The 72,089-nt window shown below is 34.7% G+C and overlaps 2 protein-coding genes and 3 pseudogenes across 4 annotated transcripts; 4 read left to right on the top strand and 1 right to left on the bottom strand.

Moving 5' to 3' along the window:
- Nucleotides 1–29,160: 29,160 nt before the first annotated feature.
- Nucleotides 29,161–38,371, bottom strand: LOC144546164 (uncharacterized). Its single transcript, XM_078294687.1, has 8 exons — nt 38,215–38,371; nt 37,675–37,757; nt 37,014–37,061; nt 36,567–36,686; nt 33,354–36,455; nt 31,737–33,255; nt 29,468–29,599; nt 29,161–29,201 (listed from the first exon to the last, which is right to left on the bottom strand). Exons 1-8 carry the CDS (start codon nt 38,369–38,371, stop codon nt 29,161–29,163), a joined length of 5,202 nt encoding a protein of 1,733 aa, XP_078150813.1.
- Nucleotides 38,372–49,336: 10,965 nt separating this feature from the next.
- LOC144546163 (wall-associated receptor kinase 2-like) lies at nt 49,337–50,110 on the top strand. The gene has a single exon (XM_078294686.1). The coding sequence runs from the start codon at nt 49,337–49,339 to the stop codon at nt 50,108–50,110; it is 774 nt and encodes a 257-aa protein (XP_078150812.1).
- Nucleotides 50,111–51,821: 1,711 nt separating this feature from the next.
- Nucleotides 51,822–54,835, top strand: LOC144546162 (wall-associated receptor kinase 3-like; annotated as a pseudogene).
- A 3,392-nt stretch (nt 54,836–58,227) lies between these two features.
- LOC144546160 (wall-associated receptor kinase 2 pseudogene) lies at nt 58,228–61,338 on the top strand (annotated as a pseudogene). The gene is made up of 3 exons (XR_013508713.1): nt 58,228–59,128; nt 59,207–59,356; nt 60,026–61,338. The product of XR_013508713.1 is annotated as a wall-associated receptor kinase 2 pseudogene (transcript).
- Nucleotides 61,339–65,448: 4,110 nt separating this feature from the next.
- On the top strand, nt 65,449–68,339 carry LOC144546159 (wall-associated receptor kinase 3 pseudogene; annotated as a pseudogene). The gene is made up of 3 exons (XR_013508712.1): nt 65,449–66,352; nt 66,491–66,640; nt 67,162–68,339. The product of XR_013508712.1 is annotated as a wall-associated receptor kinase 3 pseudogene (transcript).
- Nucleotides 68,340–72,089: the final 3,750 nt, after the last annotated feature.

The following is a 72,089-nucleotide window of genomic DNA, read 5'->3' as shown; positions in this document are numbered from 1 at the left end:
TGACAATGCAAATATAATTGGTCATGGAGGACAGGGCACTGTATATAGAGGAACATTACGAAATCAAACGGTTGCCATTAAAAAGTGTAAGATAGTGAACGAGAATAAGAAAAAAGAATTTGGAAAAGAAATGCTTATTCTCTCGCAAATTAACCACAGGAATATTGTAAAACTCCTTGGTTGTTGTCTAGAGGTCGAAGTTCCGATACTAGTATACGAATTCATTGCTAATGGTACTTTACAACAGTATATCCATTCCAATAAGCTAGGAAGACGTATTTCTCTAGCAACCCGTCTAAGAATTGCACATGAATGTGCAGAAGCACTTGCTTACTTGCACACTTCAGCATCTCCTCCAATTTTCCACGGAGATGTGAAGCCACCAAATATTCTCTTGGATCAAAATTACACGGCGAAGATTGCCGATTTTGGAGCCTCCATACTAGCTCCGACCGATGAGACACAATTCGTCACACTTGTGCAAGGAACTCGGGGATACCTTGATCCAGAATACATGCAATCTTGCCAATTGACGGACAAGAGTGATGTGTACAGCTTCGGTGTAGTTCTTGTGGAGCTCATAACCAGCAAGCCCGTAATTGATTTTGATCACTAGTGGAAAATATGGAATCAGGATCGGTTATATACACATATCAGTAACGGAATCCAACCGATCCTGATGAAGGCGATACTGATATTATCAGGATCGGTTTTATATTTTTTAAAGAACCGTTCCAAATAGTAACTAATAGGATCGGTTTTTTCATAAAACCGATCTTAATAATAGTTATCTAGATCAGTTTTTGAATAAAAACCGATCCAGATAGGATCTATTAAGATCAGTTTTAATATAACAACCGTTCTTGATAATATTTTGGAATATTTTTTTTTATTAAAAATTTCATATCTAGATCAGTTTTTGAATAAAAACCGATCCAGATAGGATCTATTAAGATCAGTTTTAATATAACAACCGTTCTTGATAATATTTTGGAATATTTTTTTTTATTAAAAATTTCATATCTAGATCAGTTTTTGAATAAAAACCGATCCAGATAGGATCTATTAAGATCAGTTTTAATATAAAAACCGTTCTTGATAATATTTTGGAATATTTTTTTTTATTAAAAATTTCATATCTAGATCAGTTTTTGAATAAAAACCGATCCAGATAGGATCTATTAAGATCAGTTTTAATATAACAACCGTTCTTGATAATATTTTGGAATATTTTTTTTTATTAAAAATTTCATATCTAGATCAGTTTTTGAATAAAAACCGATCCAGATAGGAACTATTGAGATCAGTTTTAATATAAAAACCGTTCTTGATAATATTTTCGAATATTTTTTTTATTAAAAATTTCATATCTAGATCAGTTTTTGAATAAAAACCGATCCAGATAGGAACTATTGAGATCAGTTTTAATATAAAAACCGTTCTTGATAATATTTTTGAATATTTTTTTATTAAAAATTTCATATCTAGATCAGTTTTTGAATAAAAACCGATCCAGATGTTTTGTTGAATGTAAAAAAATGTAATTTTAATTATTTGGCCAGCTCCCATTTATATATATATGCTGGCCCAATTAATATGCTACCGATACAAATCACAGATTGATAAATATATATGCATACAAATCACAAATAGATATCAAACACATCCTACAAATTAAGTTTACATATCCTAAATTATGTTTACACATACAAATCACAATAAAGTCCGAAATTAAAAATCATAAACATACACATCCTAAATTGTTGTACTTCATGTCTACCGTACCTCTTTCAAGAAAATTTGAACCCACATTTTTCGTAAGTCGGTCAAGCGTTGTACAGTATGTTTAGCGGGAATGTCCTGCATTTTTTAAAAGATAGAAGAGCATGCACAATTAATTGTGTATTTTATTATATTTGAAGCAACAATGGTTAATTACTTTTTGAAAATATATAAATGCATACCTTTAAGTTCGGAAAAGTATATATGTGTTCGTTTATTATGTCTTGCATGAGCAACATGACATAATATGCACATTCCCAGCCGGCTGGTTGTTGTGGGCACTACATAATAAGTTTGAAAAAATTGAATTGTATGTCAATGAGCATACAAATGGCTTATATGTCTAGATATTCACAATTTTTTGCATCTAGGTCCTTACAATTATAACTCAATAGAAACTAGTACCTTGCATTCGTTATGAATCGTCAAAGAAGTCTTCATTACCCTGACGAAAACACTGTTGAAATATGCACACATTGAACAATCAGTACTTACGAGGGATATTTAAAATGATAAATGAGAAAATAATAAAAAAATCTAATGCATTCTAAACAAACATAAAATTTAGGATGGCACTTACTCCTCGACCGCAGCAGTGATCATTAGCATTTTTTTACTTTTCTTATCAGAATCGTACACGTACAATGCACTCTCTCCTGGGATAAGCACGGTCAATACCCAATGATTGCTGCATGTTAGGTTTGTAGCATGTCATATTATATAATTTTTATATTTTGACATAAATATAATAAAATTAGAATATATATATAACACTAACATGTGGTGATAAGGTATAAATATCAATCTCTTGTCCCGATTTTCGTTGAGTGCTTGCCCTATGTATTGAAGTACACCTCCTCGATCATCACTCAGCATGGTGGCATTCGTCCGCTGGGGGTCCATGAAACCAACATGCACATCGGGAAATTCCTCCTTGATGTATTTGTGCCAATACCTAAAAAAAAAAAGGCATACAGGTGTTCTCAAATTTGTTTTATTTGAATTGAATGTACTAAATTCTATAATTATTATGAATATTAACTCACAGCATCCACATCTGAATGATTGGTCCAGTGAGCCACTCCCGTGGTGCAAGCAAGGCCGCAAAATCATCTGCATAAACGTATATGGAGTCTGCTGAACAGAAAAGATCAAGTGGCGGATCGATTTTGAATGGACTGCCATCTAGCTCCGCAAATCGATCACGCAGATTCTTGAATGTTTGTCCCAGCTTGTCAAAGTTGATACCATCGAGCGCCTTGCAGTGACTCGTTGCTTTCCCACCTACAGGAAGATGTACCTCTTCGCGTGGTACCTGCAAAATTTCGTAATAAATTGAAATAAAATCCATAATGAACCATGACTCTGTCATATAGATACAAATTAAGAAGTATAAGAACTTAGCAATAATATACCTCGTCTGAACCTGTCAATATCATGGGCATCGGCCATACAGTGAAACTGCCGAGGACCGATCCAAGGGTTAACTGCTCACCATTTGGTACAGGTAAGGGGAGCTCTAGGAAGTCCGCATCTCTAACACCATCCACCGTTACTCTTGCATGGTCGGGCGGCATCGGCCTGTTGTGAATTGTTCCACCGGGTACAACTGGAACATGAATTGTCCCCATGGCCACCACAACAGTATTCTCACCTACTTTCGCCAGGAGTTTGCAGCTGAGTTCTGCCTCCTGTACAAGTATATGTATTTACTCGAATAAAATCCGAATATATATGAAACTAAGGCATAGGCCAACTGATTTAAATATAAATTTGCATTACCTCAGTAAACCCGGAAAGACCGGCATATGGTTTGACTGACTGGCAACTGCTTTGAAGGACCGTTGGGGTAAACGTCTTTCCTTGTTGGGCCATCGTCTCCTGAACTAAAATTGCAAGTTCAGATTTCATTTGCTGCTTTATTTCTAGCCGTAATCTCTCCTCTATTCCTCTTACTCTCTCCTCCACTCTTTGATCCACTCTCGCGTTAATTTCTTCTTCTGATGTCGTCAAGGTACGTGGCCTCCTTATCCGGCCCTTCCCGAATGTTTGTGACTGTGGAATCAGACCTCCCACTCCTCTTACCCTCCCAGGATGTTCCGGATTTGGCAGAGATTTTCCTAGAACATCCTCGTATCGTACGATCGCCAACTGCCCTTGTTTGAAAGCCGCTTCTTGTTCTTCCTGAAATGATAACATGCATGTTACAACATAATAATTTAAAGTTGAATTTCAATGAATAACAATATCTAAATCCTCACAATTCTGTTGATGACCGGTATGTATGTTTCTGGATAAAAGCGTTCTTTGGTCTCGTCTGAGAGCTTCTGTCTGGCTAGTTTCCATGCGACGTGCCTATGCTCAACCGACAAATCAACAAGCTCCTCTGGTGTCAATGCAGTAGCAGTTGACCCTTGGGAAGACGGATCACTAGCTGCTTTCTCGTCTGCAATCACCTGCATAGCATCTTTAAGTCTGTTCTGGAAAGCTGCACCATTGTAACCTCTGGATCCCAAGAAATGCGGATACTTGTTGTGGGTCTGGTTCTCCGTCCCAATCTGGCTGGCAGCCTTCAATTTCAACAAATAAATAATTGGCCTTAATTATTAAAAAAATTGAATTCTAGATTAGAGATAAGATAGGTGTTTCCTAGAAATAAACATACATCAAATTCCGCTGACATTCGGTACTCGACAAATTCTTCCCAGTCTTTTTCTTCAATCTGGAGCCTATCAAAATCGGGCGTCTCACCCTCGCGAAACACTTTTGTCAACTCGCTTCTGAACTTCCGGTGACAAGCACCCATTTTCTGATAATAATATTTCTTCACTTCTTTTTTTTCGGGTAATTTCCAGCTCACCTACCAAACAAATTGAAATTAGGGTTTATAGTTAAACTAATCAAATGGTTTTTAATGAAATTAGTACCATGTTATTTACCTTAAGTATTTCCCAAATTTTTTGCTTGTACTCATCTGGAACATCTTTCCATCGTTGGAACCTTATAGGAATTTCCCTTCTTACCAATATCCCAAAATCCGTCGAAAAACTCGTTGTCTCTCGAGTAAAAACCGGCCTGAAAAATTTGTCAAGTTCCAGCGTTTTGTCTTTCTCGTTTAACTTCTCCTTAATTCTGTTAGGCCCTCTTCCTCGTTTCTTAATCGATGCCGACACAATACCATCATGATCACTGCCACTTTCCATTTCTGTTTTTTTTTTAAAACAATTAATTGAACTCAATGCTACATTATCTCTAGAGAACTATAATTAGTAGAACCAAGTTATACCATACAACAATTAATAGCAATGCAATTACCCGATTATACAATGCAATAAAGAGGATATAATCCAATCCATGCATAAAATTAAAATGAGACCACAAAATTGATCTAAAAAATTACCCGAAGTAACAAAAATAATTAGATAAACCGAATTAATTACCCGAATTAATTAGCAACAATGCTAACAACAATTCTCACAAAGTATATACCATGCATAATCTAATCCAAAATAAAACTAGTCTACGCATAATCTGCTCAAGTGATTTCAGCTACCACGAACTTTTGAAGTCCGATGTTCTGGTAGAAGTCTGAAGCACAACCAACTTATCCTTTTTACTGTCCTAAAGCAAATTAAATGAATTTAAAGATAACATCATGTTTAAATTAATAACCTAATTGCTTCAATAAACTTTCTGTTATTGATCCGAATCAAGTGAATTGGCACATAATATTACTAGTCTTTATTGGTAGAGAAATTTGTACATATGCCCATCAGTACTTTATGATTTACATATTTGTCCATCAAAACTGTTAATAAAACTAGTCTACGCATAATCTAATCCAAAATAGAACTAGTCTACGCATAATCTAATCCATGCATAATCCAAGTGACGAACTTTAGACTCTAAAGTACCACATCATATAAATTCACATTTGCATTTGAAATTAACATTTTCATTCCGAATTCACATTTGAATTTCAAATTAACATTTCAATTCGGAATTCACATTTGCATTTCAATTTGACAAACCCTAAATCCGAATTCATATTTGCATTTCAATTTGACAATCCCTAAATCCGAATTCACATTTGCATAACCCTAAATCCGAATTCAAACTTTGCTATAAAAAATTAGAAAACAAACCTATTAGGAGAGAGAGTTGATGCTAGGGATTTCGTGGGAGAGAGACGCCGGCCACGGTGGAGATCGGCCCCGATGGAGAGGGAGCCACGGCGCCGCTAGGGTTCCGTTGGTGAGAGGTTGAGCCGCCGTCGCCTTGATGGGAGTTGGAGCCGCCGCTTGATGGGAGGTGGAGCCGCCGTCGGTTTTGGTTTTGGAGGAGAAAAATAAGGGTTTTGGAGAAGGAGAAGGGGAGAGAGTGGTAGAGGCCACGGTTTTGCTTTGGAGGAGATGAGATGCATTTCAAAATATTTGCCTAAGTACTTAAAACCGTGTATAACACAATCTGGAACGGTTCTCTGTTAAAAACCGTTCCAGATAGTATCTGGATCAGTTTTTAACAGAGAACCGTTCCAGATTATTTAAAAAAAACCAAATCCAAAAATAAATACTCCAATTAGTTATCAATAAAACGATTACAAAAATTTTAAATAAATATACTCCAGATGCTATTTTCCGATATATTTCAATTAATAAGATTTATTTGAGATATAAGTAAGGTAATTTCTAATATAATATATATGGATTGTGTATAATAATTAATAAGATATATTTTATGAAATAATTTATTATCTAATATAAGATATATTTTTCAAATAAATTGCAAGTAATTATTAAAAAAATATTTGGTATCTTAATATATAATTGTACAAAAAGAATTGTATAAAAATATGTAAGTTTATGTTTATATACATGTGTAAACAAACAACAGTGATCCAATGAAATAGAAGCTTCCTTATATATGTATATATGTGATTTTCTGCAATCTGGAACGGTTCTACACTAAAAACCGTTCCAGATAGGTATCTGGAACGGTTTTTACCTGTAGAACCGTTCCAGATAGTAAATTTTAATTTTTATGGAATGAAAATATAAAAATTATATAAGAAAATTTATAAAACAATTTCTAAAATGATTTATATAGCAATTTCAAATATAATTTTTGTATCTTAAAAAAATATGTGTATGTAAAAAAAAAAATGTGCATGTGTACGTGTATATATATGTGTATGCTAAATTCTGCTTTATGTAAAAACAAAAACATATAAAAATAATTTTACAAAATAAATGTTTACAAAATTAAGAGATAAGCTTAACAATTTACATTCAATATGAATATAAATAAGTGTACAAGTGAATGGTATGTGTATGTGTATGTGTATATGTATGTGCTTGTGTATATATGTGATTTTCTGCAATCTGGAACGGTTCTACACTAAAAACCGTTCCAGATAGGTATCTGGAACGGTTTTTACCTGTAGAACCGTTCCAGATAGTAAATTTTAATTTTTTTGGAATGAAAATATAAAAATTATATAAGAAAATTTATAAAACAATTTCTAAAATGATTTATATAGCAATTTCAAATATAATTTTTGTATCTTAAAAAAATATGTGTATGTAAAAAAAAAAATGTGCATGTGTACGTGTATATATATGTGTATGCTAAATTCTGCTTTATGTAAAAACAAAAACATATAAAAATAATTTTACAAAATGAATTTTTACAAAATTAAGAGATAAGCTTAACAATTTACATTCAACATGAATAGAAATAAGTGTACAAGTGAATGGTATGTGTATGTGTATGTGTATATGTATGTGCATGTGTATATATGTGATTTTCTGCAATCTGGAACGGTTCTACACTAAAAACCGTTCCAGATAGGTATCTGGAACGGTTTTTACCTGTAGAACCGTTCCAGATAGTAAATTTTAATTTTTATGGACTGAAAATTTAAAAATTATATAAGAAAATTTATAAAACAATTTCTAAAATGATTTATATAGCAATTTCAAATATAATTTTTGTATCTTAAAAAAATATGTGTATGTAAAAAAAAAAATGTGCATGTGTACGTGTATATATATGTGTATGCTAAATTCTGCTTTATGTAAAAACAAAAACATATAAAAATAATTTTACAAAATGAATTTTTACAAAATTAAGAGATAAGCTTAACAATTTACATTCAACATGAATAGAAATAAGTGTACAAGTGAATGGTATGTGTATGTGTATGTGTATGTGTATATGCATGTGTATATATGTGATTTTCTGAAATCTGGAACGGTTCTACACTAAAAACCGTTCCAGATAGGGATCTGGAACGGTTTTTACCTGTAGAACCGTTCCAGATAGTAAATTTTAATTTTTATGGACTGAAAATTTAAAAATTATATAAGAAAATTTATAAAACAATTTCTAAAATGATTTATATAGCAATTTCAAATATAATTTTTGTATCTTAAAAAAATATGTGTATGTAAAAAAAAAAATGTGCATGTGTACGTGTATATATATGTGTATGCTAAATTCTGCTTTATGTAAAAACAAAAACATATAAAAATAATTTTACAAAATGAATTTTTACAAAATTAAGAGATAAGCTTAACAATTTACATTCAATATGAATATAAATAAGTGTACAAGTGAATGGTATGTGTATGTGTATGTGTATATGTATGTGCTTGTGTATATATGTGATTTTCTGCAATCTGGAACGGTTCTACACTAAAAACCGTTCCAGATAGGTATCTGGAACGGTTTTTACCTGTAGAACCGTTCCAGATAGTAAATTTTAATTTTTATGGACTGAAAATTTAAAAATTATATAAGAAAATTTATAAAACAATTTCTAAAATGATTTATATAGCAATTTCAAATATAATTTTTGTATCTTAAAAAAATATGTGTATGTAAAAAAAAAAATGTGCATGTGTACGTGTATATATATGTGTATGCTAAATTCTGCTTTATGTAAAAACAAAAACATATAAAAATAATTTTACAAAATAAATGTTTACAAAATTAAGAGATAAGCTTAACAATTTACATTCAATATGAATATAAATAAGTGTACAAGTGAATGGTATGTGTATGTGTATGTGTATATGTATGTGCTTGTGTATATATGTGATTTTCTGCAATCTGGAACGGTTCTACACTAAAAACCGTTCCAGATAGGTATCTGGAACGGTTTTTACCTGTAGAACCGTTCCAGATAGTAAATTTTAATTTTTTTGGAATGAAAATATAAAAATTATATAAGAAAATTTATAAAATGATTTCTAAAATGATTTATATAGCAATTTCAAATATAATTTTTGTATCTTAAAAAAATATGTGTATGTAAAAAAAAAAATGTGCATGTGTACGTGTATATATATGTGTATGCTAAATTCTGCTTTATGTAAAAACAAAAACATATAAAAATAATTTTACAAAATGAATTTTTACAAAATTAAGAGATAAGCTTAACAATTTACATTCAACATGAATAGAAATAAGTGTACAAGTGAATGGTATGTGTATGTGTATGTGTATATGTATGTGCATGTGTATATATGTGATTTTCTGCAATCTGGAACGGTTCTACACTAAAAACCGTTCCAGATAGGTATCTGGAACGGTTTTTACCTGTAGAACCGTTCCAGATAGTAAATATTAATTTTTATGGACTGAAAATTTAAAAATTATATAAGAAAATTTATAAAACAATTTCTAAAATGATTTATATAGCAATTTCAAATATAATTTTTGTATCTTAAAAAAATATGTGTATGTAAAAAAAAAAATGTGCATGTGTACGTGTATATATATGTGTATGCTAAATTCTGCTTTATGTAAAAACAAAAACATATAAAAATAATTTTACAAAATGAATTTTTACAAAATTAAGAGATAAGCTTAACAATTTACATTCAACATGAATAGAAATAAGTGTACAAGTGAATGGTATGTGTATGTGTATGTGTATGTGTATATGCATGTGTATATATGTGATTTTCTGAAATCTGGAACGGTTCTACACTAAAAACCGTTCCAGATAGGGATCTGGAACGGTTTTTACCTGTAGAACCGTTCCAGATTACTTTTTCTGGTTAATTTTGAACTAATAGTTATATCAGACATATTAGAAAGTTACAAAAAAAATTAAATAAATAACTGCACAAAATTTTTTTTATAAAAATGTGCATGTGTATGTGTATATACATGTGTTAAAAAAAAACAATGACCTAATTAATTATATATAAAAATGTTCGGTTTAGGGATTATCTTATGATAATATTTTCAAATAAGCTAAGTAATTATTTTAGGATTATATTTACAAAATTAAAAGATAAGCTTAAAAATTTACATTCAACATGAATATAAATAAGCTACAACAAAATTCGAATAATTACTTGCATGCTTCTCACTATCTAGTGGTTCAATGCATCCTGAAAAAAAAAATTTATCAATTCAGCAATATTAACAAATATTAAGTCACATTTTATTTTTTAATATTTTGACATACCAATAAGAGCTTTTAGGGATTGTTGCTAGTGGGAACTCCTTCAATCCATTCTCCTTCATTATGATCATTGCGCGTGTGACTTGTTTCATTTCCATCACCGCTTGATAAAAATACCATGCCAGTGGAAAACGGTGGTATCTCATCAAAATGATCGTACGCTTCTTCGTCTTCCACATTATCAATCCCGATTATACGTCTTTTACCAGGGAGGACAACATGTCTTGAACGATCGGCGGGATCAGTTACGTAGAACACTTGTGTGGCTTGTCTTGCAAGTATAAATGGATCATCCTTGTATCCAGCCTTACTGAAATCCACCAAAATAAAACCATCTTCGTCGACTTTAACCCCCCTACGGTTATCGACCCATTTACACATAAATAACGGGATGTTAAATTTTCTATAATCTAGCTCCCAAATTTCTTCAACAAATCCGTAATATGACATCGATGCATGCGATGGTCCGGCACCTTTGGGATCTGACAAATCACTCGAAATTGCTACTAATGTCACTCCACTGTTTTGCACGGTACTCTTTGCATCTTGCTTTCTTGTGTAAAATGTGTAACCGTTGATGTCATATCCTTGGAAGGTCCTAACGACATGTACTGGACCAAGAGCCAACAATCTGACAGTTTCTTTAATGTTTTCTCCCTCCGGAGCTTGCATGACTCTACGTGTAAACCATCTTTCAAACTTTTTATTGTGTTCGCTGATTAACCACTTGTCAGATTTCTTGGGATTCTGTTGCCGTAAGAGAGTCATATGCTCGTCCCAAAATGGATGAACGTCAGTGAGGTGTTGCAAAACATGGAAATGTGCTAGTGACATCGTTGTTCTATCGGGCTCAAATAATTTTGCACCGATTGTGCCTACCCCGTGAAGTCTACCCTCGTGCCGAGATTTAGGGATGCCGATAGCTTTCACATCGTCCATGTAATTGGTACAAAACTCAATAACCTCTTCGGCAGCATAAGCTCTTACAATGCTGCCCTCAGGCCGATATCGATTCCTCACATATGCCTTTAACAAGCCCATGTATCTCTCGAACGGATACATGTACCGCAAGAAGACAGGTCCACACATCTTAATTTCTCTAATTAGGTGAACGGTTAAATGAACCATTATATCAAAAAAGGACGGCGGAAAATACATTTCAAGATGACAAAGAGTGACAACAACCTCGTTCTGCAGAGCATCCAGCGTATCAGGATCATTTACTTTGCAACAGATGGCGTTAAAGAAAAAGCAAAGCTTCGTGATAGTCTGCCTAACACACTTTGGCAATATGCCCCGAATTGCAACAGGAAGAAGCTGTGTCATTAAAACATGACAGTCGTGAGACTTCATTCCTGTCAATTTTAAATCTTCCAGTGAAACTAGGTTTTTAAAATTCGAAGAATATCCAGATGGAACTTTGACACCATGAAGGCATTCCAATAAGCTTTTCTTCTCTACTTTTGACAGCGTATGCATTGCAGGTTTTAGATATGTACAAGTTTTCCCATTTTCTCTTTCTTTCTCTGTTGGTTGTAGATCCGACCGTATGTTCAAGAACTGCATGTCTTTCCGAGCATTGATACCGTCCTTAGTCTTACCCGGAATATTCAATAATGTTCCAACCAGGCTATCACACACATTTTTAACCACATGCATCACATCGAGACAGTGTCGGACATCTAAGTGCTGCCAATATGGTAAATCCCAGAATACTGACCTCTTCTTCCAACTAATTTTCGGTGCCCCTTTCTTTCTCACCGCCTTTTTTTTAAATTTCCCAAATTGAACTTTGATATCCTTAACTCGCGAGTAAACAGCTTTACCGGTCAACGGATAATTTGCTCTGGTATTCTCGGTCTTTCCATTGAATTCTTTCTTTCTTTTTCGGTGTACGTGGTTGGCAGGAAGAAATCTACGATGACCCATGTACACGTTTTTAGAGGAGTTAGGTAGCCACACATCGACTGTATCGTCCAGGCAAACAGGGCACGCTTTCTCTCCTTTGACACTATAACCCGATAAATTTCCATAAGCCGGAAAATCATTAATGGTGCAGAAAAGCATGGCCCGTAAAGTGAATTTCTCCTTACTGTATGCATCAAATATCTGCACTCCGGGTTGCCATAATTCTTTTAAATCCTCAATTAATGGTGCTAGATACACATCTATGTCGTTCCCGGGCTGTTTGGGTCCTGATATGAGCAAGGTCAACATGACGTATTTGCGCTTCATACATAACCAAGGCGGAAGATTATAAATGCACAATAGAACCGGCCAACTGCTATGCTTGCTGCTCATGCTACTGTGCGGATTTATTCCATCTGCACTCAGCCCAAGCTTTAGATTTCTAGGGTCACGTCCGAATTCGGGAAACTCTCTGTCAATATTTCTCCACTGAGGAGAATCAGCGGGGTGCCGTAATTTTCCGTCTTTTTTCCGGTTATCGGCATGCCAACGCACTAATTTTGCATCTTTAGCATTTGAGAACAAACGTTTGAATCTCGGTTTCACGGGGAGGTACCACAATGCTTTTGCCGGAGGTCCTTTATTCAGTTTGCAATCATCACTTTTACCGCTGGTTACCTGCTTTGGTTTGTAACGTGATACACCACATTTGGGACACTCGTGAAGATCTTTATACTCATTTCGATATAATATACAATCATTTGGACACGAGTGTATTCTTTGAACTTCTAAATCCACTGGGCACAATATTTTCTTCGCTTCATAAACATTAGGTGGTATCTCGTTTCCATCCGGTAACATTTCTTTCAAAGTTTGTAATAGCTCAGTAAAACTTCTGTCACTCCAACCGTTAGATGCTTTAAGGTTATACAATTTTAATACACCTTTCAATTTTGAAAATTTCGAACAACCAGGATACAATTCCTTATTAGAATATTCGTACAAATTCTCAAATAAACAATACTGCTTATCATTATCAAAATCCTCTTCTAAATCACGTAACATTTGATCAAAATTATCACATCTATCTACAACCATATCATCATTTTCTTCGGTATGATATTCCTGGTGCTTGGTACGAGTGTCTATGTTGGTTTCCAATCCCCGTAGATCGTTCCCGTCATTTCCATCGGTACAGTATTCCTGATGCTCACTACCTATGTCGGTTGGCAGACTCTCACCGTGGCATAACCAACACTTATATCCTTGCTTGAATCCACGACGGAATAAATGGTTCCTCACTTGGTTCGGGTTGGAAAATTTTTGACCATTGTTACAATCACGACAAGGACAAGACATCAGTGCACTCCCCTTGCTCGCCATATCTTCCATACCAACTCGGATAAATTCCTCGACACCTGTCATATATTCATCAGATAGACGTGATGCTTCATACATCCAACTGCGGTCCATCTGCAATTATAATAAACACAATTAATTAAGAATAAGGTTTGGGGTACTCAATTCTGTTCACAATAGGGCTTACATGGGGCCGGGTTACCATCCTATCCCACTCTCTGAATACTTTGCCTCAGTAGTGACCACATGTCAGTCGTGTTTTAGCATTTAAGAAAATTTCGGCAGCATTTCCCCTCAGTTCCCCGAATACTCGGGGAACTCAGGGGAAATGCTGCCGAAATTTTCTTAAATGCTAAAACACGACTAACATGTGGCCACATCCTAAATGAGACAAAGTATTCAGAGAGCAGTCCCAAAATGGGGACTATTCAAAATTAATCCCTAATGGATTAATTTTGAACGGGTATCATGACCTAAAGGCATCAATCATGCGGTTGTGGCTCATAAGACAATACTCAAGCTAAATACCTATATATACATACAGAGTAATGCTGGGGTGCTATGGATAGCATAGAGGCCTCTATGCTACGGCTCAATATTCAAGTTTTCAAAATCCAAACGGTCGATCTGAACCGTTCATCTTATTCTCCATATTAATATCTGCTTGGAGACCAAATTTTATAATTTTCTGAATTTTTTTACTATTTATTAATATGGAGAATAAGATGAACGGTTCGGATCGACCGTTTGGATTTTGAAAACTTCAATATTGAGCCGTAGCATAGAGGCCTCTATGCTATCCATAGCACCCCAGCCTTACTCATAATATATATACATCTACGTACGTACTCTAGTTATCGAAATACACATTCATACACAAAACTAATTAATTAAACATGAGTTTTATGCATGTTGTACTTACAACTTTCTTAGATGCCGTACCGAGTGAGATGAAGATTGCTGCACCAAATCTCTCGATAATAGCCAATCTACAAAATTAAACCGGAAAATCGGAACCTAATTAAGAGATGTACATATAGCATATATCCTACAAGTTGAAATAAAAAAAAATTGCTCATATAGCATATATATAGCAAACTCAAAATTCTAAAAAGCATGTGCATGCAACTCTTGAAATAAGAAGATCGAGGAATTCAAACTTGTAAAGAAAATCTCAACATATAAATAATATATAGGTCATATATAGCTAATATATTTGCTCATAAATTACACATATAGCTTGTGCATCCAAATATCTCTATTTAAAAGAAAACTTGAAATGAGAAGAGGTATATTCAAACTTAAAAGCTTTTGGAACCAATAAAAAAGCTAAATCAAAACTTATAAGGATTAGATTTTGAGTGGGGCCGGATCATAGCTAGTAACGCACTTGTATAGGCCGAATTTAGGGTTTAGGGTTTGAACCGAATCATAGCTACCTAATAAATGGAGCATGCTTCATTAATATCACATTTGAGAAAAGAGATGATCAAAAGTACCTGAGATCAGAGAGCTGAGATAGCTGAATCAATGGAGGGCGAAATAGCTATTGCGCTAATTAAGAGAGGCGAGACCTAGGGAGAGAGACGAGATTCTGACAAAAATCGGGCTGATTTCAGCCTTATATGCACTATTAGGATCGGTTTTAGGAACAAAACCGATCCTGATACTATCCGGATCGGTTCTTATACAAAACTGATCCTAATACTCAACTATTATAATATATATATTAGTTCAAAATAAATCAGAAAAAGTAATCTGGAACGGTTCTACAGATAACAACCGTTCCAGATAACAATCTGGAACGGTTCTACAGGTAAGAACCGTTCCAGATAACAATCTGGAACGGTTTTTACCTGTAGAACCGTTCCAGATTATAAAAATGACCAAAATATTAAACTTTTTTTACATAAAATTGCACATACCTACACATACACATACTCAAACACATTTCTATACAATTCTTTTTGTACAGTTAATTATTAAGATAAAAAAAAATCTTGTACAGTTATTTATTTAATTTTTTTTAACTTTCTAATATCTCAGATATATATATTAGTTCAAAATAAATCAGAAAAAGTAATCTGGAACGGTTCTACATGTAAAAACCGTTCCAGATAACAATCTGGAACGGTTTTTACCTGTAGAACCGTTCCAGATTAGACAAATCACAAAGATAATCAATTTTTTTACATAAAATTGCACATACCTATACATACACATACTCAAACACATTTCTATACAATTCTTTTTGTACAGTTAATTATTAAGATACAAAAAATCTGGTAGAGTTATTTATTTAATTTTTTTTTAACTTTCTAATATCTCAGATATATATATAGTTCAAAATAAATCAGAAAAAGTAATCTGGAACGGTTCTATAGGTAAAAACCGTTCCAGATAACATTCTGGAACGGTTGTTACCTATAGAACCGTTCTAGATTAGAAAAATCACAAAGATAATCAATTTTTTTACATAAAATTGCACAGACCTACACATACATATACTCAAACACATTTCTATACAATTCTTTTTGTACAGTTAATTATTAAGATACAAAAAAATCTTGTACAGTTATCTATTTAATTTTTTTTTAACTTTCTAATATCTCAGATATATATATTAGTTCAAAATAAATCAGAAAAAGTAATCTGGAACGGTTCTATAGGTAACAACCGTTCCAGATAACAATCTGGAACGGTTCTACAGGTAAGAACCGTTCCAGATAACAATCTGGAACGGTTTTTACCTGTAGAACCGTTCCAGATTATAAAAATGACCAAAATATTAAACTTTTTTTACATAAAATTGCACATACCTACACATACACATACTCAAACACATTTCTATACAATTCTTTTTGTACAGTTAATTATTAAGATAAAAAAAAATCTTGTACAGTTATTTATTTAATTTTTTTTAACTTTCTAATATCTCATATATATATATTAGTTCAAAATAAATCAGAAAAAGTAATCTGGAACGGTTCTACATTTAAAAACCGTTCCAGATAACAATCTGGAACGGTTTTTACCTGTAGAACCGTTCCAGATTAGACAAATCACAAAGATAATCAATTTTTTTACATAAAATTGCACATACCTATACATACACATACTCAAACACATTTCTATACAATTCTTTTTGTACAGTTAATTATTAAGATACAAAAAATCTGGTAGAGTTATTTATTTAATTTTTTTTTAACTTTCTAATATCTCAGATATATATATTAGTTCAAAATAAATCAGAAAAAGTAATCTGGAACGGTTTTATAGGTAAAAACCGTTCCAGATAACATTCTGGAACGGTTGTTACCTATAGAACCGTTCTAGATTAGAAAAATCACAAAGATAATCAATTTTTTTACATAAAATTGCACAGACCTACACATACATATACTCAAACACATTTCTATACAATTCTTTTTGTACAGTTAATTATTAAGATACAAAAAAATCTTGTACAGTTATCTATTTAATTTTTTTTTAACTTTCTAATATCTCAGATATATATATTAGTTCAAAATAAATCAGAAAAAGTAATCTGGAACGGTTCTACAGGTAAAAACCGTTCCAGATAACAATCTGGAACGGTTTTTACCTGTAGAACCGTTCCAGATTAGACAAATCACAAAGATAATCTACTTTAATTAAATAAATCAAAGATACAAAAATAATTAAATAATAAGTAAAAAGTTAGTTGAAGGATCATCAAAGAAAGGGGAAGAGATGGATGTAGGATCTTCGGAGTCAGATGAAGGATCTTCGGAGTCAGATGAAGAACAAAATGAAGAGTCAGACTGAAAAAAATTGGTTCTTTGAATTTTGGATGACTGGAGCTCTGAAGATTTTTACTATGTTTTTGTAATTTAACACTGTTTCTTAATGAAACTGGACCTTGGCTTTTTACCAAAAAAAGAAGTGTAATCTTATATGTTTTGGAATTCTAGATTTATGGTTCTTGGTGTGTGTTTTGTTTCTTTTGGAGGTTTGTCATCAGCAATGACACTTAATGAGGGGACAGGTGCTGTGATATGCTCCTGGAAATTTAGTTCTCTATTCTCTGGAAATAATGTATCTCTTTCTTTTTTCAATTTGCCAAATGTTACATCGAAATCATTTATAACTAATATGTATATTCATGGAATAAAAAAAAAAAAATTCTTTCTAGTTTCTTAAAAAATATACATTACTATCAGGATCAGTTTTATTTAAAACAGATCCTGATAGTATCAAGATCGGTTCTAACCAATAACTGATCCTAATAGTTCAAACTATTAGGATCGGTTTTTGTTGGAAACTGATCCTGATACTATCAGGAACGGTTTTTAGTAAAAACAGATCCAAATGATTGAACTATTAGGATCGGTTCTAAAATAAAACTGATCCTGATAGTATCAGGAACCGTTTCCACAAAAAACCGATCCTAATAGTATTAAACTAGGATCAGTTGTTACTAAAAACCGATCTGAATAGTTTTTAGGATCGGTTGTTTTAAATAAACCGATCCAGATACTTATTAGGATCGGGTGTCCATATAACCGATCTAGATAGGCCGATCCTGATTCCAGTTTTTCCACTAGTGGATGCACCCCAAGAAGAGAGGAGTCTTTCATCTCGCTTCCTCTCTGCTACGAAAGAGAACAAAATTCAAGAGCTTCTTGATGATGAAATAAAATATGAAGGTGACATGGAATTAATCTGGGCAATTACTGAGCTGGCTAAGAAATGTCTAAATATGAGAGGGGAAGAGCGACCCATGATGAAGGATGTAGCCGAAGAGCTTTATCGAATCAGGAAGCTTCAGCAGTATCCTTGGGGACAAGAGTACAATCCCGAAGAAACGGAGGCTTTGTTAAATAAACGATCCGATCATCACAATGGGATCGAGCACACGAGCTATTATTTCAATATAGATAGGGAAGCTGAGGAGAGCATTGCTTTTGGTCGTTAGTTAACATTCAATTTCTTCAAGTGTTGTCTTCTTGTCTTATTTATGTCTGTTGTATATTTTATTTTTTCAATAATTTCTCAGTATTATTATCTTTCTCTTTATGTAGTCATTTTGGTTTCCTTTCTTGGTATTCTTCTTAATGGTAATGTATCATTTTCTTCTTCAGTTTGTATAATTATGTCAGCTTCCTTCTATGTGTATACTTTATCTAAAAAGTCTTATTAATTGATTCCAGGATTTGTAATATATATAAAATAAAATATTCATTCTGGTTGAAACGTGACGATATAGCTCCTCTCAGCTCGGATACAGAGCTGATACGCCAACAGATGCCTCTGATTCCTCCTGTGAGCCACACATGGGCTGAACTGTTCTCATGATTTCACTTTTGTGTGCACCATGAGTCATGAGCAGTGCAAAGACCACTAGTTGTGGGCCGCTAGCAGGAATAAAGACAAGGAAATTGTTGTAATGTAACATAGCCCTTTCAATTTTGTTGTTATAATGTAGTAACTATTATATTTAACCTATACAAAATATTTTATCCAAGGTTCTGAAACTCGGAATCGGAATCGGATTTTTGACCGCCGAGTCAGAATCGGATGAATCGGCCGGAATCGGAAGAATCGGATCGGTAACTCGGGTTTTTTTGGCAGAACCCTTATTTTGTAGCCAAAAAATAGGAAAAAATTGATAAAAATAATTTGTAAAAAACTATGTTAATTAAGACAAAATATTACACTCAAATAATTCACTGATTATATAATGTATTACAAACATTACAAATAGAACATACTTTTATTGCCAGAAGCTATGCCGAGCTGGCTGGATCATCTCATCGTCCTCTGTAATAAAATACGAATGGGGCTATTGTTGTATAGAGCCAAAAAATAAAGACATTAATGTAGTGTCAAATTAAGAATTATTAGCATCCTCATATCCAACATATGAATTGTATGTGCTATAAAATTCTGGACTACTACTCGAATTGTAGTCTGGTTGTACTCCATACGTAGATATTATGTATTTGCTCTCTAAAATTCTTTCAATTATGTTTCTGAATGTCTAATTTTATATATTTTTTTTTTTAGGGACAAAATTTTTCAGAGCAGTTTCCATATTTGGTTTTAACAGAATTTTCTAAATGTTTCCATTTCCATATTTGATTTTAACAGAATTTAACGGAGCAGTTTCCGTTTCCATAATTTTTTTGCGAAATATTTTTCTAAATTTATTTTTGGCCACAGGCCACAGCGTAAAGATTTTAACAGAGCAGTTTTGGTTTCATCCAACGTAATGACTATAGATCAAAGTAGGAGGGTTGGATTGTAATTTTCTCTTTTACCCCTTTCTCATTTCCCTTTTACCCCTTTATCATTTCCTTCTCCGCGTGCGTACTCCTCCTCCAACTAAAATTTCTGCGCCGATTGAAATCGAATGGACAGCGCCGATTAAAATTGAATGGGACTCCGATTAAAATCGAATGGACAGCACAGCGCAGCCGATTGCTTGACCTACGACAGCGCCGATTGCTCGACCTACGACAGCACAGCCGACTCGGTCCAGGTTAGTGTGACTCGGCCTGAATCGGCTCAACTCGGTGTAACTCGGCTTGACTCGGCTGGAAAATCGGAAAACTCGGCCGAGTCAAGCACTGTTCATCCGAGTTTTGCTGAAAAACTCGCCTAGGTGCGAGAATCGGGTAAAACTCGGCCCGGACACCGCCGATTCCGAGTCGACTAGGCCGAGTCAACTCGGAATCGGCCGATTTTCGGAACCATGATTTTATCTAGGATTTTTTATATTTAATTTATATAATACAAGTGTTGAATTAATAATTTAATTAAAATAATATATAATAACATATCATACACGATATTTTTAAGGATTGCCATATCATCATATCTGTATCAGATATCATATCTGATACGATACTCATACCTGTATTCATGCAACATATTTAGGCAAGCAATACAAAATGACGGGGAAGGAGAAATGGAGAGCTGCATTCAGTTTTGAAAAGGAGAGGACTCACGAATTTGAGTTAAGATGTAGAAGCAAAAAAAAAAGGATTGATCACTTGGGCCAAAATGAAGGGGAATAAAAGAAAATATGTTAACAAACTAACTCTAATGGAAACAGGAATCGGATTGGTCCGAAGAAAAAGAGAAATATGGGCTGTGAAATGCTTAATTGATTGGGCTTGGGCCTTTACTCATTATTTGTTGTAGTAGTATTGAAGTGAACCGAACAAGCGAAATGCTTAATTGAATTAGAGCGTTGCACTATTGTATCGTTAACTATGACCGACGGGGTCCACCTTCAGCTCACCAATCAGCGCTCCATTCCCTGTAGACCCAGTTTCTGTAGACCGATACATATGCAGCTTGGTGGCTCACCTGCACTGGACAATGCTAAGGGTGTCAATGGCACCCTTTTATTCATTTACCCAACCTGTATCGTATCCAAAAACACAGGTAAAGGTAAGATTTCTTTTCCGTTAGCTAATCGGGTATGGGTAACGGTAATGATTTTTTTCATTTATCTTACCCCGTTTTTGTATAAGATAATTTTTAAAAATAAAATTATATATGATATAATAAAATTTTGTATTTTATTAAATTTTCATAATACAAATTAGTTGTCTTCATAATTATTATTTTTTTTTAATTTTTTTATCGAAAGCACAAATCGAAATGTTAATGGCACTTTTTATCCATTTACCCGACCCGTATCGTATTCGAAAAGACGGGTAAGAGTGAAGATTTTTTTTCGTTATCATAACGGGTACGGGTATGAAAATGTCTCCACCCTACCCGTATCGTACCTGTTGACACCCCTAGACAATGCATGGTCCAACAACGGAGATTCACAAAAAAACTAACTACTTCAATGCAAAAGGTAATTTAGAGATAAAGATAATTTTTAATATGAGGATTAAACTTTAGTATAGTGATAAATTAAGGTAACTTTTTTTGTGTAGAAGGTCGGAGGTTCGAAATTTGAATGCGAGAATTCCGTGTGAATATTAAGTAGTTAGATGGTTTACTTCTAACATTTACTTAAAAAAAATCCCTCCTAATAGGAGAATAAGACCCTGAGCGAACCGGTCAAACCGCATGACTTGCTCCACGCTGATTAACAATTTTATTAAATAAATAGATTTTAATAATGTACAATTGCTAATTCGTTTATCGTGTATTGATGCTTAATTATAATATTTATAATAAAAGATTTTAGATCTGAGACGATTTATAGTTTCTCTATAGTTTTATCATCATACGGTAGCTATTAGAACTTTCAGTCAAGTTGCCATATTGAAATGAAAATTTCTCCATTCATAAAACATTTTTTCTTTTGTTATCTACAATTTTATTTGTGCAAATTTTTCAGGATTATGCTCTTTTCCTTTATTATAATAAATTTCCAGAATTTATTATAATAATTTATGTATCAAATTATATTATATGATCAGGAATGAATGTTACTTTAAAAAGACATTTACTAATAAAGAATATTTTCATAATTTGATAAACCCAAAGATATACTTTATTAGTGATTTATATTTTCAAATTTTGATATCATAGAAGAAAGTAATTGTTAAATAAGGAATTTTCTAGATTTTGTAACGTAAGAAAAATACTAATAATCATAAGGTAATTTTTAAAATTCTAAATTTTTTTATATCCTGACTTATAACTAGTATCTACTAACAATATGTACTTGAATAATATCAAATTAGATTTATTAAAAGGAAAATTTCAGATTCAAGTTATAGTTCAGAGATTCTTGATAATAAATAAACTTCAGATTATAATTATAGATCTAATTATTCATGTTTTCATACAAGTAATAACAAAATCTATTCTAACTAAATATAACAATATAACGTATTCTAATTAATTACTTTATGCACCAAAATAATGAGGTCTTTTTATACCTTCGGTGCAGAAAATTTCCAACCAAATAGAAGACTTCAAAGGGTGTGGCTTGGGAGAGTCTTTTTGGGCTGCTGTGAAAGGAAGAAGATACGGCAGGGAGGAGGGTTGGTTTGAGATAAACTGGAAAAGGGTTTAATTAAACTCAAATTATATAGGGACAGTTTGGATTGATATGAAGCAGAGAGGATAGAGGGATCTGTTTATAAAGGGGAGGCAGGGGCTTGATTATTAGGATGCGTAGTTTGAATTTTTGAAAGGAGGGAGACGCATACAAGAGGTGGGATCAGTTTTCAAATGAAGGGGTGTTTATATGAGTTTGTTATTTGAAAATAAAATATGGGCTGCTCGAATTTTAATTGAGTTGGACCTCTCTTTTAATTGGTATGAAAATCAATTTCATTTATATCATGGCCTACTAATTAATTAAAACTGAATTTTAAATTGGATTGTTTCTCACGTTAGTTTTCTCAGTCTATGTGGCGTTACAGCATTGGTAAAAATTGCTCACTATATGAAGACTTCAATGTCCCTTGTGACCCAAATTACAGTAATGGTACACCTACACCTTATACTTGGTTATTTTCCAATTCTGAATACACTACAGCAGATTGATGTTTCTGCGACCGGTATCAGCGACCGGTGAAAACGCCGGTCGCAGATAATCCTTTTTCTCAAAAAAAAAAAAAATCCAAAAACCAGATGCGACGACTCACTATCAGCGACAGTATCTGCGACCGGCGCCCTCACCAGTCGCAGAAAGTATTGGGAAAATAAAAAAACGCGGCAGCTTCTCCCTCGCGCAAACCCTAGCTTTTCCCTCTGCCTTTCTTCTCCCCACACGGGCAATACGAATTTCTGCGGCCGGTGAACCCTAGCTTCGATTTTCTGCGATTTGGTGCGATTTTCTCGCTGTTCAGGTTAGAAGAAAGGATCTCTAACTCAAATATCTGCTCAAATCTCTTCTCTCTTCGATTTCTATTCAATTTGTGTTTCTTCCAATTCGTGGTTACAAGGATCAGCAGAGGCAACTGGTCGGATCGAAGGCTCGATTCTCTTGATACGGGTATAATTATTTTTTTCCTCTTTCAATTAGTTTAGTTTGATTCTTATCTAATTTGTTAATTTAGTTTGATTTTTTATTCGATTCAAAAAATTGCTGGTTTGAGGTTCAATTTGTTAGTGTAGAAGGGCATCTGCACGATCTATTACAGCTGTCTTTCTCTATTTTGGGTATGCTAGAGCAGACAGAAAGGTATGTATGTTACTTGCTACAATTTTTTTTATGCAACTTTTTGGATGAAGAATGATATTAAAATCAGCAATGGCCTGCTATTTTAATTTCTTTTAAGAGTGAGGCTATGGTACTATGCTGTAAAATGGCTGCATTGGTGCATTGGCTGCATTGGTGCAAATAGAACTTCTTTTAATTAGGTCTCATTGGTGCATTGGCTGCATTGGTGCAAATAGAACTTCTTTTAATTAGGTCTCATTGGTGCATTGGCTGCTTGAATGGACACTAACTTCTGCCAAGAGGCATCATGTTTGTTTAAAATACAAACCCTAAAAACAGAAAATTCATAAAAGATACATAAAAGACCCTAAAAACGCTAAAATTATAAAGAAAGGTCCAAAATCCCATGAAGGAAGACTCGGATCGCGAATCTGAGCCCGGAAATGGCAAAACGAATCATAGATTCGTTTTGCATCCGGTTTTGTGCTGTGGAGTTCCTGTCAAAATTTCAGCCCGATCCGACGGACGGATCAAAAGTTACACCCCTTTTTGTGTAAATATGGCTTCATTTTTCAAACATTACTTGATGTACATATTGGTTGTATCATGTTTATATGTGTATGAAATTAGCTCATGTAATTAGTATTGTGAAAATATGATATTTAAATAATGTGTATTATTATTGTGTTATTTGGTAAAATTTGAATTATGTAAATGTGATATGAATTAATGTGGAATTAATATGTATTATTTCTATTACCTAAATGTGATATTTGAATTAGTGATGCACTCTGTAATGTATTTATAGTTAATACCTACATTTTGCAAAAAAAAAAATAATAAAAAAACAACAGCGACCGGATTTTGAGTATCAGCGACCGTTTTTTTAGTCGCAGATATCCTTTCATGACGTCAGAAAAAAAACAACAGCGACAAAAACAATTTGGTCGCAGATAAAATATCAGCGACCGGATGACGTCATTCAGCGACTGGTGACGTCATCGTGAGAGCATCAGCGACCGGGATATCAGCGACCGGTTTTTACCATCAGCGACCGGATTTGACATCAGCGACCGGCGCCGTAACTATCAGCGACCGGTTTTCCGGTCGCTGATAGTGTAATCTGTTGTAGTGATATTAGCCTGTCCTTGGGTCAGGCTCGTGTAGGTTTCGTTGTTTTTTCCCAGTGTTATAACACCACGACAAAGAAAGAGGATAAAAGTTCTTTTTGGTTGAACTTGGGTGAGAGATTCTGGTGCAACACCGAGAAGAACAAATTTACAGTTATTGGTAATAAGAGCTAAGAGCTAAGAGCCAGTTCACAATTTTATATATTATTATAAAATACACAATAACAGTTGAATATTTGATAATTAGAATTTTTTTTCTAATAATAAGTGTAAGATTATCAATGATGAGTAAATTCCTATAATTATAGTAAAAAAAATTACCATAATTTATAATAATAATAATAATAATAATAATAATTTATTAGATAAAAAAGTTCCTCACGGAAGAGAGAGAATGGCCATCTTAAGATATTTTCTTCTTTGAATTTAGAATCAAAACGGAAATTGTCTACTGTAAGAACTTTCAAAGGCTCCATAGTTGGTACTCAATACGTACCGATAATAGCAATACGGATCATTGACTTGGGATTTTTGGTTAGTCATCTATTTGAAGGGGAATCATTAACCATTTTTTAATTAAAGGGCCTCAATACATCTGGTCTAAAAAGAATGATATTTTCGAGAATTGAACCTACATCTTTCTCACAAAATTGAAATCATTATTCCCAATGGCCATATTTATATAAATTTATATTATTATATATATACTCTGTACTTAAAACCCTTAATTAATTAGCTGTACGGATCATCGGTAAAATATTTGAACCATGTGTCATTAGCTTTTCTGACCGTGTATGCAATATGAAAATAATATGAAACTTTTTTAAAATTTGGAATTGACAAAATAAATATAGAAAGTAAACCAGTTTGTTTGTTATTTTGCTGGACCCAAATTTTGAATTTCTCGAGCATATATGCCTGCTTGTTAGTTTGCCATGGGCCCATTCTTTAGTTTTGAACTACCTTATTTTTCTACAATATTTCTGAACTAATCCAAGTTGTCAATCCTGCTTGTTAGTTTACCATATTATCCCAAAATTCTTAATCTAAAAAAGAAAAGTTTGCAATTAGTAAACATTGACTCTTTCAAAATTGTGATATTTGTATAGCTGACTTTGATAATACTTTTTTAAGCGCGTCATTTTCCAATGATCACGTCTGATTTTAACTAAAATTGAATATAATTCATAAGACTACCTATTATTTAACAAAAATTGAAAGTGGACCTTTATGGCAGCCAATGCCAAGGTTTCCAAAAAAAGGGGGTGGGGGGACCTTTTCATATGGGTATTTTATTTTTATCAATTAACAAATTATATATATTAGATCAAAGAATCATACCAAGAATTATTTAAATATTTGTTGAAAATTTAAAAATGCTATTACTGTTTTTTTTATGGATAAAAATGCTATAAACAGCATGGAATTAATATTTGGTTATTCGCCCGTGGTCCTTCATTCATTTTAATTCCATTTGATTTTATTAAAAAAAAGTAATTCTTAGAACATAACACATTAACTTTTAAATGAAATTTTTTAAACAAGCGATGTATCTTTCCACGAATCTTCTATGATAATACAGCTAGAGGTCAACAATTCAAATAATATTCAAAGTTGTCCCGCACTACAAAGTTACCCAATATAATATATTATGTATAATAAACACTTCACTGTTGAATATAGGGAAAATTTCTAACTCATCTCAAATTTCGAAATAGCCAATTTCCTGATCTAAACTTTTCAATATCTAATGTATGCATACAAATTTAATATCCTATATTTTCTCCTCTTAACTATTTAACATTTTATTTATTTATTTTCAAAATTAAGTTGACTAATATGCCCTCTAAATTGAAATGGACATGTCCATTGTTTTTTAATATCAACTTCATCCCTTCTTCCCTAAAATCCATCTGTCCTCACCATCTCTACATTCTACTCTTCTTATTGACTGTAAAAATCGCTTCTCTTCCAATTTTCTAATTTTGTCCCGTTTAGTAACTTTGGATATTTAAATAAGAAAAATCCAAATAAGACAGAAAAAGGAAAATTAGAAGAAAATTCAAACAGTAGCATCTCTGCTGAAAACTTTTGTCCCCCAGAGAAATGGTAGCGACTTAAAAAATTTCAAACTAGAAGATTTAGACATAAGAATCACCACGCCTTCAACGATTCACCCATGTTCGTAACTTTCGAGATGTATTTTCTTTTATCTTATTTGCAATTTCCATGGCATTTGTGAAACAAAACCAATTGACCAGAGAGATAAAGTAATGTCGGTAGATTTCGAGTACATGTTAGCATCTAGGTACCAGTATCTCTGCAATCATTGGTCAGCAGGATTTTTATTTTCTGATATTTAGATCAAGATGAATCATTTGAATTTTTCCATTTGAATATCCGAAGTTACTGACAGAGGCGGAACCTGAGAATTTATCATTTGACAATCTATTGAACTTATGAATACACATCCTTTTTTGTTCATTTCAGGAAAAAGCGTTGCATCAAAGATTTTTATTAAAATCTAAAATTGAGTGAGGTCAAGATCTTATAAAATTTCCTACACTTTAGGGTACAAAACTCTGTCGTTATATAAGCACTATAAAATCTTATAAGTCTATTACAAAATAAAAAATATAATAATGACAAAATAATTCAAAAAGAAGGCCAGAACATCAGGGAACTTCAATCGAAGTGTAAACTATTGCAAAGAGACGTTAAACATTACTTGTTACTTCACATTTGAAATATCCTTTTATGGTTTAATTATATTATAGTCATCTAAATTTATTGATATAATTTCTTAACAACAAAAATAATAAATGTAATCCCTGTATATTATTTGCATAACAAAACTGTTCAAACCGATCTGTCAAAGGTGAGTCAAAGTTTTCATAATTATCAGAGGGCGCAAATGGTCCATTGATTTCATGCTCCAATAATACTCCACGTCCTCGTCTTCATTTTAAAAGTCTAAATAGGCAATCGAAACCGTTCAACATGATATCCATAAAAATGTGTTTGGAGATCAAATTTTAATATTTTTTTGGAAAATATTCACTACTTTTTTAGATTGATAAAAAATCACTATTTTTCAGAAAAGTATAGACCATCCAAATAATGATTTTGCACCCATCTAGCTACAAAATAGGAAAAAAGCAATTTTAGTATACAATCTGAATTTTTTTTGTAAACAAATATTTTTTTTGTAGTATGCAATCTGAAAAATGAAATTAGATAGGTACAAAATCACGTTATATATATATATATATATATACTAGTCTCGTGCCCGTGCGTTGCAACGGAGACATATATATTATAAAATTGAATAGAATATGAAGAGACTTTTTTTATGATATTTACACAAAATTAAGAAAAAATATATTGAAATGAATATAAAAAACAGAAATGAAAAAAAGAAAATCTAAATAATAAATAACAATAAAAGAAACAATAACAAATGGAAAAAAAAATGAATCAAATATAACATGAAAAAAATTCTTGAAGTATCATTGCAATTTAAAATCTAATTTTCTTTACAAGCAAGACATGTCCTTAAATGATTTAGAGAAATAATATGTATAGAAATAAAATTCGCAAATATATAATTAAATAATTCAAATAAGGATTTTCTCTACATTTATATTATTGATAAAAATTATTCTAACAATGAAAATTTCTCTACACGAAAGTTCTAAATATTCTTTATTTTCTTTTCAGATTGGAAAGATAGCACAAGATCTACTATTCATCTATTCACAAATGGATAATGATATCAGCACAACATAAATTGTTAATGACACAATATTATTTAAATTTTTAATTTGATAGACAAATTTACCCTTGAGTTGCTACCTTCTCAACATTTAATAATCTTTTCTTAATCCCATGCATGAAACAAATATTTTGTACAATTAATGTTCCTAGTATATCAGTTAATTCTTTATAAAGAGGACATAAATATTCTTGTCACACCCCGTAGCCATCCTGTACAAAATGCGACAGGGTCCCTGCCGTAAACATACGGTTTCCCGTATGCCTACAAGGCAATTACAATTTATTTATCCCATACCCCAAATTTACCCATTTCAAACATCCAAATTCACACATATCTACACAAATTTTCATAGTTTAAAAGTACACGATTCTGAAAATAGATATAACTACATATATCGGTCAGTTCCAACATACACAAATGTTACCGCATACGAAGCACAAAGTATATACATATACACATAAGTATCATATCATCACAACAACATATCACAAAACACACAAAATATATATAAAGGTTCTCACAATCCCATCACCATACTCGACAAGTATCATACATATAATACAAGTCAACGGTAAGAAAGACAAATACCGAGGGCCTAGGACTGACGAGTCTCACCGCTCCCGGCTGCACCAGAACCTGAAAAAGAATAACCCAACGGGCGTGAGAATAAATTCTCAGTGCGATACATTTGCCACAACGGATCCCTGGACTTGGAATCAAATTTTACTTTCAAAAAGAAATTACATTCAAACATAATGCACATATATACAGTATATAAAGCTAAATGCATATACCTGACAGCAGTTAATTAAATGAAATCACAACAGAGGAATTACTAAATTGAATCTCAAATCAAAGAACAGTTAGGCTTAACTTTGTTAATTACGTCCGGTAGCAACTACAGATGTACCACCCACTGGACCCTTCGTTCCCGTCGACACCTGTAGGGTTCCAGACACCTACAGATGGACCACCCATTACCACCCTAATGTTGACACCCATCTGTAATGCTTGGCTTAACCGTTTCTTAAGTTCTGGTTACAAGTCATATTCAGAAAATTCATACAATTCCGTTAGAACGTAAATTCAATCGATCATTCAAATGCATATCACGCCGGATAATGCTTTAGACGTTCACATTAGTCACCATATTCATTCAATCCACAAATCATCACATTTGCCCCTGCCTCAACCGGTTGAGGGCTTACGGCAGCCTAGGTAAACTAAAGCTTTAGAGTCCTACCAAAACCTGCGCGCCAGGTTTTGCAATTTCGTCACTCTTTGGTGACATATTCCATTCCTTTCCTTTTTCCAATTCCGGTGACTTTTCATCTAAGATCAGATCATAATAGATCGACACAATTATAAACCATACCAGTATGCAAGTCATTCAAATTACAGAATTCAGATTCAATCATATTTGGGCTATGCTTATGCAATGCACAATTCCTATAATGCAATCAATAAATATTCAACATGTCAAACGAAACAACAATTTAATTCTGAAAATAAAATATCAGACAAGTCCAGAAACCCCGCACCTGAATAAGCTGCTCGTATACCAACCTTACGTCTCAGGCGTCTCGTGAGATCCCGAACTCGGTTGCCTTATAGATTCTATTTAGATTGTATACAATTAGGGTTTAATCAGCTATCGTTACTATATAATTAACATTCGTATAGATACGGTTCGATATTCCTTTGATTTGGCTTAAAATACACCATGTATAACAATTCTGCACTGTAATTGCGGCCCGTAGCCCAAACAATTGCGGCCCGCAGAACATACAGTGCAGTACAGTGAAACAGATCGGAATTTTGGTTAAGTACTGGGCCTTCTTGCGGCCCGTAAGGGTACTGTTGCGGCCCGCAATGGTTTGACCTGCTTCAGGTCCAGAGACCTTCTCGGGATTCACTCCCCTCTTGCGGCCCGCAAGGCATTTCATTACGGCCCGTAACATGTACAGTACACAGTCTAAAAATTTGGTTAAGTATCCTGTCTTGGTTGCGGCCCGCAAGGCCCACTATTGCGGCCTGCAATTATGGTACAGAAATTCATTTCCTTTGGTTCTTAATCCGTTCGATCGAGGCCCGGTTTAGGTTCAGTTAATTCCCGCATTTTCCCGATCATGTATAGTACTATAGTTGGTACCTTATATCACATTTCATCACCCTATATATATACATATATTCATAACAATTCACACTTTGTCAAATTAAACGATAATTTGGTCGATACAAGTTTGAATACTCGATTAAACAATCAATCGGGTTTCCAATCGAAATATAACAACCAATTCCAGAATTTTCAGAATATCACAACTTTAATAACCTTTTCAAATACTAAACCCTAGCTCAAGAACCCTAAACTCAAATTCACAATTTCAAACTCAACAATCAAACAATTGGACTTGAATACAACAAATTGAACTCAAATTCAAGCTTTAAGCAAAACAATTCCAAATCAATTCAAAGCTAAGGTTTTCAAATAGAACTTGAAAGATAGAGATATATACCAATTTAATTGCTTAATCGAGTAGAGGGTTTCGTTTGGATCTCGAATCTACAGACGGTTCGATCGATCGCACGATTCTCACCCTTTCCCTTTCTCTCTTCCTTTTCTCCCTTGCGCACTCTCTCTCTCTTTTCTGTTTTTTTTTCTCACGGTACCAATGGTACCGATTGGTACAAGGAGGTGCTTATGACAAGAATTTGGTAAATTTGCTAATAAGTCCCTCTATATTTCTTATATTACACAAGGGTACATTTCATACATATAAGACCTTATGTAACTTTTAATGCATCCTATTCCTTATAAATTCAACATTACATATATCTACAAATATTTGTAATTGATATATATATATTTACATAAACTCATTTATTTTATTTCTAATGCATCTTAGCAAATCTTTAAAATTTATACTCACATATATACATGCACAATTATACACACAAAATTCACAATAATAAAGATATACATATAAATATACATATATGTTAAATTAATATGTAAATTTCTTTATTTTCACTTCTAAATGCATATTTTGCAAAATAAACCCTCATATATATATATATATATATATATATATTCATTATAATCGAGTTCAGAACGTTACATTTCTCCCTCCCCTTAAAATAAAGTTCAGTCCGCTGAACTTGATTACGTACCTGATTCGTCGAACAACTCCGGATATTTCGCTCGTATGCTATCCTCGCTTTCCCACGTCGCTTCCTTATCAGAATGTCGACCCCATTTGACTAATACGAGCTTGATCACTTTCGTCCGCAATCTTTGTTCTTTTTTATCCAGGATTTGCATCGGTTCTTCCTGATAAGTCAGATCATCTTGCACACGTAGATTTGAGTGATCGATGCAATGCGACGGGTCCTTCACATATCGACGCAACTGCGATACATGGAACACTGGATGAACTCTGTCCAGCGCTGGTGGTAATGCCAGTTCATATGCTACCGGCCCAACTCTTCGAGTGATTTGAAATGGTCCAATGTACCGGGGACTTAGCTTCCCCGAAACCCCGAATCTGTGCACACCTCGAACAGGTGACACTCGTAACCACACATGATCTCCATCCGGAAATTCCAATAGTCTTCGATGTATATCCGCATATTTCTTTTGTCGGTCCTGAGCGGATTTAAGTCGGCTTAGTACAACTTTCATCTTTGCGGCTACTTCTTCTAGCATCTGAGGTCCCGTAGGCACATAGGTACCCGCTGGTCCCCACCACAGCGGAGTACGACATTGCTGTCCTGTCAGCGCTTCTTGCGGCGACATGCCGATGCTCGAGTGGTAGATGTTGTTATATGCGAATTCCACTAAATACAAGTGATCAATCCACGAACCTTTAAACTCCAAGGCACAGGATCTGAGCATATCTTCTAATGTCTGTATAGTGCGCTCAGATTGTCCGTCGGTCTGTGGATGGTGTGCTGTGCTGAACCTCAACCTGGTACCCATCGCTTCTTGAAAGCTCTCCCAAAAATGCGAAGTAAACGGGTCGCGATCTGAAATGATATTCCTTGAACACCCGTGATACTTGAATTGGTACTTTAGAAACAGATCAGCTAGCTCTCTTCCAGAAGTCTCAATCCGGAGCGGAATAAAATGGGCTATTTTCGTCAACCGATCTACAATAACCCATATAGCATCGTACCTTCCGAGGGTTCTTGGTAAGCCGGTTACAAAATCCATCGTGATAGATTCAAATTTCTTTAACGGTATTTCTAGCGGTCTCAGTAACCCTGTCTTACTCCTTCGGTCGGCTTTAACTTGTTGACACGTCTGGCACTTCTCAACGTAACTCTGTACATTTCTTCTCATCTTCGGCCACCAGAAATGCTTCTTCAAATCTTGGTACATCTTTACTTCTCCGGGGTGAATAGCATACCCCGACTCGTGTGCTTCAGCCAGAATTAAAGTTTTCAATTCAGGATTATTTGGAACACAGATGCGGTCATGAAATCGCAACACTCCGTCGGCCTGCACTTGGAATGGTGAATCCGCATTTGCTTCATACAGTTGTCGGAAGTGCTGGCACTTTGGATCATTTTGTTGTTCTACTCGGATTTGTTCTTGTAATTCGGATCGAATCTCAACGGATGCCACAATCACCGACACAACTGCCGATGAACTTGTCTCAAATCTATCTCTGATATGTCTGTTTGTTACCTTCAGCGCAAATTCTCGCGAAGCACCAACATGTAAATTCATCGACACATTTCTTCCAGAAGACAGGTTTCGGTTGTGATAATAGATGCCAGGTTTACCTGACTCTTTCTGCTCAGTGCGTCTGCTACCACATTTGCCTTTCCTGCGTGATATTGAATTTCGAGATCATAATCCTTCATCAGTTCTAACCATCTTCTCTGCCTCAAATTCAACTCCCGTTGCGTAAAAACATACTTCAAACTCTGATGATCTGTAAAGATACGGCATTTTACTCCATATAAGTAATGCCGCCAAATTTTCAAAGCAAATATTACCGCAGCTAATTCCAAATCATGAGTTGGATAGTTCTGCTCGTGTGGTCGCAATTGCCGAGATGCGTAGGCAATTACGTGATCATCTTGCATCAACACGCACCCGAGTCCTGATCGGGATGCATCAGTGAACACAGTGTATTCTTGATCGGTTATTGGCATGGCAAGTATCGGTGCAGTTACCAATCTTTTCTTCAACTCTTGAAAACTTTGCTCCTGCGTAATACCCCAATCGAACTTGATACCTTTGTGTAATAATCTTGTAAGCGGAGCAGCCAACTGCGAAAACTTGGGCACAAATCTTCTGTAATACCCCGCCAACCCTAAGAAGCTACGAATCTCCGTAACCGTCTCAGGTCTTTTCCATTCTGTTACAGCTTTAATTTTATCCGAGTCCACCGCTAGCCCTTCTCCCGAGATCACATGCCCGAGGAATGTTACTTTCTCCAACCAGAATTCACACTTCGAGAATTTAGCAAACAGTTGATGTTCTCGTAGTCTCTGTAACACCATACATAAATGTACCTCATGTTCCTCCCGCGACTTCGAGTATATCAATATATCGTCAATAAACACCACCACGGTCGAATCCAACAGGTCGTGGAATACCCGATGCATTAGATCCATGAATGCCGCTGGAGCATTCGTTAGCCCGAACGGCATGACAAGGTATTCGTAATGCCCGTACCGCGTACGGAATGCTGTCTTGTCTACATCACTCGGCCGGATTCTCAACTGATGGTACCCGGTCCGCAAATCAATCTTCGAATAAATCGAAGACCCCTGTAACTGATCAAATAAATCATCAATACGGGGTAACGGGTATTTGTTTTTCACGGTTACCTTATTCAGCTCCCGATAATCAATGCATAGTCGCAAGGTTCCGTCCTTCTTTTTCACGAATAAAACTGGAGCACCCCACGGCGATGTGCTGGGTCTGATAAACCCGTGTTCCAACATGTCTTCTAGCTGTGCCTTTAATTCTTTCAATTCTGCTGGAGCCATTCGGTAAGGGGTTTTCGATATTGATGTTGTTCCTGGTATTAATTCGATGCCAAATTCTATCTCTCGTTCAGGTGGTAGCCCTGCTATTTCATCGGGAAATACATCTATGAACTCGGATACCACTGGAATGGTGTTGATTTTCGGAACTTCTTTAGTAGTATAAATCACAGCTGCTAAATAAGCCGTGCACCCAGATTCTATCAGCCGCCTCATCTCTACGGCCGAAACAAAAGGGATTAGTTTTCCAATTTTTCTACAGTTGAGTACACAGGACATACCTCTTGCCGTGGTAAAGCGAACCCGACGATGCATACAATCAATTGTTGCCTCGTGCCGAGTTAACCAGTCCATTCCCAGTAACACATCATACCCGGAAATCTCCATTACTAATAAATCCACTTCGAAATCTCTTCCGTCTATTCTGACTTTTCGGTTTCGGCAGACACTAATGGTTTGGTCGGTGGAACTAAAAGGAGTCTGAACATTTAACACTTGGCTATTCGTTTCGACGGGCCATTGACAGCTCTCTACTAACGCTCTTGACACGATCGAGTGACTGCACCCTGTATCTATCAAGCAGTATGTATCATGATCCGAGATAGAAATTATACCTGTCATCACATCCGTCTGATATCCCGTTCCTTTCTCACCTTCCGGTACCACATCTGAAGTGTCGTGGTCAATCTCTGAAACACCCAATGCATGAGCTGACACTCGTCCTACAGTCCTGCCTCCGCTGGTTTGCTGCATACCCCGTCCCCGCGACTGTGGTCCACCTCTACCCCGATTCACTGTACTTCCTGCACTGCTGTTACCCGGAATCTGCCAAGTTGCTTTCGGGCATTCTCTCGCCCAATGACCTCCACTGCCGCATACGAAGCACGAGTTGTTTCGGAATCTGCAACTACGCTCATCATGTGCTTGATTACAAGAACGGCACCACATTGGTGCAGAACTCGGCTGAAATCCCGGTCGCAATCCTGAGGTAGCTACCGGTCCATAAGATGGCCGAGGAGTCATAATCTGTCTCTGAGGGGGTCTAACTGCTGATGAGTCTCCTCTCGACCTCACGACCGACCGACTCTGATCAGCCCGTTGTTTCACATTCCTTTCTGCAAACTGTTCTTTTCTCCTTTTCGCGTGCATCTCAGCCTGCTCAGCATGATCCATTATCGATTGTAACTCGGTAGCATTCGGAGTGTCAACTATCATAGAAATGCTCCCGTCTAACCCGTCCAAATACTGTCTGTGATACCTAACTCTGTCAGCCTGTACATCTGTAGCATACCTGGACAAAGCTAAGAACTCATTGTTGTACTCGGCTACCGGTCGTCCGTCTTGACGCAACTCTAGAAACTTCCTTCTCAAAGCCTCCCTATGAATGTTACTCAGAAACCTCCGAGTAAACTGCTGCTCGAACCACTCCCAAGGAATCTTTACCGCTTCCCCGACGTAATTTCGTCGAGCGCCATTCCACCAAAATCTCGCATCTCCATTCAACATTTGTTCCGCTAACTCCACCATGTCCTCCTCCAGTGCCCGACACAATACGAGCTTTGAGTTTAACTTCCCCAACCATTCTTCCGCTTCTGCATACCCACCGGTGCCATCGAACTGCGGTGGGTTTAAGCGCATAAATGAGTCATAAAGCTTGCGGAACTCCTCAGGGGTACCTCTCTGATCTACCGGTGCTGCCTCTCGCCTTTCGGCTGCTTGACGGCCCCTCTCATATGCCGCAATCAGCCTATCATCCAGTTCTCTGTCTCGGTTCTGCCCTCCTCCAGAACCTTCAGACTCGTTTCCATCCCGAGCAGCTGCTGGCTCAACGATAACTGGATTTATTCGAGGTCGTCCTGGGCCTCTACGTGTCTCCATAGTGCTGTACTACACCAAAAATAAGATTATAATAATTTATTTTTCTAATCATTATACGAAATACCTCGTTATCCGTTACGATCCCCTTATTACGTATCACTCTCACGTATCCTACCAGACTGGTTCAGGTTTAGGCTTAACCATGCTCTGATACCACCTCAGGAGACCTGTCACACCCCGTAGCCATCCTGTACAAAATGCGACAGGGTCCCTGCCGTAAACATACGGTTTCCCGTATGCCTACAAGGCAATTACAATTTATTTATCCCATACCCCAAATTTACCCATTTCAAACATCCAAATTCACACATATCTACACAAATTTTCATAGTTTAAAAGTACACGATTCTGAAAATAGATATAACTACATATATCGGTCAGTTCCAACATACACAAATGTTACCGCATACGAAGCACAAAGTATATACATATACACATAAGTATCATATCATCACAACAACATATCACAAAACACACAAAATATATATAAAGGTTCTCACAATCCCATCACCATACTCGACAAGTATCATACATATAATACAAGTCAACGGTAAGAAAGACAAATACCGAGGGCCTAGGACTGACGAGTCTCACCGCTCCCGGCTGCACCAGAACCTGAAAAAGAATAACCCAACGGGCGTGAGAATAAATTCTCAGTGCGATACATTTGCCACAACGGATCCCTGGACTTGGAATCAAATTTTACTTTCAAAAAGAAATTACATTCAAACATAATGCACATATATACAGTATATAAAGCTAAATGCATATACCTGACAGCAGTTAATTAAATGAAATCACAACAGAGGAATTACTAAATTGAATCTCAAATCAAAGAACAGTTAGGCTTAACTTTGTTAATTACGTCCGGTAGCAACTACAGATGTACCACCCACTGGACCCTTCGTTCCCGTCGACACCTGTAGGGTTCCAGACACCTACAGATGGACCACCCATTACCACCCTAATGTTGACACCCATCTGTAATGCTTGGCTTAACCGTTTCTTAAGTTCTGGTTACAAGTCATATTCAGAAAATTCATACAATTCCGTTAGAACGTAAATTCAATCGATCATTCAAATGCATATCACGCCGGATAATGCTTTAGACGTTCACATTAGTCACCATATTCATTCAATCCACAAATCATCACATTTGCCCCTGCCTCAACCGGTTGAGGGCTTACGGCAGCCTAGGTAAACTAAAGCTTTAGAGTCCTACCAAAACCTGCGCGCCAGGTTTTGCAATTTCGTCACTCTTTGGTGACATATTCCATTCCTTTCCTTTTTCCAATTCCGGTGACTTTTCATCTAAGATCAGATCATAATAGATCGACACAATTATAAACCATACCAGTATGCAAGTCATTCAAATTACAGAATTCAGATTCAATCATATTTGGGCTATGCTTATGCAATGCACAATTCCTATAATGCAATCAATAAATATTCAACATGTCAAACGAAACAACAATTTAATTCTGAAAATAAAATATCAGACAAGTCCAGAAACCCCGCACCTGAATAAGCTGCTCGTATACCAACCTTACGTCTCAGGCGTCTCGTGAGATCCCGAACTCGGTTGCCTTATAGATTCTATTTAGATTGTATACAATTAGGGTTTAATCAGCTATCGTTACTATATAATTAACATTCGTATAGATACGGTTCGATATTCCTTTGATTTGGCTTAAAATACACCATGTATAACAATTCTGCACTGTAATTGCGGCCCGTAGCCCAAACAATTGCGGCCCGCAGAACATACAGTGCAGTACAGTGAAACAGATCGGAATTTTGGTTAAGTACTGGGCCTTCTTGCGGCCCGTAAGGGTACTGTTGCGGCCCGCAATGGTTTGACCTGCTTCAGGTCCAGAGACCTTCTCGGGATTCACTCCCCTCTTGCGGCCCGCAAGGCATTTCATTACGGCCCGTAACATGTACAGTACACAGTCTAAAAATTTGGTTAAGTATCCTGTCTTGGTTGCGGCCCGCAAGGCCCACTATTGCGGCCTGCAATTATGGTACAGAAATTCATTTCCTTTGGTTCTTAATCCGTTCGATCGAGGCCCGGTTTAGGTTCAGTTAATTCCCGCATTTTCCCGATCATGTATAGTACTATAGTTGGTACCTTATATCACATTTCATCACCCTATATATATACATATATTCATAACAATTCACACTTTGTCAAATTAAACGATAATTTGGTCGATACAAGTTTGAATACTCGATTAAACAATCAATCGGGTTTCCAATCGAAATATAACAACCAATTCCAGAATTTTCAGAATATCACAACTTTAATAACCTTTTCAAATACTAAACCCTAGCTCAAGAACCCTAAACTCAAATTCACAATTTCAAACTCAACAATCAAACAATTGGACTTGAATACAACAAATTGAACTCAAATTCAAGCTTTAAGCAAAACAATTCCAAATCAATTCAAAGCTAGGGTTTTCAAATAGAACTTGAAAGATAGAGATATATACCAATTTAATTGCTTAATCGAGTAGAGGGTTTCGTTTGGATCTCGAATCTACAGACGGTTCGATCGATCGCACGATTCTCACCCTTTCCCTTTCTCTCTTCCTTTTCTCCCTTGCGCACTCTCTCTCTCTTTTCTGTTTTTTTTTCTCACGGTACCAATGGTACCGATTGGTACAAGGAGGTGCTTATGACAAGAATTTGGTAAATTTGCTAATAAGTCCCTCTATATTTCTTATATTACACAAGGGTACATTTCATACATATAAGACCTTATGTAACTTTTAATGCATCCTATTCCTTATAAATTCAACATTACATATATCTACAAATATTTGTAATTGATATATATATATTTACATAAACTCATTTATTTTATTTCTAATGCATCTTAGCAAATCTTTAAAATTTATACTCACATATATACATGCACAATTATACACACAAAATTCACAATAATAAAGATATACATATAAATATACATATATGTTAAATTAATATGTAAATTTCTTTATTTTCACTTCTAAATGCATATTTTGCAAAATAAACCCTCATATATATATATATATATATTCATTATAATCGAGTTCAGAACGTTACAATTCTAGTATGTATTTCAGATGAGAAGCAATTATTATTTTTTTTTACTTTTTCGTTATTTTAATGGAAATTTCAAGTTTATCAAGCTTTATATCTATATTAATGAAAAAATTCATTTCAATATTTTGCCATCAGTGTTTTTTTTAATTTAATGAAAAACTGTGATTTTAAAAAATTAAAAAAATAGTAAAATATTTTCACAAAATATAAAATTTGGTCTCCAAGCTCATATTAATATGAAGATCATGTTGAGAAATTTGAATCGATTGTTTAAACTTTAAATATGGAGATATGAACGGAAAGTAAAACACCATCTTTATTTTTCAAAGCATGATAGTCTCTCTCTATCTATCTATATATATATATATCATGACAAACATGTTTTTTTATTTACAAGTTCATTATATATGGAATATGGCCATTAGGCAATTACAAACATCAAAATAATGCATTAAGCATATATTAAAATAAATTCAAAAACAAGAAAATTGACTTAGATAAAATAAACAAATTAAGCCATCCGGAAAAAAACAGAAGTTTTTTCTTAATCAACTAACAAAATATTTTGTTTAAAATTTATTTTCATTTAATTTCAAGAAAATTAAAGAAGAAAAAAAAAACAAAAGTAATCTTTAATTTCTACTATAGCTGATACTTTGAGTCTATAACTACTAAATTTATGGGAGAACATTCTAAAACAAAATACAAATAAGTTTAAAATTTTCTCTTATATGCTAAAAACAAATGCGAACAAGTTTGAATTTTCTTACTATATATATATATATATATTGAGTTGTTTATCTCTCATTTTTTTTTTAAATTCTGAAAATTTTGCTAATTAAAGAAGTAAAATAAATTGAAATAAGGACATTGATGAGGGTAAAGTTGTCTATTAATTAGATTCTTTGAATTGTGCTATGTTGACCACAATAATTTTAGTGTCAATATCAGCACCCTTCACAAAGATACAGTAGTCCTAAACAAAATTCAGAAAGATATGATTGTTTATATTTTTATTGTCGAAACTATAAAGGAAGAGGAGAATGAAACAAAGAAACAGAGAAATAAGAAAATAATTTAATTGCAAGAATCATAGATAGCTATAAAACAAAATAAGGAAACAGATTGCTAGAGATTCATTCCATTTTAATTGTGACAAACTATGTAGCAGTCTGTGTGGCGAATATGTTTTTAACTAAATTTAGACTTCTACATATAAAATAGATGTATTTGATCAAAAGAAGACAAATTATGCAATTGGAGAGATGATATTCAATTAAAAAATTCATCTTTCAATCTCAGCCGTTGACGGATGAGGACAACTACGTGCATAATATAAGAATGTTCTTAAGCTCACCAAAGTGTTTTGTGAGCTTATGTCACACCCCAAATCCCGCGGGTCTGACAGTCTGCCGCGTGTATAAATCAAGTGTCACATATACACGCAAGGCAGTGGATCTTTTTATATGCATTACCAATATCCTCATTTGCTGCGTCCGTGTAATGAACCTGAAAATAATCGGGGAGAGGGGGTGAGAATAAATTCTCAGTGCGAAATTTGCCACAGTTTAGATTATTGGACTTGCAATCAAACTCTATATTCAACAATGAAACCCAAACAATAACAGTTCAAACAGATATATATAATCATAAATAACAGAATGCCAATGCTCGACAACAGTTTAATCAACCTGAAACACAGTTTACGGAATTTCCAAGGTGAATTTCAAACACAACAAATATTTTGGCTTAACTCAATTCAATAGGGCTTGTAGCAATTACAGATGTTCTTTCGAGCTGAACCATTATCAAACCCACATCTGTAGGGTTACTGACACCTACAGATGGCCAACCGCTGGACCCTTTATCTGACACCCATCTGCAATCGCTTGGCTTAACAGTTTATTAAGGTCTGGTTTGAATCATATAAAGAAAATCCTCTCTGGAATCATTCCAATAGTCGTAATATTCAATTGACCTTTCAAATGCATTAACACGTGGGAGAATGCCACCGAGCCATAGACGTTACACATGTCACCCACAATTTCCAATCACATCTCATAACATAATCACCCTCCCTCGTCCCAACCGGTACTGGGAATATCGAGGGCCGTTCACCTAAGGCCATTTAGGATCCTGGGAATCCAAGTCAGCATACAGCCCGACTTGGCAAATTCATTGGATCCAAGTGCTTAACTTCGTAAATCCATTCACATACATATCAAATCAAATCACATCAAATCAAATCAAATCGTGGTGACTTTCAATCAAATCAGATCATAATCGATCGACACAACCTACAACCATACCAGCATGCAAATCACTCAAGTCACATCAATTCGAGTTTAATTTGATTGGGCTATGCAAATGCTATACACAATTCAATGATGCAATCAATGATATTCAACATGACAAACGAATAACACAGTTTAATTCCTGAAAATAAAGTATCAAACAAGTCCAAGAATCCCGCACCTTATTATGACGAGCGTACCGCTTAATTTAAAGATCAGGCGTCTCGAATTTCCTCGCAAAAATCTGGCTCGACTGAGACTACACCTATATTATAGGATTACTTGGTTTAGTTCGGTTACATTCTCAAAACTTAAATTCCAAAAGCCGTCTTTCCATTCGTCAATTCTTTTATACCTTTCGGCTCATTTATAATCATTTTAATTCGATTCAAGTATATCCCAACCGCAAAGTCACGGCTATCATTCATATAAATTCACATATTTTTCATATTGGTCCTCAATTAATATAATTTCACACATTGGTGTCTACTTTGCAATTCAACCCTTTTTATTCCTCTTTATTACTTAACATTTATCCAATCTCACATAGGCCTTATATTTTATAATTCATACCTCTTATTTTTATAAAAATTCACAAGGCTTGTATTTTGCACAAAACAACCTTCAATTTAATTTATTTACATTTTTTTGGTCCCTGTCAAGTCAAGGACTGGTACACACACAAAATCAGCACCATACCAGTAGTATACTGGGCTGGTACCACTGGTACCAGCACTTCGCCATTCATACACACAACACATCCATGCACAATAAAACCAGCAAAACAGAGACAAGCCACAGGTCAGATCAGAACAGGCACACCAGAACTCAATCAACACGGCTCAAGCCTCAAGTCAGCACCATTTACCGGGAAAATCAACAACCCGAGCAAAGGTGTAATTAACTATAATTCCCTTTACAAAATCCTAACTACAATTCCCTTTAATTCATACAAATCACTATGGTCATATATTTTACAATTCCGACCATTAATAAAATCATTTTGCAATATAACCCCTTATACTTAATTTATTCGAGCAATTCGATCGAGTCGGGAAAATCAACAACCCGTACTCGAAACTAACAAATTCACATCCTACGATATTTATCAATTCATCAAGACACAAATCAAGAATTTTAGAAATTAACCGAAAGAGAAAAGGTCGAAACAAGTGATCGGTTCCGAGGGTTTCGCCTCGCCTCGCGGCCATCTCACTCGAGCACAAGCAAGCACCATAGCACCAAGGCAGCACCATAGCACCACCATCACGGCACCAAGCGAACACCGGGGCAGCACACATCCTCAACCCTAGAAACTAGGGTTTCATGGGAGGGGAAGGGGGCAGAAACCGAGAGAGAGAATGGGGGCGGGCTGGGGTTTTCCGAACCGAGAAAGAGAGAGAGGAGAGCAGTGGGGCGGCGGCGGCGGCTGGCCGTGGCAGCGGCGGAAAGGGAGGGGGCGGGGCCCCCCCTGTTTTCGGTGTAGAAGAGAGGTGAGGGAGCGGGGTTTGGGGTTTCCCGAACCGAGAAGGAGCTGCGAGGGTGGGGCGGCGGGTCTGGTGGGCTCGCCGGCGACGGAAGAGGGGAGGGGGGCGGAGCCCTCCCTGGTTTTGGCGTAGAAGAGAAAGGGGGGGGGCTGTCACGGTTTGGGAAGGAGAGGAGAGAAAGAGAGAAGGAGAGATTAAATTGGGCTGCTTTGAGATTCGTGCTGGGTTGTGATGAGGGGTTGATATAATTCCAAACTTTATATTGCAACATTTAAGATCCGTGCTAAATGAATCAAATGGTCTAAACAATTCAGAATTTAAACATTATTTCTTTTAATTGGTTTTAAAGTCTGTTTCTTTTATAAATTCGAATCGAAAGTTCATAAATTTTTGTAACTATATTCACACATAAAATTCGTATATTTATTTCTCAATTTAAGATTCGAATAATTTGATATCCTTTTTATATAATTATGTATATTCGATTGATTTTCTAAAAGTTCTAAATGAACGAGCTTTATAAATTCTATATTTTATTTGTACGAATATTTTCGTATAATTGTATTTTTATTTGGAATTCAATTACTTATTTATTCACATGAATCTCATTAAATAAATTTCTTCTTTCCTAAAAATTAAAAGGAATTGTAACGGACTTTCTAAGTTGCTAATTTATCGAATGATTATGATTTTATTCCTAGTGCTAAAAATTTTATTTTATAACTAAATCTCTAAATTTTATTATACATAATTTCATACAATATTTATATCTCGAAATTTTAGTTTCATTTTAGTCTGTCAGAAAATTTCTGAACGATCGTTAAGTTAATTAAACTTTTTATTTAAGCCAATTGATCGATTTATCAATTTTAATCAAGTTTTTTTTTTTTTTTTTAAATTTCGGAATGTAACAGCTTAACTCCAAAACTCATCAAATCGGTTTCAAATGATGAATCCGAACCATTAAAATACCCCTACCTTATGAGTGATGCATCTACATGTGAAAATTTTAAACATTCAAATTAATTTAATATAAAGTCAAGTAGTCAAAAAAACGTTCAAAAAAGGAATGCACTAAAATTAATTAATTAACCGTCTAATTTTGACCGATTGACTTTATACTAAATTAATTCTAATGTTTAAAATGTTCACATGTAGACGCATCACTCGTAAGGTAGGGGGGTTCCAATGGTTCGGATTTGTCATTTGAAATCGATTTGATGGGTTTTGAAGTGAAGGTTACCAAATACTTTGGTGAGCTTAAGAACACCATAGTTCTACTCTATATTGGTTCATCTCTTGCTAAAATTCTTTTATTTTTTTTGTATTTTTGTAGTTTGTAGCTGAACGCGCCCTTGAACATAACTAATGAATGCATACAATCTGAAAATAACATCAAAATAAATATAGTATTGTCAAACTTTTTAAACTAAATATTACAGTTAAAATAATTCAAAACTTAGAATTGGACAAAAGAAAAATTCAGGAAATAACCATTTAAATTTATTTACTTCCTGATAATTTTTGTAAGATATTTTCCTAAGATATTTGAAGGGAAATTTTTGTAAGATATTTTTGTAAGATATTTTCCTCTTTTATAAGATATTTTCCTCTTTTGTAAGATATTCACCGTTGAATATTTTTGTCACACCCCAAATTCACCGGGGTCTGACAGCCTGCCGCGTGTATCTATCAGGTGTCACGTATACACGCAAGGCAGTGGATCTTTTATATGCATTGCCAATATCCTCATTCGCTGCATCCGAGTAACAAACCTGAAAATAATCGGTAGGGTGGGGGTGAGAATAAATTCTCAGTGCGAAATTTGTCACAGTTTAGATTATTGGACTTGCAATCAAACTCTATATTCAACAATGAAACCCAAACAATAACAATGCAAACAGATGTATATAATCATAAATAACAGTATACCAATGCTCGACAACAATTAATCAACCTGAAACACAGTTCACGGAATTTCCAAGATGAATTTCAAAACACAACATATATTTGGCTTAACTTAATTCATTAGGGCTTGTAGCAACTACAGGTGTTCTTTCAAGCTGGACCGTTATCAAACCCACATCTGTAGGGTTATAGGCGCCTACAGATGGCCAACCAAGCTGGGCCCTTTTATCCGACACCCATCTGTAGCTGTTTGGCTTAACCATATCCTAAGGTCTGGTTACAAGTCACCTATACAGGTCAACTTGACACAAATGCAATCACACGGAATCAAAGTCAGCCATACCGCTCAACCTTGCAATTTCATTCAAATCGAATCACAATCAGCTATCAGCTTTGCACAATTCATTAAACAGGTCAACGGATAGGTCACCGTCACCTTATCCAGCCACCTAAACAGGTCGGTCTGGCAAATTCTAACAGGTCAACGCATAAGTCAGCAGCGTCACCTTAATCCAGCCACCTAAACAGGTCGGTCTGGCAAATTCATAAACACCTAAACAGGTCGGCCTGGCAGATTCATTCACATCAAGAACAAGTAATAGAACTAATCGAATAATAACCATACCAACATGCCAATTAATTTTAACCTAACAATTCAATTCATTCTCAGTTATGCAAGAATCAATATGCAGCATGAATTCCAAAATATGCAACAATTAATCATTCAACATGACAAACGAATAAACAGTTTAATTTCTGAAAATAAAGTATCAAACAAGTCCAAGAATCCCGCACCTTATTATGACGAGCGTACCGCTTAATTTAAAGATCAGGCGTCTCGAATTGCCTCGCAAAATCTGGCTCGACTGAGCCTACACCTATATTATACGATTACTTGGTTTAGTTCGGTTACATTCTCAAAACTTAAATTCCAAAAGCCGTCTTTCAATTCGTCAATTCTTTTATACCTTTCGGCTCATTTATAATCATTTTAATTCAAGTCCAATTCCAAATTTACATATACACATCATGTCATAATCATTTCAATATTTCAAGGCCTATGAAATTACAAGCCCAATTCACCTTATTTATCCAATTAAACATTCAAAGGCCCGATTTACTCAATTATTTCACTTTGGCCCATTTACAATCAATTATTTTATTCCAATTCAATTTAATTAAAGGCCCATAATTTAGCAAGGTTTTAAGCCGCTAATTAAAAATTCACATTTAGGCTATTAATTTATACTACCCTACATAAGGCATTATATTTCACAATTCAGATCCTTAAATATAATTAATTTGGAATATGGTCCCTGCCAGTTCAAAGGCTGGTATACACACAAAATCAGCACCATACCAGTAGTATACTGGGCTGGTACCACTGGTACCAGCACTTCGCCATTCATACACCCAACACAGCCATGCACAAATAAAACCAGCAAAACAGAGACAAGCCACAGGTCAGATCAGAATAGGCACACCAGAACTCAATCAATACGGCTCAAGCCTCAAGTCAGCACCATTTACCGGGAAAATCAACAACCCGAGCAAAGGTGAAATTAACTACAATTCTCTTTACAAAATCCTAATTACAATTCCCTTTAATTCATACAAATCACTATGGTCATATATTTTACAATTCCGACCCTTAATAAAAAATCATTTGCAATACAGTCCCTTATACTTAATTTATTCGAACAAATCGATCGAGTCGGGAAAATCAACAACCCATACTCGAAAACTAGCAAATTCACATCCTACGACATTAATCGATTCATCAAGAATTTAGAGGTGAATTTCTTTTTTTTAGAATTTACCCGAAATAGAAAATATCGAAAGAAAGCGGCCGATTCCGAGGGTTTCGCCTCGCCTCGCGGCCATCTCACTCGGGCACTAGCAAGCATCATAGCACCCCAAGAAAGCACCAGTGGAACCGAAATGGCAAGCACCACCAAAAATCCGAATTCTAGGGTTTCCCAAAATCCCAACTCAACGGCAACCGAGACAACGAGAGAGAGGTCAGTCGGGAAGGGTCCACGGTTTAGGGAGAGAAGAAATGAAGGGTTTTCTGGTGGGGCCGCGGGTCAGTGAGCAAGGGCGCGGGTTAGGGTTGTGACGGGTGGGGAAGAGAGGCGGGAAAAGAGAGAGAGAGGGGGCGGGCTGGTCTGGCGGGTCGGACCGAGAAGGAAAGAGAGGAGGGAGTAGGGCGGCGGCGGCGCTGCTGGCCGTGGCAGCGGCGGAAGGGGAGGGGCGGGGCCCCCTTGGTTTGGCGTAGAAGAGAAACAGAGGGGGGGGGGGCTGTCTCACGGGTAGGGAGGGAGAGGAGAGAAAGAGAGAAGGGAGAGGGTGGGGTATTAAATGACTGCTTTAAGATTCGTGCTGGGTGGTTAATAAAATTCCAACATTTAATTTACAACATTTAGATCCGTGTTGAAATAAATCTAAGGGTTCACAAAATTCTGAAATTCAAGTATAGTCTCATTTAATTGATTTATGGTCCGTTCCTTTTATAAATTCGAGTCGAAGTTTCATAATATTTTTGTAACTATATTTGTACATATAATTCGTATATTTATCTCTCAATTTAAGATTCAAATAATTTGATTTCCTTTTATATAATTATGTATATTCAATTAATTATCTAAAAGTTCTAAATGAACGAGCTTTATAAATTCTATATTTTATTTGCACGAATATTTTCGTATAATTATAATTTTATTCCTAGTGCTATATTTTATTTTATTTCTAAATCTCTAAATTTTATTATACATAATTTCATACATTATTTATATTACGAAATTTTAGTTTCGTTTTAGTCGGTCAGAAATTTCTGAACGATCGTTAATTTAATTAAACTTTTTATTTAAGCCAATTGATCGATTTATGAATTTTAATCAAGTTTTAAAAATTTCGGAATGTAACAATTTTCGACTTTTGTAAGATATTTGAAGGGAATTGTTCTGCACTACAAGTTACCCAATATTAAATTGTATGTACAATAAACAACTTCATTGTTGAATAAATTATGAATGTGCATATCTCCATTCTTATATTATGCACGTAGTTGTCCTGATCCGGCAACGGCTGAGATGGAAAGATGAATTTTTGAATTGAATATCAACCTTCTAATCACATAATCTGTCTTCTTTTAATTAGATATATCTATTTTATGTGTAGAAAAATTTAGTTGAAAACATACTCGCCACACAAACTGCTACATAGTTTGTCATAATTAAAATTGAATGAATCTCTAGCAATCTATTTCCTTATTTTTTTTCTTAGAGCTATCTTCGATTCTTGCAATTAAATTATTTCCTTATTTTTTTTGTTTCCTCCGTTTCAATTCTCCTCTTCCTCTGTAGTTTCGACAATGTAAATGAAAACTATCATATCTTTCCGAATTTTATTTAGGGCTACTATATCTTTCTGAATATTGAATAACATATCTTGTGCTGATGTTTACATTAAAAAAAATATCTTATGGTGATAGAAACAATCATATCTTTTCGATTTGGAGAGAAAATGAAGAATATTTAAAAATTTTGTGTAGAAAAATTATATGCAGATAAATTTCCATTGTTAAAATAATTTTCATGAAGAATATATATGTAGAGAAAATACTTATTTGAATCATTTAATCATTTAATGACATGTTTTGTTTGTGGAGAAAATTATATATTAAATTGCAATGATACTTCGAAAAATATTTTCATGTTATATTTGATCTATTTTATTTTTATTTGTTATGGTTTCTTTAATTGTTATTTATTATTTGAATGTCTTTTTTTTCATTTGTGTCTTTTATTTTCATTTAAATATATTTTTTCTTAATTTCATATGAATGTAAAATGAAAATGTATCTTCATATTCTATTTAATCTTATAATTTATCTCTATTGCCAATCTTATAATATATCTCTGTTGCAACGTACGGGCAAGATACTAGTGATTTATAAAGAGCCTCCAACTTTAATAATGGTGCACCAATCCATTCAAAGAAACTAGATAAATTAGTGGTTCACTCGTTTATTATGGCTATGTATATGATGGATGAAAGAAAAAGAAACTCGTTGCAAGTAGTAAACACCTTGTATATTACTGGGTTAGCAATGGTACTAACTCAACTTGTTCTCTTCCACCAGTTCAAAAGCACTAAATCGGCAAGCAACATCGCCCTGCCTGGTTGCCAAGATAGCTGCGGTGAAAATCTCATCCCTTGCCCTTTCGGCTTGGGCCTAAATTGCTCCCGGTCTGATGACTTCAATGTCACTTGCGACCGAACTCATAATAATGGTACACCTACACCTTACCTAACTAGTTATTTTCGGATTCTAAATATAAGCCTGTCCTTGGGCCAGGTTCGTGTAGGTGGCATTGCATTTTCCCAGTGTTATAATACCACGACAAATAAAGAGGAACTTACTAATTGGGAATATTACTTTCATGAGAAATTCTGGTTAAACACCGAGAAGAACAAATTTACAGTAATTGGGTGTAATACACTTGCTTATCTTCTCCTTGACTCGAGGTATAATTCCACAGTAGAGTGCGTTTCTTCATGTGATAGCTTAGAAATCCTGAGCAAATATGGATCCTGCTCTGGAATTGGCTGTTGCCAAACAGCACTCCCCACAGAAACATCTCACATTAAGGTCTGGTTTCAGGAGAGGAACAACCTCCCAGAAGTTTTTAACTTTAGTCGTTGTACCTATGCTATGGTGGTCGAGGAGTCTGCGTTCATGTTCGAAACCAGTTACATCACCACAGACAAGCTGAGTGCTTATGTGGCCACCAACGTAACACAACTTCCTCTGTATGAGTCTCAATCACTGCCGGTGTTGGTCAACTGGGTCATAGAAAACACGACATGCGACAGTGCATGAACTAACAAATCCAGCTATGCATGCAGAAGCAACCAGAGTATTTTCTTGACAGTAAATGATCGTGGTTATCTCTGCAACTGTTACGATGGTTATGAAGGCAATCCATTCCTTGATGGAGGCTGCCAAGGTATTTCTCCTTAATTCTCTTGCCCTTCTTTATTTTTGTTATCATTTTTTAATCTTTTATAGTGGCTGTCACGTCAACTGCCCAAAATACACAAAAAATGAAATAACAGACATGAATATCGTGCCCTTTTCATGCAGACATTGATGAATGTGCCAACCCAAATGCATGCTCCCAGCATGGAAAGTGTCACAATTTTGAAGGAGGATATCTCTGCTCTTGTTCTTTGGCCTGGTGTAGTAACCATACCAATCTGAAAGAATGCGATCTCAACGAGGCAGTACTTATAGGTATGTTATTACCTTTTCTGGATAATTTACCACCATGAAGCTAGTTTTGATTAGTGTAGAATAAATCCAGATGGAAGAAATCCTTTGTTGTATTACAAAGGTATTAAATAGTTGGGTGGCTTGACCTCCAACATTTACTCAAAAAAAAAAACTAGCAGAAGAACAATAAACCAACGCCACTGGTAATTTTTTTCTCATTTCACAACCATAAAGCAAAGGTACGTAATAGCACCTGTAATATTGTTTACTTATTTTTTATTTGATTACTATATTTATTATTTTTTAAAGCTAACCCAGTAATTTGTGAAATTTTTTACTACCTCGTCGTCTACCTCTGGTTTAACTTCTTTAAATTAACAGCAGACATATGCATAGTAAAATGTCGGAGTAAATGGCAACTCAATTGATCAACTCAGTAATTGCTATGAAATAAATATGAATGACCACTATTGGGTTAAAACATCCAAACCTAAATTAATAATCAGAGACACCTAATATTACAATAGCAACATTAAAGATATCGCTGCTCTTGCCCTATCAACTGGTGCAGTAACCATAATAATCCCACAGAATGCGATCTCCACATAGATAGGTATATATGTTACTACCTTTTCTGGACATTTGACTCTTTCAAAATAGTGATTTTGAACATTGAGAAAATTGATAAAAATAATTACTGATAATTTTTTTATTATTACAAAATATTTATATTAAAAATAATTTTGAATTATTCAAAGGAAGAAAAAGTAAACATTGACGCTTTCAAAATAGTGACATATGTATGGCTGACATTGATATGGTTTTTTACTGTATAATTAACAATATCATTTTCAAATGGTCACACATGATGTTAACTGCAATTAAAACTAATTCATAAGATTACTTAAAATATGTATGGTCATACCAACAATTTATGTACTCAATTCGCAAATTATTTGTTTGGTCATTGCTCCTGGTCCATTACTTCACAAATGATTTTATAAATAAGCAAACTCTTAAATGTAATTATTTAACATCCGATGTATCCTTCCATAAATCTTCTCAGATACTACCTATAGCTCGAGGTCAACAATTTAATTAATATTCAAAGTTGTGCAGCACTACAAGTTATTGAATTAATATAATATAGTATGTACAGTAAGTCAATAACCACTACTATTTTAATTTAATCATATATGAGTGTGCATATGTTTTATAAAGAACCTCCAATTGCAGCGATCCATTGATAGAAACTAGATAAATTAATGGTTCACTCGTTTATTAATGCTATGAATATGATGAACGAAAGAAAAAGAAACTCATTGTTAGTAATGGTACTAATCCAACTTGTTCTTTTCCTCCAATTCAAAAGCACCGACTCGGCAAGCACCATCACCTTACCTGGTTGCCAAGATAGGTGCGGTGGAATTCCCATCCCTTATCCTTTCGGCATTGGCGAAAATTGCTCACTGTCTAAAGACTTCCATGTCACTTGCGACCCAACTTACAGTAATGGTACACCTACACCTTACCTTATTGGTTATTTTCCAATTCTGAATATAAGCCTGTCCTTGGGCCAGGCTCGTGTAGGTGGCCTTGTATTTTCCCAGTGTTATAACAGCATGACAAAGAAAGACGAACGTACTTTTTGGGTCTGGGACTATGGTCGGAGATTCTGGTTCAACACCGAGAAGAACAAATTTACAGTTATTGGGTGTAATACACTTGGTTTGCTTACCCTTGACTCGAGGTATAATATCACAATAGGGTGCTATACTTCGTGTGGTAGCCTAGAAATCCTGAGTAAATATGGATCCTGCTCTGGAATTGGCTGTTGCCAGACAGCAATCCCCAAAGAAACAACTGCCATTGAGGTCATTTTTAATGAGAGGAGAAACCAGTCAGATGTGTATAACTTTAGTCGTTGTAGCTATGCTATGGTGGTCGAGGAAGCTGCGTTCATGTTCCAAACTAGTTACGTCACCACTGACAAGCTGAGTGCTCTTGTGGCCACCAACATATCACAACTTCCTCTGTATGAGTCTCGATCACTGCCGGTGTTGGTCAACTGGGTAATAGAAAACACGACATGTGACATTGCAAGAACTAACAAATCCACCTATGCATGCAGAAGCGATCATAGTATTTGCTTGACAGTAAATGATCGTGGTTATCTCTGCAACTGTTACGATGGTTATGAAGGCAATCCTTACATTGATGGAGGCTGCCAAGGTCTTTCTCCTTAATTCTATTGCCCTCCCCAAGTATTGTCCTCACAATAACGCATACATATGTCCTATTTATGTTGGTTGTATTTTAATTTTCTGTATAATTTCTTAGTGCAATAAACTTTTTCTTTTAGTGGTGGTAGTCCTTTTGGTGTTCTGCATATGTAGTTTTTCATTGCTGAGAGTACTTTCTCTTGGTATCTTATGAGTACTGATGTATTATTTTCTTCTGGTTTTTGTTTGTATTATTCTATCAGCTTTCTTTTACATGTATAGTTTTCTGAAAATTCATTTTTTATTCCAAAATATGTAACAGGAAATAAAAAGCAATCACCCCGTTTTTTCTCTTGTTGGTGCTGCCCTCCAACTAAAATATGTTACACATTTAACCCTAGAATTGACTTCTATGTGCCCCTCACATTCCAACCATCATATCACTTTGGCACAATACTCCTAATCAATCATTCTCTTCACATTACCAGACACATATTTCTTTGTTGAACGGACTATCTATTACAGGGTTTCAATATGAAAATTGTAGCTATTGAAATCTCAGTTTAAGTACTTTCTTAGAAACGAAAAAAAAAAGTGCAAAATGACAATTCCTAGCCATACATCTGATTAATTCACCTCATGAGCATTTATCATGGGCCAATAAAACGCCCAAAAAACCCTCAGCATTTTAAATTAATTACTATCACAACGGCCCATCTAATTAATTTTGCTCATGAAGGATGCTAGTCATCAAGCTAACATATATAACCATCACAACGGCCCATCTGGATATCATTTTAGAATTAACATTTTTTTTTTTGGTCTCTCTTATAAGTAAAGTGATCATAAATTTGGGAGACGTCGAGCCCCTAAATCGCCTTTCTGCAATTTGTTTGAACCAAATCATCGGATAAATCAATCCCAACAATCTGGATATAAAATTTAGAGTTATATAACCTTGATCTGCTCTGCTATCTTTTACGAGAGAAGATAGAAAATTAGTTTGAAATTAAGAAAGTTGGGTAATAACTAGACCTTCAAGATGAATTTTCAGTACCTTACGAGATACAGGAACTGGGGTCCATGGTGGTGAAATACAATATTGAAAAATAAGTGGGGTCAAATATTCTTGGACATGGAGGTCAAGGCACTGTTTACAGAGGAACTCTAACGGATCAAACAGTTGCAATTAAAAAGTGTAAGATAGTCGACGAGAGCAGGAAGAAAGAATTCGGAAAAGAGATGCTTATTCTCTCACAAATTAACCACAAAAACATTGTAAAACTCCTAGGTTGTTGCCTAGAAGTCGAGGTTCCTATACTCGTATACGAGTACATCCCGAATGGTACTCTATATCACACTATCCATTACAAAAAGATGGGATCACACATTTCTCTCACATCCCGTCTCAGGATAGCACAGGAATCAGCAGAAGCACTTGCCTACTTGCACACTTCAGCATCCCCGCCAATTTTCCATGGAGATGTGAAATCTGCAAATATTCTGCTGGACCAAAATTACACAGCAAAGGTGTCTGATTTTGGAGCCTCCATACTAGATCCAACAGATGAGGTGCAATTTGTCACCCTTGTGCAAGGAACATGTGGGTACCTTGATCCAGAATACATGCAATCTTGCCAATTGACAGGCAAGAGTGATGTGTATAGTTTTGGGGTGGTTCTTCTCGAGCTTCTAACTAGCATGCCTGTAATTGATTTTGATGCACCAGAAGAAGAGAAGGTCTTTCTTCTCGCTTTCTCTTTGCTATGAAAGAGAACAAAATGCAAGAGCTTCTAGATGATGAAATTAAACATGAAGATGACATGGATTTAATTAATGCAGTTGCTGAGCTGGCGAAGGAATGTCTACGAATGAAAGGGGAAGAGCGACCTAAGATGAAGGAAGTGGCGGAAGAACTTAATAGAATCAGCAAGTTTAAGCAGAATCCTTGGGGACAAGAGTCCAATCTTGAAGAAACAGAGATTCTGCTCGGTGATCGATCCCATCACGACATAGAGATTGAGCATACAGGCTATTATTTCAACATAGATAAGGAAGCTGAGGAGAGTATTGCCCTTGGTCGTTAATTAACATTCATTCCATTATCATATGTCCTATTTATGTCAGTTGTAATTTCATTTCCTTTATAACTTCTTAGTGCAGTAAACTTTCTCTTTATGTAGGAGTAGTCCTTTTGAAGAAGAGAGAAATACGGAATTTAGTGTTTGTGTGAGTTGTAACACAAATTATTGAAGATGAAATGAAAGAGTGTGTGGGTGTGTTGATCCTTGGAGTGCGCTATAGGCGATACCACGTTAAAATCTCTGTGTTCGCTTGATCAATTTTGTCAGTATTAATAGTCATTTTGGTTTTCTGCATATGTAGTTTTTCATTGCTGAGAGTACTTTCTGCATATGTAGTTTTTCATTGCTGAGAGTACTTTCTGTCAGTATTATTATTCTATCAGCTTTCTTTTACATGTAAAGTTTTATGAAAATTCATTTTTCATTCCAAAATATGTAATAGGAAATAAAAAAGCAATGACCACCTTTTTTCTCTTGTTGGTGCTGCTCTCCAACTAAAATATGTTAGACATTTAACCCTAAAATTGGCTTCTATGGGCCCCTCACATTCCAACAATCATATCACTTTGGCACAATACTCATAATCGATCATTCTCTTCACATTAACAGACACATATTTCTTTGTTGAACGGGCTATCTATTACAGGGTTTCAATATGAAAATTGTAACTACTGAAATCTCAGTTTAAGTACTTTCTGAGAATAGAAAAAAAACAAAAAACAAAAAACAAAAAGGGGGCAAATTTGATATTCCTTACCATACAATTGATTAATTCACCTGTTGAACATTTATCATGGGCCAATAAAAAGCCCAAACAACCTCAGTATTTGGATCACTACAATAATTATTAATAAATGTTAGTGTCATTACTCATTTTGCTCATGGAGGAGGCTAGTCATCTAGCTAACATACATAACTACCACAGTGGCCCATACGGAGACCTTTAATTATTTGGAATTTGTTAAAACTATTTATAGTGGTTAACTAGTTTTACTTTAATTACTAATTATCAACATTTGAGGAATTAATAAATATATTTTTGTTTTTGTCTCTCTTATCCAAAAGTACAGTCATTAGAAATCCGGGAGACGTTGAGTCCCCAAATCGTCTTTGTCCAATTTGTTTGAACAAAATCAACGGATAAATTAATCCCAACAATCTGGATATCAAATTTAGAGTTATTAACCTTGATCTCCTCTATTTTTTACGAGAGAAGTTTGAAATTTAGTTTGAAATTAAGAAAGTTGGTTCCAACTAGACCTTCAAGATGATTTTACAGTACCTTATGAGATAGAGGAAGTGGGGTCCATGGGGGGGGGCAATATAATAGGTAAAAATAAGTGGGGGTACTTTAGAATTTCTCATTTGACTATCAATTGAACTTATAATGAAAGAACATTTTTTGCTTGTTTTAGGAAAAAATGTTGCACCAAAGATTTTTATACTAATCTAAAAATTGAGTGAGGTCAATATCTTCTAAATTTTCTTTCAATTTAGGGTAGAAATCTCTGTCGTTATATAAACAATATAACAACTTATAATTACATTAAAAAATAAAATAAAAATTAATAATGATAAAATAATTCAAAATTCATGTGTAAACTATAGTGAAGAAGCCGTTCAAGATTGAAATATATCCATATAGCAATGACACGTTAGATCTTACTTTTTACTTCACATTTAAAATAGCCTTTTTATGGTTTCTTGTAGCCATCAAACAAATCATTTTTGTAAATTAACCGGTGAAAAGGCTACTTTTTCAGAGGAAACAATACAAATATCAACATTTTCTTAGATATATTAAAATAAATGAATAATTAGAGGTAAGCAACTGTTGACGTGGTAGGTTAGAATCTCATTAACTATGTTTTGGCAAAAGCTTGCTAATGCTCTTTCTAAAGCCCAGATTTGCAATTGAAGCTCAGTACACATAAGCGTCCATATATATATGAAGCCCAGATTTGCAATTGATAAAGCTGAACAATTAATTCTCAGTCTCTACAGGAACTGAATCTGTGTTTAATAGACTAGCGTACTCTATGGATTCTCCCACTTATCAATAAAATAACTCTCTCATGAAACTTTAGCATCGACTAGGGGTGTTCATTGGGTTTGGCTTTATTAGGTTTAGTAACCGAACAGGAAATTATTGGACTGATTTAATTTTTCAGTTTATATGGACTGATTTGGTTTAAATTTTAGTTTATTTTGATTTTCCTTAATTGTTTTTTATTAGGATTTTTCAAAACCGACTGAATGAACCGACCGAACTTAGGTCTGAAATTTTTTTTTTTTATCTGCTGTCTTCATTTGTGCAAATTTTTCATAATCAGTTTCGTTTTCCTTTTGGAAATACAGTTAGAGGGTGGGACTATTTTTCTTAATTTTCTCTCAAAAATAGTCTCTTCTTAAAAGAATTTATTTAGTTAAAATAATGAATTAATTTTAGTCTTTTCTCAGAACTAAACAAAGTTAGCAAAATAATTACGTTAGAGATGGCTGCAGTAGAATTATTTATTTATTTTTGACTAAAGGTTAGAGGTCAAGCCATCTAACTATTTAATTATCGCAAAGGATTGCTCTTTCGGGATTTCGAACCTGTGACCTCTCACACGGAGAGCATTACCTTTACCACTAGACCAAAGTTGCAGTAGAGTTTGAACAATAATGAATGTATGGACATTTGAGTCTTTCAAAATAGTGATTTTAAACATTGTGAAAATTGATAAAAAGAATTGCTGATATTTTTTTTTATTATTACAAAATATTTATATTAAAAATAATTTGGAATTAATCAAAGGAAGAAAAAGTAAACATTGAGGCTTTCAAAATAGTGACATATGTATGGCTGACATGGATATGGTTTTTTACTGTATGATTAACCATATCATTTTCGAATGGTGACACATGATGTTAACTACAATTAAAATTAATTCATAAGATTACTTAAAATTTGACACGTCGGTAAGTATTATTTTCGTTGAAGGAATCATATACCAACAATTTACGTACTCAATTCATAAATTATTTGTTTGGTCTATTACTCATATTAATTTCACAAATGATTTAATAATAAGCAAATTCGTAAATGGGAATTTCTAACATCCGATGTATCTTTCCATGAACCTTCTCTCATACAACAGCTGGAGGTCAACAATTCAAATAATACTCAAAGTTGTCCTGTACTACAAGTTACCAAATATTAAATAGTATGTACAATAAACTTCATTGTTGAATAAATTATGAATGTGCATATGATTTATAAAGAGCCTCCAGCTTTAGTAATGGTGCACCAATCCATTCATAGAAACTAGATAAATTAGTGGTTCACTCGTTTATTATGGCTATGTATATGATGGATGAAAGAAAAAGAAACTCTTTGCAAGTAGTAAACACCTTGTATATTACTGGGTTAGCAATGGTACTAACCCAACTTGTTCTCTTCCACCAGTTCAAAAGCACTGAATCGGCAAGCAACTTCGCCTTGCCTGGTTGCCAAGATAGCTGCGGTGAAAATCTCATCCCTTACCCTTTTGGCCTTGGCCTAAATTGCTCCCGGTCTGATGACTTCAATGTCACTTGCGACCGAACTCATAATAATGGTACACCTACACCTTATCTAAATGGTTATTTTCGGATTCTAAATATAAGCCTGTCCTTGGGCCAGGCTCGTGTAGGTGGCGTTGCATTTTCCCAGTGTTATAATACCATAACAAAGAAAGAGGATCCTACTCGTTGGGTATATTACTTTAGTGAGAAATTCTGGTTTAACACTGAGAAGAACAAATTTACTGTTATTGGGTGTAATACACTTGCTTATCTTCGCCTTGACTCGAGGTATAATTCCACAGTAGGGTGCATTTCTTCATGCGATAGCCTAGAAATCCTGAGCAAATATGGATCCTGCTCAGGAATTGGCTGTTGCCAAACAGCACTCCCCAAAGAAATATCTGACATTAAGGTCTCGTTTCAAGAGAGGAACAACCTCTCGAAAGTTTTTAACTTTAGTCGTTGCAGCTATGCTATGGTAGTCGAGGAGGCTGCGTTCATGTTCCAAACCAGTTACATCACCACTGACAGGCTGAGTGCTTTCGTGGCCACCAACGTAACACAACTTCCTCTGTATGAGTCTCAATCACTGCCGGTGGTGGTCAACTGGGTAATAGAAAACACAACATGCGACATCGCACAAACTAATAAATCATCCTATGGATGCAGAAGCGATCATAGTATTTGCTTGACAGTAAATAATCGCGGTTATCTCTGCAACTGTTACAATGGTTATGAAGGCAATCCTTACCTTGATGGAGGCTGCCAAGGTGTTTCTCCTTAATTCTCTTGCCCTCCTTTATTTTTCTTATTATTTTTTTTAACTTTTATAGTGGCTATTAATGCAGACATTGATGAATGTGCCATCCCAAATGCATGTTCCCAGCATGGGAAGTGTCATAATTTTGAAGGAGGATATCGCTGCTCTTGTTCTTTCGGTTGGCGTAGTAACCATAACAATCCGAAAGAATGCGATCTCAACGGGGCACTACTTATAGGTATGCTATTGCATTTTTCTGGGTAATTTACTTCGATGAAGCTAGGTTTGAATGTTTTGCAGGACTAAATAAAAAAGACTGCTGCTGTAACTAAATATTGCCTACTTAGCTTTCGGCAAAATATGATCACAACAATATCGTATCTATCCAATTTTCTTAAAAAGTCAACCACCCATTAACAAACATACCGAATCTGTTATGAGAATCATGTTTAACATATATAGAGAAAAAAGAAATTGTTCCACAAATAAATTAAATTATTCAATATAAGAATCTTAACCCATAGTGCTAAGTGCTGCTTAATTGCTGTCACAAAAATGATTGATTAGCCAATATATGTGCACGCAATCACATGCTCTGCATGCTAGCCATGGCCAAGGCAAAATTGAAAGAGAAAATAAAAAGCGACCGAGAGAGAGATAGAGAGATCGGGTTGTTTTAATTTGTCTTGGCAGCCTTTGCCATGCTTCTCAAAAGAGAGAGAGAGAGATAGAGAGAACGGCATCGAGAATAGGCCCAAATGTAAGAAAAAAACATATATAAAGCTAGAAAATAAATCCTTTATAAAACTAGGTATAACATTGACCAGAACAGAAGTTATACATCTTTTAGAAGGAATATCTACAATTTTTTACCGATATTAAATCAAATTTGTACTATATTTTGTAGGAACTGCCGCTGGTATTGTCCCTTTATTATTTATTGGGTTTGGTATATATGTGATCCTAGAAAGAAGAAATCTTTCCAAAGTAAAACAGAAACATTTTCAACAACATGGAGGATGGATTTTGTTGGAGAAAATGAAATCAAACCAAAGGTTCGGATTTACAATCTTCACGAAGCAACAGTTAGAACAAGCAACAAGTAATTTTGACAGTGCAAATATTCTTGGACATGGAGGTCAAGGAACTGTTTACAGAGGAACTCTAAGAGATCAAACGGTTGCAATTAAAAAGTGTAAGATAGTCGATGAGAGCAGGAAGAAAGAATTCGGAAAAGAGATGCTTATTCTCTCACAAATTAACCACAAAAACATTGTAAAACTCCTAGGTTGTTGCCTAGAAGTTGAGGTTCCTATACTAGTATATGAGTTCATCCCGAATGGTACTCTATATCACACTATCCATTACAAAAAGATGGGATCACATGTTTCTCTCGCAACCCGTCTCAGGATTGCACAGGAATCAGCAGAAGCACTTGCCTACTTGCACACTTCCGCATCACCGCCAATTTTCCATGGAGATGTGAAGTCTTTAAATATTCTCCTGGACCAAAATTACACAGCAAAGGTGTCTGATTTTGGAGCCTCCATACTAGATCCAACAGATGAGGTGCAATTTGTCACCGTTGTGCAAGGAACATGTGGGTACCTTGATCCAGAATACCTGCAATCTTGCCAACTGACAGACAAGAGCGATGTGTATAGTTTCGGGGTGGTTCTTCTCGAGCTTCTAACTAGCAAGCCTGTAATTGATTTTGATGCACCAGAAGAAGAGAAGAGTCTTTCTTCTCGCTTTCTCTGTGCTATGAAAGAGAACAAAATGCAAGAGCTTCTAGATGATGAAATTAAACATGAAGATAACATGGATTTAATTAGTGCAGTTGCTGAGCTGGTGAAGGAATGTCTACGAATGAAAGGGGAAGAGCGACCTAAGATGAAGGAAGTGGCGGAAGAACTTAATAGAATCAGCAAGTTTAAGCAGAATCCTTGGGGACAAGAGTCCAATCTTGAAGAAACAGAGATTCTGCTCGGTGATCGATCCCATCACGACATAGAGATTGAGCATACAGGCTATTATTTCAACATAGATAAGGAAGCTGAGGAGAGTATTGCCCTTGGTCGTTAATTAACATTCATTCCTAGTATTGTCCTCACAATAACGCATACGTATGTCCTATTTATGTTGGTTGTATTTTCATTTTCTCTATAATTTCTTAGTGCAATAAACTTTCTCTTTATGTAGTGGTAGTCCTTTTGGTTTTCTTCATATGTAGTTTTTTATAGCTGGGAGTACTTTCTCTTGGAATCTTATGAGTACTGATGTATTATTTTCTTCTGGTTTTTGTTTGTATTATTCTATCAGCTTTCTTTACATGTATAGTTTTCTGAGAATTCATTTTTGTTACAAAATGTGTAATAGGAAATATAAAGCAATAACCACCACCCCCCCCCCCCCCCCCCCCCCCCCCCCCCCTTTTTTCTCTCTTGTTGGTGTTGCGCTCCAACTAAAATATGTTAGACATTTAACCCTTAAATTGGCTTCTATGTGCCCCTCACGTTCCAACCATCTTATCACTTTGGCACAATACTCGTAATTAATCATTCTCTTCAAATTACTAGACATATATTTCTTTGTTGAACGGGCTATCTATTACAGAGTTCCAATATGAAAATTGTAACTACTGAAATCTCAATTCAAGTACTTTCTGAGAAAAGAAAAAAAAAAAGGGTCAAAATGACATTCCTTGCCATACATCTGATTAATTCACCCCTCGAGCACTTATCATGGGCCAATAAAAAGCCCAAAAAACCCTCAGTATTTCGATCACTAAAATAATTATTAACAAATATTAGTGTCATTACTAATTTTGCTCATGAAGGAGGTTAGTCAACTTGCTAACATATATAACTATCACAATGGCCCATACGGAGACTCTTTTAATTATTTGGACTTTGTTAAGATTTTTATAGTGGTTAACTAGTTTTACTACTAATTATCAACATTTGAAGAATTAATAAATATATTTTTGTTTGTGTCTCTCTTATCCAAAAGTAAAGTGATTAGAAATTCGGAAGGCGTTGATCTCCAATTTGTTTGAACCAAATCATCGGATAAACCATTCCCAACAATATGGATATCAAATTTAGTGTTATTACAACCATAAAAAAATTAGAGTTATTAACCTTGATCTCCTCTGCTATTCTTTACGAGAGAAGATTGAAAATTAGTTTGAAATTAAAGAAGTTGGTTCCAACTGGACCTTCAAGATGATTTCTAAGTACCTTATGAGATAGAGGAAGTGGGGTCCATTATGGGAAAATATAATAGGGAAAAATAAGTGGGGGTAGTAAAGGATTTCCCATTTAACAATCTATTGAACTTATGAAAACACATCCTTTATTGTCTGTTTTAGGAAAACAGGTTGCATCAAAGATTTTTATTATAATCTAAAAATTGAGTGAGGTCAATGTCTTATAAAATTTCCTTCAAGTTAGGACACAAAACTCTGTCGTTATATAAGAAATATAAAACCTTATAATTCTGTTACAAAATAAAAAGGATAATAATGATAATATAATTATAAAAGAGGGCCAGAACAACAGGAAACTTCAATCCTAATTCAAAAGTGAGCTACAGTAAAGAGACCGTTCAAGCATAGTAGGAATAATCGGCCGATACGGATCGCTATCGGCCTACCCCGATCCGATCCTGAGCCGATCCTCATGTAGAAAATCATAAAGAAAAAATAAAACTCCCGATCCTGAGCCGATACCTATCCGATACCCCGATCCCGATACCGATAATTCCTACTATGCGTTCAAGATTAAAATACATCCATACTGCAGAGAGACATTAAACCTTAGTTGTTACTCCACATTTGAAATAACCTTTTATGGTTTCTTGTGGCCATCAAACAAATCGCTTTTGTAAATTAACTGGTGAAGCGAAAAGGCTACTTTTTCTGACGAAACAATATAAATATCAACATTTTCTTAGGTATATGAAAATAAATGAATAATTAGCTGTAAACAATAGTTGACGAGGTAAGTTAGAATGTCCTCTAGGTTTTGGCAAAAGAATGCTACCGCTCTTTCTAATGATGGAGAATGAGGGTTCATTTTTCTTTTCATCAGTACACATAAGCATCCATATAAATATGAAACCCAGATTTGCAATTGATAAAGCTCAACAATTAATTATCAGTCTCTACAGGAACTGAATTTGTGTTTAATTGACTGGAGAAGCTTACTCTGTGGCTATCATGCCAGTACCATTCAACTTTATCTATTAAGGATGGATGAATGGAATGACTATGCAGAATACATGGTTGAGCATCATGGTCAGCTGTTCAAGTAAATACTCAAAATTTGGAGAAGATTATTCTGCAGCGTTGTTGTCAATATGATATTTATATGACAATGATACTTTTGATTTCATGGCTCTATATTGAGAAATGTTTAATGGTCTATCACTGTGATAATATGAAGAGAAGGCCCAAGATATTTCTGGGGATCTCGCTGAAATGTTTAATGGGTTTGCGGATTCACCGGGATACTATCAGTTGACTAGGCCCTCGATAAATACAACAAATTGACAAAGATAGAGAAGAAATTTTCAATTCCATAGGGTTGGATGACTAAGGCAGGCATCAGCGGTGGTATGAATCTGAAGATAAATATAGGATTGTCAAATTTTTAACCTGAATATTACTATTAAAAAAATTCAATAATTAGAATTGGACAAAACAAAACTTCAGAAAATAACCATTTAAATTCTCTAGCTCGCTAGCTTATTAGCTAAATGGTTAATTTGCTCTGTTTGCTGGTAGCTTATTTTATCCTATGCGTTGTTCTTTTCAGAAGAAACCTCTATTGAGTTTTGATCCAATCTTTTTAGGAAATTCTTTTACCCAAGGACATGAGAGCTTGCATTGTGACCATTTATTCCCTTCTGAAAATTTAATGCTGCTATGGTGACAACTAACAAACAAAATCTTTCTAAGATATTTTCCTCTTTTATATATATTGAAGTCCGAAGAAAATTTTAACAACCCGATTGTCTACTCTTAACTCTCTAAGTTCAAACTTGAAATGTTCCACAGTTTCATCACTCAATACGTATAACAAGACAAAGTTAGTTACCAACTAAAATCATTGACTTGGATTTTTTATTCATCTTCTATTGGAGGTGTAATCGTTATCCACAATGGACATGTAAATCCTGAGCGAACGAGTCGAACCGCATGACTTGTAACTTGCACCATGCTCATTAACAATTTTGTGAAATATATATAGATTTTAATAATGTACAAATGCTAATTCACTTGTCTTGTGTATTAACGCATAATAGTAATTATAATAAAAAAAAAATTATCTGTGGCCTTTTGTAGTTTCTCTATAGTTTTATCATCATACGGCACGTATATATAGCTATTGAAACATTTAGTCATGTTGCGGTATTGAAATTGAAATTTCTCGCTTAAAGAACTTGGCCAGGTCTAAAATGTTTTGTATTTTGTTATCTGATATTTTTTTGTGCAAAGGTTTCATACTCATACTCGTTTACCTTTTGGAATAACAGCTGGACGTTGGGACTATTATTCTTAAGTTTCTATCACAAATAGTCTCTTCTTAAATGAATTTCTTTAGTTAAAATAAGAAAACTAGGAACCAAACAAGTTGACAAAATAATTACCGTAGAGATGGCTGCAGTGGATTTTTTTTTTAAATATTGCTGATAATTTTTCGAAAATTATAACAAAATGTTTATATTAAAAATAGTTTGGAATTATAAAAAGGCAAAAAAAGTAAACATTGACGCTTTCAAAATAGAGACATGTATGGCTGACTTCGATAAAGTTTTTTTCACTATATAATTAAGCATGTCATTTTCGAATGGTCACACATGATGTTAACTGTAATTAAAATTAATGTCATTTTCGATAAAGTTGGGAACTATAATGATTCGTTGAATGAATCATATCCCTGATTCATTACACATATTAATTCACAAATGATTTTATAAATAAGTAAACTCTAAAATGGAAATTTTTAACATCCGATGTATCTTTCCATGAAACTTCTCTGAAACTACAGCTCGAAGTGGTCTACAATTTAATTAATATTCAATGTTGTGCTGCACTACACAAGTTATTCAATTAATATGTACAATAAACACTACATTATTAATCAATTATAAATGTGCATATGTTATATAAGAACCTCCAACTGCAGTAATGGTGTACCAACAAATTCATAGAAACTAGACAAATTAGTGGTTCACACTTTTATTATGGCTACGAATATGATGAACAGAAGAAAAAGGAACTTGTTGCGGGTAGTACGTAGCTGGTATATTACTGGGGTTTCAATGGTACTAACCCAACTTGTTCTTTTCCTCCAGTTCAAAAGCACTGAATCGGCAAGCACCCTTGCTCTGCCTGGTTGCCAAGATAGTTGTGGTGGAATTCCCATCCCTTACCCTTTCGGCATTGGCCTAAATTGTTCACTGTCAGAAGACTTCAATGTCACTTGCAACCCAAGTTACAATAATGGTACACCTACACCTTACCTAGTTGGTTATCTTCCAATTCTGAATATAAATCTGTCCTTTGGCCAGGCTCGTACAGGCAGCTTTGTAGCTTCCCAGTGCTATAACACCACAACAAAGAAAGAGGATTACATAACTTTTGGAATTGACGTTGGTGAGTCATTCTGGCTAAACACAGAGAAGAACAAATTTACAGTCATTGGGTGTAATACACTTGGTTATCTTGATCTCCTAAACTTGGGTATTAATTCCTCAGTAGGGTGTTTTTCTTCGTGTGATAGCCTAGAAACCCTGACTAAGTATGGATCCTGCTCGGGAATTGGCTGTTGCCAGACAGCAATCCCCAAAGAAACGTCTGATTTTGCGTTCTGGTTTGATGAGAGGAACAACCACTCAGAGGTGTATAACTTTAGTCGTTGCGGCTATGCTATGGTGGTAGAGGAGGCTGCTGGTAAGTTCCAAACCACTTACATCACCACTGACGAGCTGAGTAATCTTGTGCCCAACCTACCGATTATATCACCTCTTTATGAGTCTCAATTACTGCCAATGTTGGTTAACTGGGTCATAGGAAACACAACATGTGACATCGCACAAACCAACAAATCCTCCTATGCATGCAAAAGCGATCATAGTATTTGCTTGACAGTAGATGATCGTGGTTATCTCTGCAACTGTTACGATGGTTATGAAGGCAATCCATACCTTGATGCAGGCTGCCAAGGTCTTTCTCCTTAATTATCCTGCCCTCTTTTATTTTTATTACTACTTTTTTAATCTTCTATAGTGGCTGCCACGTCAACTACCAAGAATACCCAAAAAATAAAAGAACAGACATTGATATTTTTCCCTATTCATGCAGACATTGATGAATGTGCCAACCAAAATGTATGCTCCCAGCATGGAATGTGCCACAATTTTGAAGGAGGATATCGCTGCTCTTGTGCTTTCGGCTGGCGTAGTAATCACAACATTCCGAAACAATGTGAACTCAATGTGGAATTAGTTATAGGTACCTTATTAACTTTTAGCATAAATAACTTTCATCAAGTTTCCAAAGCAGAATAGAATGACACTTATCCTCAGAAGAATAATCAATTTGATAAATAGCAACGTCCAACACTGGCCTGTATGTAACAAAAAAAAGAGAGAGATCCACATCTAGAGTATGTCCGTATGTAACAAAAAAAAAAAAATAGTTCCATGGCATGTCTTTTCTATTTGAAATCTAAAAAATAAATCCTATTTACAACTCGGTATAATGTTGACCAGAACTGATGTTTATATATATAGAGTACAACAAGGGTATTCTTAAGTTCACCAAGTCTCTCTCTGTACTCAAATCTAAAACCAATCAAATTGGCTTCAAAATGGAACTTGGTGATAATCCGATAGATTTTAGAGTTGAGTTCACAATGGAACTTGGTGAACTTAAGAACACCCTAGTTCCACTCATAAATATACATGTATTACAAGCAACATCTACAAACTTTTGTACGGGAGATTAAATCAAACTTGATGTATATTTTGTAGGAAGCGCTATGGGTACTATCGGTTTATTATTTATTGGGTTTGGTATATATGTGGTCCTAGAGAGAAGAAATTTTTCTAAAGTAAAACAGAAGCACTTTCAACAACATGGAGGATGGATTTTGTTGGAGAAGATGAAATCGAACCAAGGCTTCGGTTTTACAATCTTCACGAAGCAACAGTTAGTGCAAGCAACAAGTAATTTTGACAGTGCAAATATTCTGGGACATGGAGGCCATGGCACAGTCTACAGAGGAACTCTAAGAGATCAAACGGTTGCCATTAAAAAGTGTAAGGTAATCGATGAGAGCAGGAAGAAAGAATTTGGAAAAGAGATGCTTATTCTTTCACAAATTAACCACAAGAACATTGTTAAAATTCTAGGTTGTTGTCTAGAGATCGAGGTTCCTATGCTAGTATACGAGTTCATCCCGAATGGTACTCTATATCACTATATCCATTACAAAAAGCAAGGGTCATACATTTCTCTCGACACCCGTCTAAGAATTGCACATGAATCGGCAGAAGCACTTGCATACTTGCACACTTCAGCATCTCCTCCTATTTTTCATGGAGATGTGAAGTCTGCAAATATTCTCTTAGACGAGAATTATACGGCAAAGGTGTCAGATTTTGGAGCCTCCATACTAGCTCCAACAGATGAAGCACAATTTGTCACACTTGTGCAAGGAACATGTGGGTACCTTGATCCAGAATACATGCAATCATGCCAACTGACAGACAAGAGTGATGTTTACAGCTTCGGTGTAGTTCTTCTGGAGCTCCTAACTAGCAAGGTTGCAGTTGATTTTGATGCACCAGAAGAAGAGAGGAGTCTTTCATCTCGCTTTCTCACTGCTATGGAAGACAACAAAATGCAAGAGATTCTAGATGATGAAATTAAACATGAAAATGAGATGGAAATAATTATGGCAATTGGCGAGCTGGCTAAGAAATGTCTAAGAATGAAGGGGGAAGAGAGACCCATGATGAAGCAAGTAGCAGAAGAGCTTCATCGAATAAGTGTACTTAAGCAGCATCCTTGGGGACAAGAGTTCAATACTGAAGAAACCGAGACTCTGCTTGGTGAACAATCCCATCTTGATATTGAGATTGAGCATACATGCAATTATTTCCATATCGATAAGGAAGCTGAGGAGAGCATTTCCTTCGGTCGTTGAATTAACATTCATTTTCTTCATGTAGTGTCCTCATAATGACACATACATCTATAACTTCTCAATTCTACCTTTTTGTTTATGTAGTCATTTTGGTTTTCCTATATATATGTAGCATCGTGTTGTTCAGAATGCTTTCTCTTGATATTCTTCTTAGTGGTAATGTATCATTTTCTTTTTAGTTCATTTTGCATTGGTATATATGTTAGCTTCCTTCGGCATTTGTACATAGTTTTCTCAGAAATCATGTAATTCCAAGATATGAAATAGAAATAAAATTTATCCTAATATAGACTAATTCATTGCTAATATGTTATTATTATGTAATATGCTTGCTTGTGAACCTGGCACTGATTTATCCTTGAACAAGAGAAAATCAGATTTCAAGTTTTGGTGTGGGCTATAGTGTTCTTATTTTATTTTTATTTTGGTGAATTATTGACAGGGAAGGAGTACTGGAAGGAGTAGAAAGGGTTGGCTTTTTAGTAGAAGAAATGGCAACACCATAAATTGTACTATACCTTCTCACAAGTAGCAACCTTTATCAGATGGTAATTACCGCCATATGCTTTGTGCTCAACAATAAACCAAATTCCATTAAGTGCTATGGTTTTAGATGAAAATCAAACCTGTTATCTTTTGATTTTGCATAAACCTATAATCTAATCTATGTCATTTACAGTCAAATAAAACTTAAAGGTTACAATACATAAACCATTGTACACATGAGGGTCATAACTAGCTAATAAGAAGGTTAGCAAATGAAAATTATACCCTCATCTCCCAACTGTAATTATATATAATGGATATTAAATAAGAACGATAATCTACATAAATAAAGCCTCAACCTAAACCTGAGATTGGACGAATAAAACTTACCACCAACAATGAATACAATCATTTTGTTCAAAATAATTATGTTCAAAAGAATAAATTATATTTTTATATTATTTAAATCATAAATATCTATTTAAAATCTTGTAGAACATAATTATACTTCCTTTGACCAATTGAGAAAGGATGGTCGTCCTAAAGATCCGAATGAAAATTTCTAGTAACTAATTAACTCAAGTTCAAAATTTTCTGCTATAGACATAATCTGATTGATGTGTTAAACTAACATTATTTTGTTTATTTAGTAAACAGAAACCCAAATTCCCTAAACAAATTATGTTGTTCTATATTGATGAACCAAATTTCATTGATCTAGAATAATGCTAGAGATCCAACAGAGTGAGAATGAGATTCGTTGATAGAGAAGGTAATCAAGAACAACACTAGAGATTCAACAGAGTAAGATGGACGTTCTTGGATCAAATAGGTGAGCTAGAACAACACTTGAGATCAACAAAGTAAAAAAGCAGAGTTGTTAAAGGAGAATGAGAGAAACTTTTTGACAAAATTCAATAAAGTCAAATAAGGACTTACATCCATATTTTTACTAAAAAAAACAAATTAATAATAAAAGAGAGAGAGAATGAGAGCAAGAACAACACTAGAGATCCTTCATAGTAATAAGAAGATTCGTGTAAGTAGAACGTGATCCAGATTAACACTAGAGACCCAACATAGTTAGTAAGAGATTCTTGGATGGAAGAGGTGATCCATAATAAACTAGAAATCTAATAGAGTGAGAAGGAGATTCGTGAATGGAAGAAGTGATGAATAACAACACTGGAGAGCCAACGGTGTGAGAAAGACATTCGTAGAGGCTGGGAGTGATCCAGAACAACACTAGAGATCCCACAAAGTAAGAAAGACATTCTTGAATGAAGGAAGTGATCTCGAACAACAATTGATATCCAACATAGTAAGAAGGAGAGTTGTTGAAATAGGATGAGAGCAAGAAAAATACTAGAGATCCTTCATAGCAAAAGAAGATTCACGTATATAGGACATGATCCTGATTAAACCGAATTTTTTATTAATATCCAAATTTAATATTAAATTTAAAAAAATAACCGGATCAGCTGGGATTTTCGAAATCTACCCTTTCCGGAAAAAAAATTTCCGGAAACAGAAGCTAACTCCGGAAAAAAAATTTCCGGAAATAGGATTTTTTTTTTTTCCGGAAAATTTTTTTCCGGAAATAGGATTTTTTTTTTTTTTTTTTTTTTTTAGGAAATTTTTTTTTCTGCAAATTTTTTTTATAGGAATTTTTTTTTATTTTTCAGTTTTTATTTATAATTTATTTATTTTTTGTATTGAAGTATTACAAATATTTAATATATTTTTTAAAAAATAGATGGAATACTATATAATTTGATTTATTCGAAGGACTACTACAAATAATCTGGATCAACGGTAGGCATTCAACGATTGGTATTTTCAAAGTTTTCAAAGTCCAAACAGTCGATCCAAACCGTTCAACATGATGGATATTTTAAAATGTGCTTGCAAATCAAATTTTACATTTTTCTAATTTTTTTTTACTATTTATTAAGATGGGTACAAAAATTGAATGGTCTGAATATAGATAGCGATTTTGTTAAATACTTAATAAATAGTAAAAAAATTCAAAAAAATATAAAATTTGATATGCAAGCACATTTTAACATATATATTATATTATATATACATATACATATATTATATTATATATACCTATACATATACATATACATATACATATACATATACATATATTATATTATATTAATTTTTCTTACGGTCATAAAAAATCCGGCATGAAAAATGTTGATCCGGATTATTTGTAGCAGTCTTTCGAATAAATCAAATTATATTGTATTCCATCTATTTTTTTAAAAACTATATTAAATATTTGTAATACTTAAATACAAAAAATAAATAAATTATAAATAAAAACTGAAAAAAAAAAAAAAATTCCTTCACAAAGGGTTAGCTTAAAATATTTGTATTCCTTCATATAATTTTCCTAAAAAAAATTCCTTCATAAAGCTAACTCTAATTCACACGTTTAAAAAAATTTCCTAAAAAAAAAAAAATTCTATTTCCGGAAAAAAAATTTCCGGATTTAGCCTATTTCCGAAAAAAAAAATTTCCGGATTTAGCTTCTGTTTCCGGAAAAAAAAATTTCCGGAGTTAGCTTCTGTTTCCGGAAAAAAAATTTCCGGAAAGGGTAGATTTCGAAAATCCCAGCTGATCCGGTTATTTTTTAAAATTTAATATTAAATTTGGATATTAATAAAAAATTCGGCTGATTAAAACTAGAGAGCCAATAGAGTTAGCAGAAGATTCATGGATGGAGGAGGTGATTCAGAACAAAACTAGAGATCCAATAGAGTAAGAATGAGATATGTAGATAACAGCGATGATCTATAACAACAATAGATTTTTTTTTAATACAAAAACAAAAATGTATTAAATTGCTTACTCTTTTTTAAGTACGTGATGCGTTAACAAAACAATAATAATTATTCTATTACAAAATAAATAAAATTATAATCTGGTTCATCACTGAGTTAATGAATTGTACAAGTCATTTTCTTAAATGTGGATCTCTTTAAACAACAATTAACTCCCATTAGAATATCCCAAGACAGTTTTCATTTTTCAGAATTTTTTCTATTTTCCACTTTTGATATTCTAATTATACAAATTAATATATAAATAAATAGATTGCAATAATGTCAAGATTTCACACCTAGTACACGAAGTCACATGAAAATGTTCCACACATGATCTGACAATTTTTAAGAGGTTATGTCTGTTTGTTGTCAAGTTCTCATTGGATGATAAGGTCAATGAAGTCCACCGCATGCAAATGCAAGT

This window comes from Carex rostrata, chromosome 29, assembly GCF_964058835.1.
Source record: "Carex rostrata chromosome 29, lpCarRost1.2, whole genome shotgun sequence".
Lineage (NCBI taxonomy): Eukaryota > Viridiplantae > Streptophyta > Magnoliopsida > Poales > Cyperaceae > Carex > Carex rostrata.
The sequence above is the reverse complement of the archived record's forward strand: the minus strand, read 5'-3'. Positions and strand labels throughout refer to the sequence as shown.

Bases quoted from the DNA above. Each gene is read 5' to 3' on its own strand.
- LOC144546164 (XM_078294687.1), bottom strand. From the start codon at position 38,371: ATGAAATGCCTTGCGGGCCGCAAGAGGGGAGTGAATCCCGAGAAGGTC. The intron at 36,456-36,566 runs GTCTGGTAGGAT...TTTTTGGTGTAG, and splicing joins TTAAGCCTAAACCTGAACCA to TACAGCACTATGGAGACACG. The intron at 33,256-33,353 runs GTAAACCTGGCA...TTTGCGCTGAAG, and splicing joins CACTGAGCAGAAAGAGTCAG to GTAACAAACAGACATATCAG.
- LOC144546163 (XM_078294686.1), top strand. From the start codon at position 49,337: ATGGTACTAACTCAACTTGTTCTCTTCCACCAGTTCAAAAGCACTAAA.